The 64,148-nt window shown below is 42.6% G+C and overlaps 1 protein-coding gene across 2 annotated transcripts; it reads left to right on the top strand.

Moving 5' to 3' along the window:
* Nucleotides 1–7,450: 7,450 nt before the first annotated feature.
* On the top strand, nt 7,451–56,775 carry LOC115159115 (endoplasmic reticulum metallopeptidase 1). 2 transcript variants are annotated; one of them, XM_029708544.1, is made up of 16 exons: nt 7,451–7,998; nt 16,630–16,925; nt 22,907–23,034; nt 23,230–23,335; nt 24,735–24,881; nt 28,379–28,471; nt 40,563–40,775; nt 41,136–41,259; nt 41,541–41,634; nt 47,450–47,624; nt 48,380–48,567; nt 48,723–48,875; nt 49,089–49,279; nt 51,327–51,442; nt 51,690–51,853; nt 55,465–56,775. In XM_029708544.1, exons 1-16 carry the CDS (start codon nt 7,730–7,732, stop codon nt 55,630–55,632), a joined length of 2,625 nt encoding a protein of 874 aa, XP_029564404.1. In that variant the 5' UTR covers nt 7,451–7,729; the 3' UTR covers nt 55,633–56,775. The 2 variants fall into 2 exon arrangements, with proteins under 2 accessions (XP_029564404.1, XP_029564405.1); XM_029708545.1 differs by lacking the exon at nt 16,630–16,925 and having other exon boundaries at nt 7,888–7,998.
* The last annotated feature ends 7,373 nt before the right edge of the window (nt 56,776–64,148 follow it).

Genomic DNA, 64,148 nt, shown 5'->3' on the forward strand with positions numbered 1-64,148 from the left:
GCCATGCTCTCACTAACCCTCGTCTTTTCTCTGTCTCCTCTTCCAGAGGGCCTGAGGCTCTTGGGCTGTGACTGAGGACACCCTGGCACAATCCTACCTGACCCCTCTACATGCTTCCTGCCTGTTGTTGCCTCCACTGGCTGCTGTCTTATCGGCTCTTAACCATCCTTGCTAAAAAAAATTCTGCGTTGTTCGTAACTTGTTTAGTACATAATGTTGCTGCTACTGTCTCTTATGACTGAAAAGAGCTTCTGGACATCAGAGCTGCGATTGCTCACCTCAAACTGGACAATGAGTTCTTCTTCATACAGACACCCGACCAGGCCCAGATCCCCATTATTCGCTGGAGAAGGAAACAGAGATTTTGCGGAAGGAGATCGGGGTGCTGTGTGAGTATCAGGCAAATAAATGGGATGAACTGAAAGCATGTTTATCCTACCAACGGGACATTAAAAACTGTAATTTCTTATGTTTCACCGAGTCGTGGCTGAATGACAACATTAGGAACATACAGCTGGCGGGTTATACACTCTATCGGCAGGACAGAACAGCAGCATCTGGTAAGACACGGGATGGGGGCCTATGTAATTATGTAAACAACAGCTGGTGCACAAAATCTAAGGAAGTCTTGAGGTTTTGCTCGCCTGAGGTAGAGTATCTCATGATGAGCTGTAGACCTCACTATCTACCTAGAGTTTTCATCTGTATCTTTCGTAGCTGTCTACATACCGCCACAGACCGATGCTGGCACTAAAACCGCACTCAATGAGCTGTATACCGCCATGAGCAGGCAGGAAGGCGCTCGTCCAAGTGCAGGAAACTTAAATCAGTTTTACCTCATTTCTATCAGCATGTTAAATGTGCAACCAGAGAGAAAAAAATTCTGGACCACCTTTACTCCACACACAGAGACGCGTACAAAGCTCTCCCTCATCCTCCAATTGGCAAATCTGGCCACAATTCTATCCTCCTGATTCTTGCTTAACCTCTCTAGGGGAGGTGGGACGAAATCGTTCCGCACTATTCAACAGCCAGTGACACATCAGAGCGCCAAATTTAAAACCACAATGTCATAGTCCTATGTTTGAGAACTTTGAATTATTTTACACCATTTGAAAGATAAGACTCTCGTTAATCTAACCACACTGTCCGATTTCAAAAAGACTTTACAGCGAAAGCAAAACATTAGCTTGTCAGGAGAGTACATAATCAGAAATAACCACACAGCCATTTTTCAAGCAAGCATATATGTCACAAAAACCAAAAACACAACTAAATGCAGCACTAACCTTTGATCTTCATCAGATGACACTCCTAGGACATTATGTTATATAATACATGCATGTTTTGTTCAATCAAGTTCATATTTATATCAAAAAACAACATTTTACATTAGCATGTGATGTTCAGAACTAGCAACTAGCATACACACTGCAAACTTCCGGTGAATTTACTTAATTACTCACGATTAACGTTCACAAAATACATAAATTATTTTAAGAATTATAGATACAGACCTCCTTTATGCAATCGCGGTGTCAGATTTTAAAATAGCTTTTCGGTGAAAGCACATTTTTCAATATTCTGAGTACATAGCCCGGCCATCACGGCTAGCTAATTTGACACCCACCAAGTTTGGCCCTCACCAAACTCAGATTTCCTATAAGAAAAATTGGATTACCTTTGCTGTTCTTTGTCAGAATGCACTCCCAGGACTTCTACTTCAACAACAACATGTTGTTTTGGTTCGAAATAATCCATAGTTATATTACAATAGCTCCGTTTTGTTCGTGCGTTGAGGTCAGTATCAGAAGGGTGACGCGCGGATGCATTTCGTGACAAAAAAAAAAGCAAAATATTCCATTACTGTACTTCGAAGCATGTCAAACGCTGTTTAAAATCAATTTTTATGCGATTTTTCTCATAAAATAGCGATAATATTCCAACCGGGCGACGTTGTATTCATTCAAAGAGAGAGAAAAACATGGAGTCCTCTCGTGCACGCGCGCTCCAGTGTCATTGTTCTCAGCAGGACCACTCACAAACTCCTGCTTTTTTTCGCCCAGAGACTGCAGAGACGTCATTCTGCTTTCTGGCGCCTTCTGAGAGCCAATGGAAGCCTTAGAAAATGTCACGTTACAGCAGAGATGCTGTATTTTTGATAGAGATGCCCTAGAAGGACAACAAATTGTCAGACAGGGCACTTCCTGCATGGAATCTTCTCAGGTTTTGGCCTGCCATATGAGTTCTGTTATACTCACAGACACCATTCCAACAGTTTTAGAAACTTTAGCGTTTTCTATCCAAATCTACTAATTATATGCATATTCTCGTTTCTGGGTAAGAGTAGTAACCAGTTTAAATCGGGTACGTTTTTGATCCAGCCGTGAAAATACTGCCCCCTAGCCCCAACAGGTTAAAAGCAAAAATTAAAGCAGGAAGCACCAGTGACCCAGTCTATAAAAAAGTGGTCAGATGAAGCAGATGCTAAACTGCAGGATTATTTTGCTGGCGCAGACTGGAATATGTTCCGGGATTCTACCAATGACATTGAGGAGTATACCACATCAGTCACTGACTTTATCAATGGGTGCATCGGGGACGTCGTCCCCACAGTGACTGTACGTACATACCCCAACCAGAAGCCATGGATTACAGGCAACATTCGTACTGAGCTAAAGGGTAGAGCTACCACTTTCAAGGAGTGGGACTCTAACCCGGAAGCTTATAAGAAATCCCACTATGCCCTCTGACGAATCATACTACACCGGCTCAGATGCTCGTCGGATGTGGCAGGGCATGCAAACTATTAGACTACAAAGTGAAGCACAGCCGAGAGCTGCCCAGTGACGTGAGCCTACCAGATGAGCTAAATAACTTCTATGCTCGCTTCGAGGCAAGTAACACTGGGACATGCATGAGAGCATCGGCTGTTCCGGACGACTGTGTGATCACGCTCTTTGCATCCGATGTGAGTAAGACCTTTAAACAGGTCAACATTCACGAGGCCGCGGAGCCAGATGGATTGCCAGGACTCTCAGACCATGAGGAACAAGATTCTTGAATGCCAAGCGTCACGTCTGGAGGAAACCTGATGTAACTGTGTAGGTTCCGTCCCTCTCTTCGCCCCAACCTGGGCTCGAACCAGGGACCCTTGCACACATCAACAACTGACACCCCACGAAGCATCGTTACCCATCGCGCCACAAAAGCCGTGGCCCTTGCAACGCAAGGGGAAACCCTACTTCAAGTCTCAGAGCGAGTGACGTCACTGATTGAAACGCTATTAGCGCGCACCACCGCTAACTAACTAGCCATTTCACATCGGTTACACTCACCCCCCCCTTTGACCTCCTCCTTTTCCGCAGCAACCAATGATCCGGGTCAACAGCATCAATGTAACTGTGTAGGTTCCGTCCCTCTCTTCGCCCCAACCCGGGCTCGAACCAGGGACCCTTGCACACATCAACAACTGACACCCACCGAAGCATCGTTACCCATCGCGCCACAAAAGCCGCGGCCCTTGCAGCGCAAGGGGAACAACTACTTAAGGTCGCGGAGCGAGTGACGTCACCGATTGAAACACTATTAGCGCACCACCGCTAACTAACTAGCCATTTCACATCGGTTACACTGACACCATCCCTACAGTGAAGCATGGTAGTGGCAGCATCATGATGGCGCTGGAGAAGACTGACGTTTTACGTATTCCCAACCAATAGTTTTTTGTTTGTTTCTTTGGGTTGTTTAACTTTATTTTTTTTTACTTATTTTGTACATAATGTTGTCTCTTATGACCGAAAATAACTTTGGGACTTTATGGACAACGACCACAAGCACACAGCCAAGACAACACAAGTCTCTGTGGCTTGGGGACAAGTCTCTGATTGTCCTTGAGTGGCCCAGCCAGAGCCCGGACTTGAACCTGATCGAACATCTCTGGAGAGATCTGAAAATAGCTGTGCAGAAACGCTCCCATCCAACCTGACAGAACTTGAGAGGATCTGCAGAGAAGAATGGGAGAAACTCTCCAAATACAGGTGTGCCAAGCTTGTACCGTCATACCCAAGAAGACTCAAGGCTGTAATCGCTGCCAAAGGTGCTTCAACAAAGTTTTGAATCAAGGGTCTGAATACTTATGTAAATGTGATATTTAAGTTTTTATTTTGAACAAATTTGCTAAAATGTCTAAACTGTTTTTGCTTTATCATTATGGGGTATTGTGTGTAAATTGAGGGGAAAAAACGATAGAATCAATTTTAGAATAAGGCTGTAACAAGATGAGGAAAAAGTCAAGGGGTCTGAATATTTTCCGAAAGCCTTGTGTGGTGAATACGGTGCAATTTGGGACACATTCCATCTGTTGATGAAGCTACCTGAAATCAATGGCTGCATGCCAATTGTCCATCCCGCTCATGGATATCCAAGTATTGGATAGGTGTAAGCATTGTTAAATCCCTGTGATGAGAAGAAATGTACAATGCAACCAGCATTGTAAATAAAGATATGTGCAGAAAGTTAATCAGCCTCTGTGGATCTTTTCCCCTTAATGTATTTTTCATGTCAGCTAGGCCCATCTTTTCAAAGAAACACCATTTAATTCAATCTGAGTAAAATAAGGAGTCTATTGCTTCAGTCCTTGTTCCGTTTTCACTTCTTGTTACCTGGTAAATAACCAGCGACCATGGATAACCACAAGGAGAATAAGGTGAGGAAACAGTCCATGTCAGCCAGGCCCATCTTTTTAAAGAAACACAATTTAATTCATTCTCTAGTTGAGTAAAAAAAAGTCTGGTTACAAGATATTCCCAAAACTTGCAGTAAACAGCGCTACACTCAGGGGAAAAAACTGGAAGTTAAATTCTCAGCCAGGCCCATCTTTTCAAAGAAAACACAATTTAATTCTCTCTCTATTTGAGCAAAATAAGTAGTTTGGTTGTGATCACAAGAAAATCCTCTAAATTCAGGTAAAGAGCACCACAGTCAAGCAGAAAAATATGATTGTTCTACCATAAAGTGAGAACAATTACTTTCCCTGGCTATTTATAAATACTATAACAGTACATTTAATAGATTACATTCACTGCTATAAATCTCCAATATAATTGCAGAGTTTACAAAGACCCACTGCGGACCATTGACAAAAAAATCTCTGTGAAAAGGTGTCCCATGGTCTGTTTTGTCAACGAACTCAATGTATTCCAAACACTGGTGGTAACCAGACGATCCTAATAAATTAAGTGGCCTAGTAAACGATGCCCCCCTCTGGTATATTCTTTTGCAAACTGTCTGGGACTCGTTGTTTCCCTGTTAGCTACTCAAAGATATTTGACATATACAGTCCAAGATGAAATTAACTGCAAAACACTGGTCTCATATTTATTAGTATAAATAGGCTACACAGAACCATGGCGGACCCATTGTAAAATGAGTCATTTCACCATATTAAAACGTGTCCCAGTCCAACATGTGGGCGTGGTGTACGGAGCGCTCTTTGAAATTAGCTCTCATATCGTCTTGTTCCACCGGATCCAGTTATCTCACCACACAGACGGAGTTCTGCCTGCTTGAACGCCAATAACGCAGATACACATGAAAATCTGAAATTACTCAAGGAATCGATAGAGATGCACAAAAACAATATAACATTCCTTGGCTTTAATGCTGATTGCTAAGGTTCTGATTCGCTAGGCTATCCGGCAAAAACAAGGCAGATGTGTCTATATCCAGAGCTTTATTAGCTCTTGGTCACCACCACACAGTTGCACACACACACACACACACACACACACACACACACACACACACACACACACACACACACACACACACACACACACACCATATAAATAATATTTGTGGTTTATTGCGGATGCATGCATAACACTTCTAGACTGAATAAAAATAGAAACGCAACATGCAAAGTGTCGGTCCCATGTTTCATGAGCTGAAATAAAATATCCCAGAAATGTTCCATATACACAAAAAACGTTTACGGACCTGTTAGTGAGCATTTCTTCTTTACCAATATAATCCATTCACTCGACAGGTGTGGCATATCAAGAAGATGATTAAACAGCATGATCATTACACAGGTGCACTTTGTGCTGGGGACAATAAAAGGCCACTTTAAAATGTGCAGTTTTGTCACACAACACAATGCCACATGTCTCAAGTTGAGGGAGCATACAATTGGCATGCTGACTGCAGAAATGTCCATCAGAGGTGTTGCCAGAGAAATGAATGTTAATGCTAACTACCAATGTAGTTCTTGATAATTTGGCAGTACTTCCAACCGGCCTCACAACTGCATACCACATGTATGGCGTCTTGTCAACGTGTATTGCTGATGGTAACGTTGTGAACAGAGTGCCCTATGGTGGCAGTGGGGTTATGGTATGGGCAGGCATAAACTTTGGACAACGAACACAATTGCATTTTATTGATGGCAATTTGAATGCACAGAGATACTGTGATTAGATCCTGAAGCCCATTGTGAGGCCCATTTTTTTCTAAAGGTATCTGGGACCAACAGATGCATATCTGTATTCCCAGTCATATGAAATCCATAGATTAGGGCAGGAGTGGCAACTTTGGTTTTAGAAGTGGGGGGGACATAATATTTTTTTTTCCATCCAGGATAAGCACTCCAAACAGCTTACCCAACCACTTGGAGGCGTCAACATGGTCCTAAAGCATACCGTTGCCTCGTTTTGTATCACATTCCAATAATAAAACTGAGGGGACAAAAATGCAATTTCAGAATGTGGGGGGGGACATGTCCCCAGTGAAAGTTGCACCCCTGGATTAAGGCGTCATTTATTTATTTCAATTGACTGATTTCGTTATATGAACTGTAACTCAGTAAAATCTTTGATATTGTTGCATATTGCGTTTTATATTTTTGTTCAGTCTAGATTAAAACTCACTGAAAATTTGGTCGGCAGTCAATTTTGCGCCTTAATCTGCAGACAACAATAGCCACTGGGCGGATTAGATTATCCTGAGCTGCGATGACCGGTCTATGGCCCATGACGTAAACGGGAAAAACGGAGAGAGTGTAATCTGTAATCTGCGCCGTTTGGTCATGTTGTCAACAAGGTGCATCGTCCAGAAACATACAATATCTCTTTTCCATAAAACATGTTTGAGTATTTCAAACTAGATTTCCTTGGGAAGGCAGATAATGTGGTTTAATCAAAAGCAATCACTTTTGCACGTGGAAACACATATCACTACTCATTACTCCGTGTTTAATGATGTCACTTTTGTCTTGAACCGACTTCACCGTTGGCTTTGAACGGGGAAAATTGGTTTGTACCTGGGAAGCAGCCCGGTTCCAAAACGAATGCAATCATTTTTTGCTTGGGCTAGATTAAACGAATCCCCTCATTCTGACCTGGAGTGGGAGGGGTCAGAGTCCAAATATGCATTCGGACACGCTGATTGGTGGAAATCAGGAGGCTGTAAGTGACTGACAACTGAGAAGGGAAGAAATCCCCGGGACTGTGTGCACAGGCATGGCCTTTATTTACAAGTATTCTCCACATAACAAAGATACCTAATAAGTATTGAATTGATAAGACCAGAGAACCTATCATAATAATTGACTGGGAATAGATTTTATTTCAACCACCGTCTACTTCCTTGGAGTGAAAGAAGTTTTCCCCTCCTCGTCATCCATCAGGTGTTCACCGAAGCGACGCTTGAAGGTGTACCAGTGGCAAGGATGCAGAGTGGCACCAATATTAGGAGAATAAAAGCCTGCTTGCAAAACAATGTTTCCGAAAGGAATTATGACCCTGAGGATCAATGCGGAACCAACGGATGCAGTGTCGTGAAAAAGAAACCCGAAGTGAGCTTTTACCTGCTACACGAAGGCGTCGGAGTCGCACTGGTGACTGTATTTATTCTGGTGCTGTGGGGACTTGTTCATTTATCATTACAGCAGCTTGTCTTTGGAAAAACTACCGGCGAGTTCAATGCTGTCAGGGCAAGGTAAGTCTTGATATTGTTGCCGATATGTATTCTCGAATCTCAACAAGTTGCATTATATAACGTATTTCACGATATCACTTCCAGGTTACCTTTAAAGTCCCCGTAGCGCAAGCTAACCTTTCCTCTAGTTGTTTATCTCAGCGAGTCCCACCTAGCTACTAACAGTACCGGTAGTTGTTGTCCTGCAAGTTAACCCACATTCTGTGGCAAAACGTTTCGAAACGGAACTAAATAGGGAGGGACCTAGCTAAATTTGTCCAATAGAAACTCTCGTTTTCGATGGAAAACGAAACTGTTTGGACTAATGATTACACCCCAGGTGTCACTAGGTTGTTGCTAAGGTCGGTTGATAATTGGATAAGGAAATGGAAAACAATACTTCTCCATTGTTTCTTGACAGTTTGAACCTGTCAATAGTGAAAGTGATATCACCAGACAGAGAGAGACTAATGTTCCTGTACATAAGCTTAACTGAATCAAATGAAATGTATTTATAAAGCCGTTTTTACTTGAGCAGATGTCACAAATTGCTTGAGCAGATGTCACAAATTGCTTGAGCAGATGTCACAAATTGCTTATGCAGATGTAACCGATGTGAAATGGCTAGTTAGTTAGCGGTGGTGCGCGCTAATAGCGTTTCAATCAGTAACGTCACTCGCTCTGAGACTTGAAGTAGGGTTTCCACTTGCGTTGCAAGGGCCGCGGCTTTTGTTGCGCGATGGGTAACGATGCTTCGTGGGGTGTCAGTTGTTGATGTGTGCAAGGGTCCCTGGTTCGAGCCCGGGTTGGGACGAAGAGCCTCGGAACCTTACTGTTACACAGGACCTAGCCTAAACCCCAAAGAGCAAGCATGGTGGCTAGGAAAAACTCCCTAGAAAGGCAGGAACCTAGGAAGAATCCTAGTGAGGAATCAGGCTCAGAGGGGTGGCCAGTCCTCTTCTGGCTGTGCCAGGGGGAGATTATAAGAGTACATGGCCATTAAAGCAAGATCATTATGTTCCATTTTTAAAAAAGTTGACTTTTATTTAAAATTCTTATTTACAATGACGGCCTACCCCGGCCAAACCCGGATGACGCTGGGCCAATTGTGCGCTGCCCTATGGGACACCCAATCACAGCTGGATATGGTGCAGCCTGGATTTGAACCAGGTACTATAGTGACGCCTCTTGCACTGAGATGCAGTGCCTTAGACCGCTGCGCAACTCGGGAGCCCAAATGACCAGCAGGGTCAAATAATCACAGTGGTTGTAGAGAGTGCAACAGGTCCACACCTCAGGAGTAAATGTCAGTTGGGCATTCAGAGGTCGACAGCGGGTGCGGGAGGGAGGGAGAGAGGGGATCGAAAAGACTTCCTCCGGAAGTGGAGGGAGCGAGATGTGAGAATTAGAGGGAGCATACTTAAGATTACACAGGACACCAGATAAGACAGGAGAATGACATCAGATAGGATAGACTGACCCTAGCCCTCTGGCACATAGACTGTTGCAGCATAGATACTTGAAGGCTTGTATAGCATAGCACGTTATCTAACGTACTTATTTTCATTCCCATAATAAACAGTTGATTGATGTCTGCTGTTCAGTTAGTCAAAGAGCAGCTGCTTATTTAATGAAATCCTGCTTCATGACGCTATTACATAGAGCGACAAAAGAAGACACATAAACTTGATGAATGTTCACGTGACACATATAGGCTGTATATAATCAGAGGGCAACCCTGAGGCTAACATACAGGAAAGGATGTTAGACCTAGCCACAGCCAAACTCTCTATTAGTGACTCTTTAGTGGAGGAAAGGAAGTTAAGAGGTGGGAGTCTACATGCCTTATGAAGGTGTCAAATAATGTGACGCCTACTTAATCTGAGGACAAACCTGCCAGACAAAGGAAAAGGAATCTGAAGTTATTTGGATCGTACAGTTTACTTCGCCACACCCATGTAGCCCTTTTGAGACTTCCAAATCAAAGTGTATTGGTCATGTACACATATTAGCAGATGTTATAGTGGGTGAAGTGAAATGTTTATACAGCGACTGCCCAGCGCTGGGCGCGAACTCGTGACGCTCGGAGCCGAAGCGCGCTCCGGCAGTTCCGTCTCCTGAGTGGAGAAAGGAAAGGGGTAGCCTGGTTCCAGATCTGTTTGTGCTGTCTTGCCAACTCATGGTGATAAAGCATGACAAATGACCATAGGAGTTGTCAAGACAGCGCAAACAGATCTGGGATCAGGCTAGGTAGTGGGTGGAAGTGGGGGTCTACATGCCTGTACATCAACGGTCAACTTGATGTCTGTTTCAGAAGTTTGGACATCAAAGTAGACCTCAGTAGAGTACAGAACAGTGAAGTTTTTTACAGTACATTATAGTGTACTCAACTCTGGTGTGCTCTATTCTACTGTACAGTACTTTCCTTTACTGTACTGTGTTGAACTATAGTTTACTTATCTTTACTGTACTCTTCTGTACTGTGCTGAACTATACTCTACTTTTCTTTACTGATTTGTACTGTCCAAACTTGTGAAACATAAACATCTATGATTGGTTCAGATTTGTGAACAAATCATGAACGTCAATGTTTGGGCCAAATAAAGGCTGGTCCAGACGTCTGTGGACGTTGAAAGCAAGGCTTTACCATACATTTTTTTTAATGGACGTTAAAATCAAGGCCAGGGCGGACTTACCAAATTGTAAATACAGTGGTTCCTCCTTTAAAAGTTGCGAGTTTATACATCGGGACTTAAGAGGTCATGTGTGGTTCTGTACACCGCTTCATTCCTCCAGACCAGCGCAAGGGGGAGTTAGAGCACTCATTATGCTTTTGGGTCCCAATGCGCAAACTGTGTCTCTGACTGACAATGAATGGGCAATTTAAACCAAATAATAATCTGATAATTGTGCACGACTTCAACATTTAATTTCAATGAACTGAATGATGAGGATGAAGAAGGTGATTGAATTTAGAACAATAGTGTAAGAATTGCTATTCCTCTGTCCTGCACACACACACACACACACACCTGAAAAAAAATACACTTATTTTTTTGTTACTTGGTCAGAAGAAGCTGTAACTGGACTGTAGCATATTACTTACTAAAACTGTTGTTACACTAAGGTTGTTATTCTAAGATAAACGAAAATGACCTGGCCGCCATTTATGAGTCTCTAAAAGGAAAAATATTACCACGGTCTGTTTCGCCTGTCATTATTAACAACGCGATTTATTAGTAGATATTCTCACAGAGCAGATTTGCACTAACGAAAAATGCCCCTTATGAATTCGGAAGGCAAAAGTGATACTTAAATCCGAAATGGGTTTTAACGAAAAAAATGATTATTTGTGACATTGTGGTTACAGTAAAGAATGTAAACAAGATGCTGTGTTTTTATTTACAGTAGTGATGGACAGCTGGAGGCAATTTCAACAAATTACTTTGGGAGTAAATATCACTGAATGACATGTGATCGCCTGGCATGGGGACCGGTTTTGATAAATAAATCAAACCGATACAAAACAAGAGAACACACATGGTTAATGTTCTGGAATTATTATTATTTTTTATTAATAATGTAATTAAACAAGCAGAGAGCAGGTTTGGAACCCTCAATCTTCTAGCCCGAAGTCCAGCGCGCTATCGACTGTGCACGAATATATTAATTGGGGTTGTGGCCGATTGTGGCTAAAAACACTTCATACATTGGAATCTTTAATAAGTGGAAAGGGGGAAAAAGTATTTATTATTATTAACCCGACGTTATTATTATGTAAAAGCCCCTTAGATATTCTGTGTTTCGACAACTGGAGGCATTTGTTTTTCACAAGCGTACTTTAGCAGGCTGTGAATTCTGCAAACAATGTTTCTATTAGCTAAACAATAGACTATTCAACCTACTAAAGAATTGTCTAATAGCCGAGCTAGGTGTGAAATCCCCCCTCCCCAACTTGCAACAAATCATTTGTATCTACCTACATGTAATGTTCTGAAAAAAATTAAATAATAATAATAATTATATATATTGGTCATGGCTCCCGAGTGGCGCAGCGGTCTAAGGCACTGCATCTCAGTGCAAGAGGCATTACTACAGTCCCTGGTTTGAATACAGGCTATATCACATCCGACCGTGATTAGGAGTGGCATAGGGCAGCGCACAATTGGCCCAGCGTCATCCGGGGTATGTCGTCATTGTAAATAAGAATTTGTTCTTAACTGATTTGCCTAGTTAAATAAAGGTTACATTATAAAAAAACAACAACAACTGGGGGCAACCGCAGCGCAATCAACAGGTGAACAGTGGCTGGTGCTGAAAATATAGCTACACCAGTCGAGCAATTCATTTCAACAATAATCTTCATTTTAATTTACAAACAACAAGAGGGCTAAATTGGAGTCTTTCTTCGGAGCCTAGACCTACAGTGGCAAGAAAAAGTATGTGAACCCTTTGGAATTACCTGGATTTCTGCATGAATGGATCATAAAATTGTATCTGATCTTCCTCTAAGTCACAACAATAGACAAACACAGTCTGCTCAAACTAATAACACACGAACAATGATGTTTGTTTTTATTGAACAGACTGTAAACATTCACAGTGCAGGGTGGGAAAAGTATGTGAACCCTTGGATTTAATAACTGGTTGACCCTCCTTTTGCAACAATAACCTTCTGTAGTTGCGGATCAGACCTGCACAACGGTCAGGAGGAATTTTGGACAATTCCTCTTTACAAAACTGTATCAGTTCAGCAATATTCTTGGGATATCTGGTGTGAACTGCTCTTTTGAGGTCATGCCACAGCATCTCAATCGGGTTGAGGTCAGGACTCTGACTGGGCCACTCCAGAAGGCGTATTTTCTTCTGTTGAAGACATTCTGTTGTTGATTTACTTGTTTTTTGTCGTTGTGCTGTTGCATCACCCAACTTCTGTTGAGCTTCAATTGGCGGACAGATAGCCTTACATTCTCCTGCAAAATGTCTCGATAAACTTGGGAATACATTTTCCCGTTGACGATAGCAAGCTGTCCAGACCCTGAGGCAACAAAGCAGCCCCAAACCATGATGCTCCCTCCACCATACTTTACAGTGGGGATGAGGTTTTGATGTTGGTGTTCTGTGCCTTTTTTTCTCCACACATAGTGTTGTGTGTTCCTTCCAAACAACTCATCTGTCCACAGAATATTTTGCCAGTAGCGCTTTACACTACTGCTACTCTCTGTTCATCATATTTGCATAGTCACTTTAACCATACCTACATGTACATACTACCTCAATAAGCCTGACTAACCAGTGTCTGTATATAGCCTTGCTACTGTTATTTTCAAATGTCTTTTTACTGTTGTTTTATTTTTCTTTATTTACCTACACACACACATACCTCTTTTTTCTCACTATTGGTTAGAGCCTGTAAGTAAGCTATTGTATTCGGCGCACGTGACAAATAAACTTTGATTTGTTGAACATCCAGGTGCTCTTTTGCGAACCTCAGACTTGCAGCAATGTTTTTTTTGGACAGCAATAGCTTCTTCCGTTGTGTCCTCCCATGAACACCATTCTTGTTTGGTGTTTTACGTATTGTAGAATCGTCCCCAGAGATTTATGTAAGTCTTTAGCTGACATTCTAGGATTCTTCTTTATCCTCATTGAGCGTTCTGCACTATGCTCTTGCAGTCATCTTTGCAGGACGGCCACTCCTGGGGAGAGTAGCAACAGTCCACAATTTGTCTTACCATGGACTGATGAACGTCAAGGCTTTTAGAGATACTTTTGTAACCATTCCCTGTTTTATACAAGTCAACAATTCTTAATCTTAGGTCTTTTGAGATCTCTTTTCTTCAAGGCATGGTTCACATCAGGCAATGCTTCTTGTGAATAGCAAACTCAAATTGTGTGAGTTTTTATAGGGCAGGGCAGCTCTAACCAACATCTCCAATCTCATCTCATTGATTGGACTCCAGGTTAGCTGACTCCAATTAGCTTTTGGAGAAGTCATTAGCCTAGGGGTTCACATACTTTTTCCAACCTACACCGTGAATGTTTAAATGATGTATTCAATATAGACAAGAAAAATAAAATAATTTGTGTGTTATTAGTTTAACTTCTCAGGGCTACGTGGGACACTTGCGTCCCACCCACGGTTCACACTATTCAACAGCCAGTGAAAAATCAGAGCGCCAAATTCAAAACAACAAAATGTCATAATTCAAATTTATTTTACACCATTTGAAAGATAAACATCTCCTTAATCCAACCACATTGTCCGATTTCAAAAAGGCTTTACAGCGAAAGCATAAAGTTAGATTATGTTAGGACAGTACATAGACAACAAAAATTACACACAGCCATTTTCAATGCAAGGACAGGCGTCGCCAAAAGCAGAAAACCAGCTAAAATGATGCACTAACCTTTGACAATCTTCATCAGATGACACTCCTAGGACATTATGTTAGACAATACATGCATTTTTTGTTCTATCAAGTTCATATTTGCTTGTAGGCTTGGCAGAGTTACGGATGAATGTTTTCAGTTGATGCCAAACAAGTTCCATCGGCTTTAAATCAGGAGACCTACATGTAGAGATGAAAAAATATATATTTGTAGATATACCGTAGGTCTACCGTAGGTGTTGTAGGTCATTTTATTATTTAATTTAACCATTATTTTACTACATAAAGGTCTACATACTCTGTTGGCATTTTGACCCAGTTTATGCCCTCATTTGCAATGCAAACCCAGGCGGCAGTGTGTTTTGGGTCATTGTCTGCATTCGGAGAAGAAAAATACAATACTAGAAATATACATCTAATAAACATAACAAAATATTGCTATAATCCTACCTTTAAAGAAACAATGTGGTCCCAGAAACACCTCTCTGACATAGGGTCCAGCATATCTCTTGATGATTTGTTCCTCAAAGAAATCGAGCCTTGATACCTGAAAAAGGAGGCAACAGTGAATTATTGTTGAAAACATAACAGTCCGTGAGGTGTAGGCTACAATATTTGATGTACCTTTTTCTTTGTAAATAGCTGAACTTACCATCAAAAATCAAATATGGGCTTGGTCCCTGGCAAGCAATTGCCTCCCACACATGGAGTTTGAGCAGATGCTTGGGACTCGGCTTGCTTGATCTTCTTCCTTTTTTTCTGTAGCAATTTTGAGCAAATTGCTCAAGGGCCACGGTTGATTCGTATGTGAAGATGACGTCATTGAATGTCTCGCCAGCTTTGATCCATGCCTGGGCCTGCAGGACGCAAAGTTCTTTGTTTGTCAGACGAAATCATTGGGCCAAAACTACAGAACAGTACAAAACAAGCAAACACATGGTTAATGTTCAGAGAATAAAAAAAAAACTTTTCTTGCGAGCCTTTCCAAAAATCCACGCAACTTTCTTCAACTGTCTTCTGACTGTGATTAGAGCGATGTTGATATTGTGCCGTGATGCTAGCCGATTACAGATGGCCTTTGCCGATCGCTCATCGTCTTCATTCATCAGTGAGTCGACGGCTTGAATAATCTCATTGGAAATGGAATACAATGTAAAAATGTGCAGCATACAGTAAAGACCAGCAGTCGATTTATTAATGCATTCAAATTGCCATCGATAAAATTAAATTATAAGCCTGCAGCTTATGCTTGCCCATACCATAACCCCACTGCCACCATGGTGCCCTGTTCACAACGTTGACATCAGCAAGCCGTTTGCCCACACGACGCCATACATGCCATGCCGTCTGCCCGGTACAGTTGAAACTGGGATTTATTCATGAAGAGCTCACTTCTCCATGGTGCCATTGGCCATCAAGTCGGGTACGACGCCGAACTGCAATGGGGTAAAGACCCTGTTGAGGACGACGAGCACGCAGATGAGAAACCCACAGTTTAATCAGCTGTCTTGGTGGCTGGTCTCAGGCGATCCCACAGGTGAAAAAGCCGGATGTGGAGGTCCTGGCCTGGTTACACGTTTTCTGCGGTTATGAGGTCGGTTGGATGTACTACCAAATTTTCTAAAACGATATTGGAGGCAACTTATGGTAGAGAAATTAACATTAAATGATCTGGCAACTGCTCTGATGGACATTCCTGCAGTCAGCATGCCAATTCCAAGCTCCCTCAACTTGTGACATCTGTTGTGTGTTGTGACAAAACTGCAAATTTTAGAGTGGCCTTTTATTGTCCCCAGCGCAAGGTGCACCTGTTTAATCAGTCCATCCACCTGACAGGTGTGGCATATCAAGAAGTTATCTTGGCAAAGGAGAAATGCTCACTAACAGGGATGTAAACTAATTTGTGCACCAAATTTGAGAGAAATAAGCTTTTTGTGCATAGAGAAATTATCCATGATGTTTTATTTCAGCTCATGAAACATAGGACCAACACATGTTGCGTTTATTAGTTGGCAGGGGACTTCAACATTATTGTGTTTTGATATATTTCTAATACCTTTAACACATTTTTATAATGTTTTTTTGAACCCCTTTCCATTTGTTTGACAAGAAATCAAAGCCTTTGCCTAGCTTTCATTTTACACCCAAATTTGACATGCTCCTATGTACTTCACATGTTGGTGCTCATGGGTCCTTGTACATGGATATGGCCATACCTCAGCATATTTTCTGACTCCCTGTATGCCTTGTCTGGTACCAGGAAGCACCTGGAGCGCATCACCAGTGTTGGTCCCCGTCCCGTGGGCAGCCGAGAGAACGAGGTCCTAACGGTAAACTTCCTGCTGGAGCAGATAGAGCACATCAAGGCCATTAGCGCCTCAGGACCCAACTCTGTCACTGTGGACGTACAGAGACCCACAGGCTCCTACAAGATCCCGGGAGGGTTCACATCCTACTGTAAGGTCAGCAACATTGCTGTCCGTCTGGAGCCCAAGGCTGGGGCTCAGCACCTCATGCTGGCCAATTGCCACTTTGATACTGTGGCCAACAGTCCAGGTACAGTACAATACAACATATTTGTCTTTTTCGTTATGTTACTCACAACTCTACTGACAATATATATAGATAGATAGATAGATAGATAGATAGATAGATGAAGTCGTAAGTTTACATACACCTTAGCCAAATACATTTAAACTCAGTTTTTCACAATTCCTGACATTTAATCCTCGTAAAAATTCCCTGTTTTAGGTCAGTTAGGATCACCACTTTATTTTAAGAATGTGAAATGACAGAATAATAGAAGAGAGAATGATTTATTTCAGCTTTTATTTCTTTCATCACATTCCCAGTGGGTCAGAAGTTTACATACACTCAATTAGTATTTGGTAGCATTGAAATTGTTTAACTTGGGTAAAATGTTTCAGGTAGCCTTCCACAAGCTTTCCACAATAAATTGAGTGAATTTTGGCCCATTCCTCCTGACAGAGTTGGTGTAACTGAGTCAGGTTTCTAGGCCTCCTTGCTCGCACACACTTTTTCAGTTTTGCCCACACATTTTCTATAGGATTGAGGTCAGGGCTTTGTGATGGCCGCTCCAATACCTTGACTTTGTTGTCCTTAAGCTATTTTGCCACAACTTTGGAAGTATGCTTGGGTTTCATTGTCCATTTGGAAGACCCATTTGTGACCAAGCTTTATCTTCCTGACTGATGTCTTGAGATGTTGCTTCAATATATCCACATAATTTTCCTACCTCATGATGCCATTCATTTTGTGAAGTGCACCAGACCCTCCTGCAACAAAGCACCCCCACAACATGATGCTGCCACCCCCGTGCTTCACGGTTGGGATGGTGTTCTTCGGCTTGCAAGCCTCCCCAGTTTTCCTCCAAACATAATGATGGTCATTATGGCCAAACAGTTCTATTTTTGTTTCATCAGACCAGAGGACATTTCTTCAAAATGTATGATCTTTGTCCCCATGTGCAGTTGCAAACCATAGTCTGGCTTTTCTATGGCGGTTTTGGAGCAGTGGCTTCTTCCTTGCTGAGCGGCCTAAAGAGCATTTTTTTAAAGGAGTGATGGATCCTTAATGGAAGGTGTCCTTAATGTTTTGTACACTCAGTGTATATGTGGACATCTATACTGAACAAAAATATAAACGCAACATGGAAATTGTTGGTCCCATGTTTCATGAGCTGAAATAAAAGATCCCAGAGATTTTCCATATTCACAAAAGCTCATTTCTCTCACATTTTTGCACAAATTTGTTTACATCGATGTTAGTGAGCATTTCTTCTTTGCCATTGTTGTGGAAATTCTAACCAGAAAAGAAGAGACTTCAAATAACAATTCTGGAGCAGTTAAAAATTCACTCAATGGTGTAGAGTTAAGAGCCCAACCAACAAGATTTGGGTCTCAGCTTTTATAACCTTTGTCTACGTGGCAGTTTAGCAGATGTTTAAGAGTCTGGTGGGAACATAGTTAGTTACAAAACTGGCGTTATCACTTGTTTTTACGCTGTCTAGTTGCTGCTGCTCAAGCTAGCCTCTTCTCTTCATATCTCCACACAGCTGTGCCCTTGAAAGATACGAAAAGAACAGGATGGACCAAAAACGGATCACACAGACGGCCCTTTGTCTTGGGCCGCAAAAACAAGAGTGGAAGAACTCTAGCTTCTTCTTACATGACAGAAGCAAACAGTGGAAATGTACAGTTTCAAGGCTTATACAAGAAGCTGACTAAACCGCATGATCATTACACAGGTGCACCTTTGTGCTGGGGACAATAAAAGGCCACTCTAAAATGTGCAGTTTTGTCACACAACCCAATGCCACATATGTCTCAAGTTTTGAAGGAGCGTCCAATTGGCATGCTGACTGCAGGAATGTCCACCAGAGCTGTTGCCAGAGAATTGATTGTTAATTTCTCTACCATAAGCCATTTTAGAGAATATGGCAGTACTTCCCACTGGCCTCACAACCGTTACACACCAGGCCAGGACCTCCACATCTGGCTTAGATTAGGGCCTAATGAATTTATTTAAATTGACTGATTTCCTTATCTGAACTGTAACTCAGTAACAAAAATATAAAACGCAACAGGCTTTAATTTCAACGATTTTTACTGAGCACATGAACATATTCCATGAATAGAATAAAAAGCAACAATAACCTGTTGGCCCTGTGTACCAAACACACACACACACACTGGTAGGAATGTCAGCAGAGAAGTCACTATCACAGGCACACACACAAAGGAATTTAAGTTTGTTTGACATTTGGCAAAGTGAAACCACCCAGATCAAATAATACAATGTAACAAATAGTCGAACTCTGATTTGAATTATAGCTCAACTATGTGTGAAAAAGCCTTTACTCTAACACATTCACACACTTACGCTGTCTTTCTCTCTCTTACTCTCCCACACTCTCTCTGACATTCCCTCATTCTCTCTCATGTGCTCTCTACTCTTACTCTCCCACACTATCTCTGTCATGCTGTCTCTATTACTCTCTCTCTCTCCCTCTTATTCCCATCTCTCTCTCTAGCCCTCTCTTACTCTCTGTTTGATGCTGATGGTGTCTCTGAGGTTTTCAGAAGGATATGATGTGTGCTGTGTGCTGTGCTGTGCATGTTAAAATAGATAATATGTGCTGACTTGACAGCTTATATCAGATGATCTTGATGTAGGCCCTACTTGTACTTCTCATCAGCATACTAATCTGCATGTTTTTTTGTCACTGCTCCAGGCACTGACACATAGTAACCACCAACACTCTTGAGTTGAGCTCCCCATGCCTTTACACCTGTTGCCTTGCTTCAGTCAGGTGAAGATCTACTGTTGCGGCCTATGCAGTGCATTCGGAAAGTATTCAGACCCCTTGACATTTTCCACATTTTGTTACGTTACAGCCTTATTCTAAAATGGATTAAATAAATAGTTTTCCTCATCAATCTACACAAAATACCCCATGACAAAGTGAAACAGGTTTTTAGAAATTTTAGCAAATGTATTAAAAATAAAAAAACATACCTTATTTACATTCAGGCCCTTTTATATGAGTGTCAATTGAGCTCAGGTGCATCCTGTTTTTCATTGATCATCCTTGATGTTTATACAACTTGATTGGAGTCCACCTGTGGTAAATTCAATTGATTGGACATGATTTGGAAAGGCACACACCTGTCTATATAAGGTCCCACAGTTGACCATGCATGCCAGAGCAAAAAACAAGCCATGAGGTCGAAGGAGTTGTCCGTAGAGCTCTGAAACAGGATTGTGTCGAGACACCGATCTGGGGAAGAGTATCAAAACATTTCTGCAGCATCGAAGGTCCCCAAGAACACAGAAGTTTGGAACACCAAGACTCTTCCCAGAGCTGGCCGTCTGGCCAAACTGAGCAATTGGGGGAGAAGGGCCTCGTTCAGGGAGGTGACCAAGAACCTGATGGTCACTCTGACAGAGCTCCAGAGTTTCTCTGTGGAGATGGGAGAACCTTCCAGAAGTACAGCCATCTCTGCAGCACTTCACCAATCAGGCCTTTATGGTAGAGCGGCCAGACAGAGCCACTCCTCAGTAAAAGGCACATGACAGACCGCTTGGAACTCTTTGGCCTGAATGCCAAGCGTCACGTCTGGAGGAAACCTGGCACCATCCCTACGGTGAAGCATGGTGGAGGCAGCATCATGCTGTGGGGATGTTTTTCAGCTGCAGGGACTGGGAGACTATTCATGATCAAGGGAAAGATGAACGGAGCAAAGTACAGAGAGATCCTTGATGAAAACCTGCTCTAGAGCTCTCAGGACCTCCGACTGGAGCGACGGTTCACCTTCCAATAGGACAACAACTCTAAGCACACAGCCAAGACAACACAGGAGTGGCTTCGAGACAAGTCTCTGAATGTCCTTCAGTGGTACAGCCAAAGCCCGGACTTGAACCCGATCGAACATCTCTGGAGAGAACTGAAAATAGCTGTGCAGCGACGCTCCCCATCCAACCTGACAGAGTTTGAGAGGATCTGCAGAGAAGAATAGGAGAAACTCTTCAAATACAGGTGTGCCAAGCTTGTAGCGTCATACACAAGAAGACTTGAGGCTGTAATCGCTGCCAAAGGTGCATCAACAAAGTACTGAGTAAAGGGTCTGAATACTTGTGTATATGTAATATTGTATTTTTAATACATTTGCAAGAATTTTGAAAACTTATTTTGCTTTGTCATTATGGGTATTGTGTGTAGATTGAGGGAGGAAAAATAACAATTTTAATCCATTTTTAGAACGAAGCTGTAACGTAACAAAATGTAGAAAACGTCAAGGGATGCGAATGCAAAGCTGTCATCAAGGCAAAGGGTTGCTACTTTGAAGAATCTCAACTATAAAACATATTTCAATTATTTAACACTTTTTTTTTGGTTACTAAAGGATTCCATATGTGTTATTTTATAGTTTTGATGTCTTCATTATTATTCTACAATGTAGAAAATAGTAAAAATAAAGAAACTCTTGAATCAGGAGGTGTGTCAACTTTTGACTGGTAATGTACACTCAGTGGCCAGTTTTAGGTACACCACCCCGTTCACAGAAATGGTTCACTCCTATCGACAGTGAGTCACGTGGCCATGGCTTGCTATATAAAGCAGGCAGACCAGCATCAAGGCATTCAGTTACTGTTAGAATGGGCAAAATGAGTGACCTAAGCGACTTTGAACGTGGTATGAACATCGGTGTCAGGCGTGCCAGTTCCAAGAGCTGAGAAATGGCCGGCCTCCTGAGCTTTTCATGACCGTGTCTAGGGTTTACCGAAAAATGGTGCGACAAACAAAAAAACATTATCAGAGGCAGTCCTGTGGGCGAAAACCACTCATTGAGAGGTCGAAGGAGAGTGGCAAGAATTGTGCAAGCTAACAGGTGGTCCACAAACAGGAAAATAACAGTGCAGTACCACTGTTGAGGCATCTCGGAATGCACAAGTTGTTGGTCCTTTTCACAGATAGGCTATTGCAGTAGACTAACACACCAGGTTCCACTCCTATCAGCTAAAAACAAGAAGAAGCAGCTCTAGTGGGCCCACGATCACCAGTACTGGACAATTTGAGGAGTGGAAAAGCATTCCGATGAATCCCTGTTCCGATGAATCCCAGTTCCTGTTGTAGAGTCAGGATTTGGCGTAAACAGCATGAGTCCATGGCCCCATCCTGCCAGGTGTCAACAGTACTGGCTGGTGGTGTAATGGTGTGGAGTATGTTTTCCTGGCACACGTTAGGTCCCTTGATTCCAAATGAGCAATGTTTCCATGCCCCGAGGAATCTGGGCTGTCCTGGAGGCAAAGAGAGGTCCGACCCAGTGCCTAATAAACTGGCCAAACTGGGTGTATATCTCGTCAATAGCAAAACTTAACTGCAAAATAGACAGGTTGGAATGTCTGACTGAAATCCAGGCCAAATTTGCCTTTTTTGTAAATTAGCTGTTTTGAATTTGTTGATTAAAATGCGGTACATGATTTTTGTTGGGTTGCGGGACAAAGGGCCAAAGTGTGTAATTCCAAACTCCTTCTATTTTACTTGTAGTGTATTTTTAAAGTTTTTATTCGCTGGGAATAGCTTTAGAAGGCAACACGGGTGAGTGGCCAGACCGGGACTCGACCTTGCATTTCCGGGTGTGATTTGTGGTCCTGAGTCTTCAGCACCAACCGCTGAACCAGAATCTGGCACAAGATGGGCATTTTACCTACAGGGCAGGCTATGCATTGGGCGCGCAGTGCTGAATAGCTATTCTGATGAACGGTTCTAAGTGGACTTAGGCTACTGTTGCTCCCACTGTGTAGCTTGTCTGATGTTTTAGGCAGTAACAGTTAGGCATTAAGTGATCCCTGTTGCTCCCACTGTGTGATTAGGCATTCATCCCTCCAGGTAGGAATTTCAGCAGACAAACACACCTGTGATTCTACGAGACTATATATACACGCGCGCGCAAAGATATTCTGACAGCATTTTTTTTTTGTGTATGACCCCATGCCACCTGTGCGTGTGACAGGTGCAAGTGATGATGCGGTGAGCTGTGCGGTGATGTTGGAGGTGCTCCGCTCCCTGGCCAGTCTCTCCACTCCATTACGACACGGGGCGGTGTTCCTCTTCAACGGAGCAGAGGAGACCTCGCTGCAGGTGAGAGAGAAACTGGGGACAGTAGTGAACACTGGTCAGGTCAACTAAGAGGAATTTCACAATCACATTTCGATATTGTTTCAGCCAGAATCATGAATACTATTCCTCTTTTGTGCAAGGACACCTTTTTGTTCTTTGTAAAATTCTATTCAATGGCGTAATATGGAATGTGAAATAATTTATACTCTATGTTAGGCGAGTCATGGCTTCATCACTCAGCATCCCTGGGCCAAGCAGGTCCGAGCCTTCATCAACCTGGAGGCAGTGGGGGTGGGGGGCAAAGAGTTGGTGTTCCAGACAGGTTTGTGGACACATTTATATTAGGGCACACTGCAGCAAAATGTTTTGCAACTGCAAACAAAAAAGGGATTCAGGTGGTTCAGTTAAAATCAATGTTTATTGGTCGCATACAGAGTTTAGCAGATGTTATAATGGGCACAGCGAAATGCTTATGTTAGTAGCTCCTAATAATGCAGTAAAATGTCAAACAAGTACACAAATAGGGGGCTCCCGAGTGGCGCAGCGGTCTAAAGCACTGCATCGCAGTGCTGAGGCATCACTTCAGCCTCGGGTTCAGTCACAGCTGGCTGTGACCGGGAGCCCCATGGGATAGCACACGGGAGGGTTTGGTCGCCGGGATTTCCTTGTCTCATCGTTCTCTAGCAACTCCTTGTGGCGAGCCGGGCACCTGCAAGCTGACCTCAGTTGTCAGTTGGACGATGTTTCCTCTGACACATTGGTGGCTTCCGGGCTAAGCGAGCAGTGTGTCAAGAAGCAGTGCGGCTTAGCAGGGTCGTGTTTCGGAGGATGCATACCTCTTGACCTTCACCTCTCCCGAGTCCGTAGAGGAGTTGCAGCGATGAGGCAAGATCGTAACTACCAATTGGATACCATGAAATTGGGGAGAAAAAGGGGGTAAAGTAAAAAAAATAAAAATTATAAGTACATAAAAAAACTAAATCAAGAATGTCGGGACAAATTCAATTAACCCAGTTTCAGTCAGTTTTCTTCAGTTTGGTGCCTAATGTACACGAATCACGGAACTGGGCCAATTAGAAAACATTTATATAGGTGTCTGTATCTCTGAATCAGCAGCTGAACAAGCCTTCTTGCCCCTCGGGATGGAATAGAGCTGTGTTGCACTATACTGCCTGGCAAAAATGCAAATGTCCCCATAAATGTCAACTTGAGGAGAGGTGTTTTAGGAAAAACAATTCACTGGCGGCAGAAAGAAAAGTGGCCTGCTGTTGTACATTTGAATACCTTACCTTATATGCGGCTTGCTATTGTTTTTGTATCCTTTAAAGCAGGGGTCAGCAACAGGTGGCCTGCAGGGATTTTAGTTTTTGGTAAAATTACCAGGAATTAAGCTAAACATTTGTTTCATTTAAGAAATCTGTTCCCAAGTATTCCCACTAGTAAAATAAAATGTGAGATCGTGTCTCAATGTAATCAAGATATGAAATTGTTATTTTCAAATACAATCATCTATTTTTGGACTTATTTGTGATCATTTTGCAGTGTAGAAATTATTATAATTATGTCCCAGACCCCCAACCATTTGATCCGACAAAAATCGGCCCACGGCTTAATCTAGTTGCCTACCCCTGCTTTAAAGGGCGAATTCTGTATACAAGTGGTATTTTCACATCTTTTTACAAGTCTGTCTTCTCTCGTCTCACCTTCATTGATACACACAGGTCCTGAGAACCCCTGGTTGATCCAGGCCTATAACCATGCAGCCAAACATCCCTTTGCTTCTGTGGTGGGACAGGAAATCTTCCAGAGCAGGTTGATCCCATCCGACACAGACTTCCGCATCTACAGGGACTTTGGAAACATTCCAGGTCGGGTAAAGCTTCAGTATCAAGTCTTCAAGTAAAGTGATCAACTCTCTGACTTTAGATCTCCACTCTGCCATCTTGTTTTCAGTCGACTGCAGTCTGCCTTCACTTTATTTTAAGCTTTGCTGTATTGTAGTTCAACATTAATGTATGAGTTAGTGTTGAACCACCCCCCTAGGATTTCTTTCACATTTTGTGGTACAAATTGGAATTACTAATATTTTTTTCGTTTTTAAGGATTAATGAAAAGTAAGACACAAATATATTGATAAGTGTTGACCAACCCCCCCCCCGCCCCCCCCCCCCCCCCACCCCAGAGTCAATACATGTTAGAAACGCCTTTTGCAGTGGTTACAGCTATGAGTCTTCCTGGGTAAGTCTAACAGCTTTGCACACCTGCATTGTGCATTATTTGCCTTTTTTTAATATATCTTTTTTTTATTTTAAATTCTTCAAGAAGTTCTTTCAAGGTGTTGGGGATCATGGCTAGACAGCCATTTTCAAGTCTTGCCATAGATTTTCAAGCAGATTTTACTCAAAACTGTAGCTTGGTCACTCTGGGACATTCACTGTCTTCTTGGTAAGCAACTCCGATGTAGATTTAAATTGCCTTGTGTTATAGGTTATTGTTCTGCTGAAGGGTTAATTCCTCTCACAGTGCCTGGTGTAAAGCAGACTGAAGCAGATTTTTCTATAGCATTTAGACTGCGTAGCTCATCACGTTTTTTTATCCTGAAAAACTCCCCAGTCTTTGCCGATGTCAAGCATACCCATACCATGTCGCAGGCACCACCATGTTTAAAAATAAGGAGGCAGTTACTCATTGATGTGTTGTGTTGGATTTGCCCCAGACATAAGGATTTGCATTTAGGCCAAAAAGTGTATTCCTTTTGTGCTTTTTTGCAGTATTACTTTAGTGCCTTGCTTATTTACAGGATGCATGTTTTTTGAATATTTTTATTCTGTATATTTGTGTTCTTTTCACTCACATTTAGGTCATTATTGTGGAGTCACTACAATGTTGTTAATCCATCCTCATTTTTCTCCTATCACAGCCATTAAACTCTGTAGCTGTTTTAAAATCACAAATGGCCTCATGGTGACATCCATGAGCAGTTTCCTTACTGTCCTGCAGCTCAGTTCAGAAGGATGACTATCTTTGTGTCTGGGTGGTTAAATACATAATCCACAGCATCATTATTAACTTGGCCATGCTTAAAGAGAGATTCAGTGTCTGATTTGTTATTGTTACTCATCTACCAATCACTGCTCTTCTATGAGGCTTTTGAAAAGCTCCCTGGTCTTTGTAGTTGAATCTGTGCTGGAAATGCAATACTTAACTGAGGGACCTTACAGATGTTGTATATATGGGGGACAGCGGAAGGGTAGTCATAAAAAAAATCATGTCAACCCCTATTATTTCACACACTGAGCCCATGTAACTTATTATCAAATCAAATGTTCTTTGTCACATGCGCCGAACACAACACGTGTAGACCTTACAGTGAAATGTTTACTTACAGGCCCTTAACCAACAATGCAGAATAATAGTAGAGCAAATGATTGATTTATTTCAGCTTATATTTCTTTCATCACATTCCCAGTGGGTCAGAAGTTTACATACACTCAATTAGTATTTGGTAGCATTGCCTTTAAATTGTTTAACCTTCCACAAGCATCCCACAATAAGTTGGTTGAATTTTAGCCATTTAGCAGACGCTCTTATCCAGAGCGACTTACAGTAGTGAATACATACATTTAATTTCATGCATTTTTATTTTTTATACTGGCCCCCCGTGGGAATCGAACCCACAACCCTGGCATTGTACACACCATGCTCTACCAACTGAGCCACAGGGAAGACAGGGAAGATTTTGGCCCATTCCTCCTGACAGAGCTGGTGTAACTGAGTCAGGTTTGTAGGCCTCCTTGCTCGCACACACTTTTTCAGTTCTGCCCACAAATGTTCTATGGGATTGAGGTCAGGGCTTTGTGATGGCCACTCCAATACCTTTACTTTGTTGTCCTTAAGCCATTTTGCCACAACTTTGGAAGTATGGTTGGGGTCATTGTCCATTTGGAAGACCCATTTAAAACCAAGCTTTAACTTGTTGACTGATGTCTTGAGATGTTGCTTCAATATATCCACATAATTATCCTACCTCATGATGCCATCTATTTTGTGAAGTGCACCAGTCCCTCCTGCAACATGATGCTGCCACCCCTGTGCTTCACGGTTGGGATGGTGTTCTTCGGCTTGCAAGCCTCCCCCTTTTTCCTCCAAACATAACGATGGTCATTATGGCCAAACAGTTCTATTTTTGTTTCATCAGACCAGAGGACATTTCTCCAAAAGGTACAATCTTTGTCCCCATGTGCAGATGCAAACCGTAGTCTGGCTTTTTTTATGGCGGTTTTGGAGCAGTGGCTTCTTCCTTGCTGAGCGGCCTTTCAGGTTATTTTTTTAGTTTATTTTACCAGGCATGTCAGTTAAGAACAAATTCTTATTTTCAATTACGGCCTAGCAACAGTGGGTTAACTGCCTTGTTCAGGGGCAGAACGAAAGATTTTTACCTTGTCAGCTTGGGGATTTGATCTTAGTCCAACGCTCTAACCACTAGGCAACCTGCCACCCCAAATGCCGATTTATGTCGATTATAGGACTCGTTTTACTGTCGATATAGATACTTTTGTACCTGTTTCCTCTAGCATCTTCACAAGGTCCTTTGCTGTTGTTCTGGGATTGATTTGTACTTTTCGCACCAAAGTGCGTTCATCTCTAGGAGACAGAACGCGTCTCCTTCCTGAGCGGTATGATGGCTGCATGGTCCCATGGTGTTTATACTTGCGTACTATTGCTTGTACATATGAACGTGGTACCTTCAGGGGTTTGGAAATGGCCCCCAAAGATGAATCAGACTTGTGGCTGTCTACAATCTTTTTTTCTGAGGTCTTGGCTGATTTCTTTTGTTTTTCCCATGATGTCAAGCAAAGAGCCACTGATTTTGAAGATAGGCCTTGAAATACATCCACAGGTATACCTCCAATTGACTCAAATTATGTCAATTAGCCTATCAGAAGCTTCTAAAGCAATGACATCATTTTCTGGAATTTTCCAAGCTGTTTAAAGGCACAGTCAAATTAATGTATGTAAACTTCTGACCCACTGTAATTGTGATACATAAGTGAAATAATCTGTCTGTAAAAAATTGTTGGAAAAATTACTTGTGTTATGCACAAAGTAGATGTCCTAACCGACTTTCCAAAACTATAGTTTGTTAACAAGAAATTTGTGGAGTGGTTGAAAAATGAGTTTTAAAGACTCCAACCTAAGTGTATGTAAACTTCCAACTTCAACTGTATATCGGTAAGTTGTCCCTCACAAAATTGGTATCGGACCCCAAAAAACTATATCGGTCGGCCTCTAATTAGTCAATTCCATCCCCTATACTCTCCCTGGAGTCTTTCCTCCAATGTGACTCATGTTCCTCTGTCTGTAGGCATTGATTTAGCCTTCATTGAGAACGGCTTCATCTACCACACCAAGTACGACACACCCGACAGGATACTGACAGACTCCATCCAGAGGGCAGGTGAGTACTTTGGGCCATATAGCGGTGCTTCTCAGATAAGAACAAAGATTGTGTGGGTGGAGGGCAGTTTCTCCGTCATCAATCTGAAGCTGCAGGGAGTCGAAGAAGACTGGTACCGTGGTGTTTGGATGGCTCAGCTGCATGGTTGGCTCAGCTTAGCTCCGCTTTGGTGGGGTTTAAGCAAGGGATAGTGGGCTACGCCTGTTTACAAGTGCTTAGTTTGAGACGGAACAGGATCCTGCACCTCTCAGATTTGACTGTTTGTTTCAGCACCTATTTACCCGGATCCGGTACCTCTTGCCGGATGATTTTATTGTTTCACTGTTCTCACTGTAAACATTCTAATAAAAGCGATGAGTGTTAAATCTTGTTCCCTCCTCGTTATTTCTCTGTGTAGATTGACGTTATTTCCCCCCAGAAAGACCATTTGAAATCATCCTTCTGTGTAATCATTCTATCCCGAAACACACTGATTCCAGTCTTGCTCTCTTATTTCTACATAGAGGTTATGGGGAGGGCCAGTGGGGTAAGTAACTGATCTTAACACAGGTCTTGGTTGTGGTGGTCAACTAGTGAAGAGGTCCCTATGTGATCACGTCACGTAGCCTAGGCTAGTCGTCTCCCTACTGAATTTGAAACGTGGGAAAGTCAAATCAGGAATGGATAAGAAAAGGTAATTGAGTTTGATGACAAATGTACAGTGACATCCTCTGCCTCTGACAAAAAAACCAAAGAGCCCTCAGAAAAAACGTTTTTGAACATGCCCGAATCAAGGTGTATTTGGTGGCAGCAAGCAATGTAGATGAGGCTGAAGAGGCCACCCAGGTTATAGTTAACACTCAAAATGAAAAAGTAGACACTACAGCCAGTCTTCAGAACAGCTTTAGAAGGAGACTAAACGTCACTGCCACAAGCCCGTTCATGGCTTTGAGACAGAAATTGACTGTCTGGCGTTAAATGGATTTGACATGGGGAGTGTTGTTGTGGTCAGGTTTTGAAAACTAAGGTAGGAAAAAATGTGTTTTCCTTTACAAACTGTACTGTGAAGTTATTCTGAATATTTGGTTCATATGATCACATAGGCAGGAGGCCTACAGTGCCTTCGGAATGTATTCGGAACCCTCGACTTTTTCCACATTTTGTTAGGTTACAGCCTTATTCTAAAATTGATTTGAATCGTGTTTTCACCCACATCAATCTACACACAATACCACATAATGACAAAGCAAAAACTTGTTTTTAGAAAAATATATATAAAGTGATAACACATTTACATACAGTACCAGTCAAACGTTTGAACACACCTACTATATTTTTATGATTTTCTACATTGTAGAATAATAGTGAACACAATGAAATAATACATATGGAATCATGTAGTAACCAAAAATGTGTTCCACAAATCAAAATATATTTGAAATTCTTCAAAGTAGTCATCCTTTCTGGATTGACTGACCTTCATGTATTCTACCATAAAGGCCTAATTGGTGGAGTGCTGCAGAGATGGTTGTCCTTCTGGAAGGTTCTCCCATCTCCACAGAGGATCTCTAGAGCTCTGTCAGAGTGACCATCGGGTTCTTGATCACCTCCCTGACCAAGGCCCTTTTCCCCCAATTGCTAAGATTGGCCGGGCGGCCAGCTATAGGAAGAGTTCTGGTGGTTCCAAACTTCTTCCATTTAAGATGATTGAGGCCACTATGTTCTTGGGGACCTTCAATGCTGCATAAATGTTTTAGTACCTTTCCCAGATCCTCAACACAATCCTGTCTTGGAGCTCTACAGACAATTCCTTCGACCTCAATGCTTGGTTTTTTCTCTGACATGCACTGTCAACTGTGTGACCTTATATAGACAGGTGTGTCCCTTACCAAATCATGTCCAAGCAATTGAATTTACCACACGAGGACTCCGAAAGGATGATCAATGGAAACAGGATGCACCTGAGCTTAATTCTGAGTCTCATAGGAAAGGGCTTGAATACTTATGTAAATTAGTTTACATTTTTTAATTGAATACATTTGCAAAAATGTCTAAAAACCTGTTATTGGTTTGTCATTATGGGGTATTGTGTGTAGATTGCTGAGGATATTGTTTTATTTAATCCGTTTTAGAATAAGGCTGTAAAGTAACAAAATGTGTAAAAAGTCAAGGGGTCTGAATACATTCCAAAGGCACTGGATTTATCATCATATGTGTGTTCTGCTGTAGCATACATTGATTTATTTTATTTGAAGTTATATTCTGATATTGTGATATTTATTCTACTGCTACATTGATGTCTTGAAAACTATATGAAATTCGAGTCTTGTAAGCCCCACAGCTGAGTATGTGTGCCTATGCAAATGGTGGGTGTTTTTGCGGTGACGTCTGAAATTACACTAGACCGGTGATCTACACCTCCCTCCGTCACCATCTTTCTCTCCTTGCTCCAATACTCAGCTCAGCTCAGGCCAGACTAGGGCTGTGGCGGTCAAGAAATCTTGTCAGCCTGTGATTGTCAAGCAAATAACTGCCGGTCTCACGGTAATTGACCGTTAATTAATTAGCCACTGATGCAGACCTTTGGAACATCTACATTTTAAAAAGTCTAATAAATCCATGTAATACAGCCTGCACCATCACAATAAATCCATTATTTATTTATACATGTTTTATTCTAAAGAGACATGTCTATGAAGAAAAGGGCTATTTCAGAAGAACATAATCGCATACTCTGACTTGTCCTTATGTTAGAACCTGATCTGGCTAGGCCATAGAATTCCGTGGCATTATTTTATAGTATGAAGAATACCATTGAACATAAATTAGAAAGGATATTTTCTCCTAACGATTTGAGGGAGTGCGCACTTTTCTGTGTTGAGCGGTTAACAAAGAAACAGGTCATCCTATATGCTTCATTTAGAGTTATTTCTGCAAATGTAGTTGTGGTACAAACATTGGAATATATGTTTTGATTTTTAATACATTCTAAGGCTGCATGATGCGACTATCCAATTCGGAGGCGCATATTGAAGATATTGGAAGAACTGTCCACGTTTACTTTTCGTCAGCCAACAAGATGACTAGTCCTAATGAACAGCAAAATCACTAGCCTATCAACTTTTTTACTATGGGGGATATTAGATTGACATAGCAATCTACTATCCCCCATAGTACAAATGTTGACCTATTCTGTGCGAGTAATAAATATTCCAACATAGTCTAGGACAGTTGTGGGATGCGATAGATCCCAAATGAATACAAACACTAGCATAAAAAAATACGTTTTTAAGCAATGAGGCTGACGCAACAGATCAGAACGTTTAGCTTAAAATGTTGATAAACTACTAAGCTATTTCTTTACATTATAAGTGCAGCAATGTGCACACGACAGTAAGAGCAAATGTTCCAAAATGCAATCAATTAGCGGGAAAACACCATTCTCAAAAGTGACTGCAAATGCGATTTATGCAACGCTTTAATTATAAAGGTGCAATTGAGCTTCCCCAAACTTGAAACTCACGCGCTGCGTATTGTATGCCAGTTAGGCTCTACACTCGTTGTAAAGCGGATTAGTGTGCTTAATTGTAAGAAGTTGTTTGGCCACTTTAGTTGTGATACAACCTTATCAAAACATATAGGCCTTATGGGCGAGGTTACAGGAGGTGTGCGACTAGGATTTGAAAAAGTTACAAAAAAAGGCATGCGCTGTTTCTTACTGAACATCAACTGGGCATCATTCACAAGTGATAGGCTAATATTGTGTTATTCTTGATTTGATCTTATCTTTACATATACTAAATAATATATGTGTGAAATTTGTTTAGAATGGACCATTATCATGCACCTGTCTCGAAGCAGGGGGAAAAATACATGTCATCTATGCATTAAATAGCGAATGGAGGATGCTTTTCCCGTGGTCCATTTTCATGCCAGCCAGGTAGGCTATACTCCTGTTGTAAAGAGAAGCAATGTGCTTTAATATTAGAAAAGTTGAGAAATAAATATAGTAGGCCTAGCCTAATAACAGAGGCCATCACTCTGTTTTGTCACTGAATTTCGTAGCCTAAAGAAATGTTACGCAACATGAGCTCATGCGCTGCTGAATACCAGGCAGTTAGCATGTTTGGTAGGCTACTAATGACCATCAGCAGCATCAGAGTTTGGAGAAGCCTTATTACCGTGACTAAACGGTCATGTGGATTTTGACTTCCGTCGTGACTCGTTGCCGCCGATGTGGCAGTAATACGGTCACTGTAGCAACTTTACACCTCCCATAACCTTCCGTCCTTCTCTCCTCTTTGTGCTCCGACGCACAGCTCAGGCCAGATAGACAGAAAGATCAGCACAAAGCACTACTTATCTCACACTAGCCTTGGGTTTGAAATGACCCCCTATTCCATATATAGTGCACTACTTTTGACCAGGGCCCATAGGGCTTTATATAGGGAATACGGTGGTGGTGGTGGTGAGGAGGAGGAGCTCCACGGACTCTTCATGTCTAGAAGTAATTTAGCCGTTCATTGTAGCCAATTGTGCTCTTGTAGAGTTGCCGTTTTCTTGTGTAAATTTAACTCATGACATTCCTGGATTACTCATTGTACTAATAAAAGTCCGATTTAATCAACAAATAAGACTTAAAAAGGTTAAGGGTACGTGGCTGTGCTGGCAAAATCACTACATATCACACCGAGCCAAGCAAGGATAGGCTGCCCGTTGTCACAGTTCCAAGACCAGTCAGAGACATCTAGCTAAACCCTACGCCAATGACGCCGGTGAATCTCAAAACTGAACTTGGATCCACGTTAAGTAGCAATGATATCCTTTGCCACCATTGTTTTACGAAACGACAGATCGCTCGAACCATTCTTGACTATTCAACAAAACATAAATTATTTAAGTTTCTTTCCCGAAAATGTCTTAGTTACATGATTGTATAACTAGCAAAGAAGTTTTAAAGTTGAGGGTGCAGTATTTATGAAGTTTGGCAATGAGGACGAAAGCTAGCATAGTTCAGCTAGCCAGCTAATTTAGCCAGGGAAAACCGGGGAAAACATGCTGGGCTCACATGAGCAATAGGCTAATTCAGAACACAGATTGCAGATTTTATGCCCTGATATCAGGAGTTGGTAGCTAACAGTTTAATAAAACAATTCAGAGACCAAAACGAATACATCAGATGACAAATATTTAAGGAGAGAGAATCGGAGTCGTTATGCTGCGAAGCAGGGTGGCTGTCTGAAAGGAGCCTCCTGATAAAACCCTCCCAATTTCCTCAAAGTTCGATAGAATAGTCAATTTAGTATAATTGTTGAGGGGAAGGTTACTTTTATTTGTTTTATCGTCTGCGTTTAAAAAAAATTCAGCTTCAACACGCACACGTAGCACGATCACTATCGCAGCGGCTAACAGGGATAGCTTTGTTAGCACTTCAGCAAGCATGACGTTGAAAGGGCAGAACATAGAACCCAGCTCGTTGTCGGCCTTGCAATTATCCCTACAGAAGGCCATGGAAGAAATGGGTGTAGTCGGCACTGTTCTTGAATCGGATGTTTCTCAGGTCAAGCGATCTCAGATGGATATGCAAGAAGATGTGAGCTACAGCCTTCCCTGTAGCTCAGTTGGTAGAGCATGGTATTTGCAATGCATGGTGTTTGCAATGCCAGGGTTGTGGGTTCGATTCCCACGGGGGGCCATGTATGAAATGTATGCATTCACTACTGTAAGTCGCTCAGGATAAGAGCGTCTGCGAAATGACTAAAATGTAAATGTATCGGTCATATTACAGAGGCTAGATGAGGCAGTGGGTCGGATATCAATGGTGGAGGATGATAATGACCGACTGATCAAGAAAGCTGAGAAGAACGCCAAACTTTATGAGGATCTCCACAGAACCGTGCAGGATGCAGCTAACCGAGACAGGCACCTCATTTTAAGACTTTTAGTAGTCAAGTAGGGTCTGGAGGATGGCAAGCTGAGGAATGCGTGAGACAAATGATCTTGAAGGCTCTGGGGGGTGGATTTGGTAGAATCTGACTTTCAACGAGTCCACGGTTCCCTTGCACCAATACCACACGAGAATCAGCCGCCCAGACTGATCATCATCCGCTTTCTCAGGGGTCTGGAGATAAAGAGTGCTGGCCTATGTGAAGGGAATGTATCGGGAGAAGAGAGCGGTGGCTTGGAAGGACTGCAAGCTATCATACTTTCCCGATATGACCAAGGAGCCGGCGGATAAAAGGAGGCTGCATGAGTTGGATGTACATTTCACACTCTCCTCGGTTACAAGCGGTCTCTCGCAGACCAAGTGGAGGAGGGAGAGGGGTGGGTTGGTTGTTATTGTTTTGTGTTGTGTGGGGTGGTTGTTACTGTTTTTTGTTTTGTGTTGTGTGGTTAGGTTCATGGCTCAAGCAAGTGTTTCTAGCGCAACCAATGTTGAGGTTGTAATAATATATGACAGCACCAAAAATGATTGATTTTCAATATAATTCTAACACCCAATATGCAAGGTTTGATAAATGTCTAAAACATATACAAAGACCATTTTATGGAATATCAACGGTTCACAGAATCCTATTAAAAGGAAGAAATGTGTATTTTATCTCAAATCCCAACAAGTGGATATAGCTTTTATTCAATAAACTAAATTGGTTGATTCAGAGGCTGCTAAATTGAAAAGGGATTGGGTTGGGCAGGTATTTCATATCTTATTTTCAAGCAAAAACATGGTGTTGCAATTTTGGTACAACATACGTTGAATTTTGTCATGTTAAAGCAACATAAGGATGAGGAAGAAAGAATGATTTGTGTTGAGGCTCTGGTAAATGGTAATAAGGTTAAGTGTAATATTTATGCACCAAACAAGGAGGATCCTGGGTTTTTCCATGAGGTTAAGGTTATGAGAGAAATCATTGGTGGAAAAACAGTGGTGGCGGGAGACTATAACCAGGTTCAAGATGGTTTCTTTGATAAAGCTACTTATTCTAAAGCTGTACCAAGGGACAGAGCAGCGATACACCAACCTCTTAAGGATCTGACCCTTTTTTTTTTCAATTTTCGCCTAATATGACATACCCAAATCTAAAAAAAAAAGACAGCAGGGGTTCAAACTGTAGAACCCATTTCCTACATTTGAATATAAAAATGGATTTTACCTATGCTACATTTTATCTCTGGGACCCTCAGGATGACCAATCAGAGCAAGATTACTGAATGTAAGTACATTTATTTACCTTCAGAGGTGAATGTCAAACCAGTTGCCGTAATAAGTTATTTTTTTGTGCACTCTCCCCAAACAATAGCATGGTATTTTTTCACTGTAATAGCTGGTGTAAATTGTGGCACACTATATGGCACAACTCAAATCAAATTTAATTGGTTACATACACATTTAGCAGATGTTATTGCGGGTGTAGCGAAATGCTTGTGTTTCTAGCTCCAACAGTGCAGTAATATCTAACAAGCAATATCTAACAATTTCACAACAATACACACAATCTAAAGTAAAGGAATGGAATGAAGAATATATCAATATTTGGTCGAGCAATGTCGGAGTGGCATAGACTAAAATACAGTATAATAGAATACAGTATATACATATGAGATGAGTAATGCAAAATATGTAAATATTATTAAAGTGACTAGTGTTCCATTATTAAAGTGGCCAGTGATTTCAAGTCTATGTATATAGGGCAGCAGCCTCTAATGTGCTAGTGATGGCTATTTAACAGTCTGATGGCCTTGAGATAGAAGCTGTTTTTCAGTCTCTCTGTCCCAGCTTTGATGCACCTGTACTGACCTCGCCTTCTGGAGGATTGCGGGGTGAACAGGCAATGGCTTGGGTGGTTGTTGTCCTTGATGAACTTTTTGGCCTTCCTGTGACATCGGGTGCTGTAGGTGACCTGGAGGGCAGGTAGTTTGCCCCCGGTGAAGCGTTGGGCAGACCACACCACCCTCTGGAGAGTCCTGTGGTTGCGGGCGGGGCAGTTGCCGTTCCAGGCGGTGATACAGCCGTACAGGATGCTCTCAATTGGGCCTATGTAAAAGTTTTAGGTGTCAAGCCAAATTTCTTCAGCCTCCTGAAGTTGAAGAGGCGCTGTTGCGCCTTCTTTGCGCCTTCTTCACCACACTGTCTGCGTGGGTGGACCATTTCAGTTTGTCAGTGACATGTACGCCGAGGAACTTGAAGCTTTCCACCTTCTCCACTGCGGTTCCGGCAATGTGGATTGGGGGGTGCTCCCTCTGCTGTTTCCTGATGTCCACGATCAGCTCCTTTGTTTTTGCGAGGGTTAACCCGCTTAAATGTCTTACTCACGTCGACTACGGAGAAGGAGAAGCCACAGTCCTTGGTAGCTGGCTGCATCGGTGGCACTGTGTTATCCTCAAAGCGGGTGAAAAAGGTGTTTAGCTTATCCGAAAGATAGACGTCGGTGTCCGCGACGCGGCTCGTTTTCCTTTTGTTGTTCGTGATTGTCTGTAGACCCTGCCACATACGTCTCGTGTCTGAGCCATTGAATTGCGACTCCACTGTGTCTCTGTACTGATGTTTTGCCTGTTTGATTGTCATACGTTGGAAATAACTACACTGTTTGTATTCGGCCATATTCCCAGTAACCTTGCCATGGTTAAATGCGGTGGTTTGTGCTTTCAGTTTTGCACGAATGATGCAATCTAGGTTTTAATAGTCACAGTGGGTACAATATCTCCTATGCATTTCCTGATAAACTCAGTCACCGTATCAATGTTATTCTAAGAGGCTACCCGGAACATATCACATTTTATTAGTCACATGCTCCGAATGCAACACCTTACAGTGAAATGCTTACTTACGAGCCCCTAACCAACAGTGCAGTTTCAAAAAATACGAATAAGAATAAGAGATATAAAAGTAACAAGTAATTAAAGAGGAGCAGTAAAAAATAACAATATATACAGGGGGGTGCCAGTACAGAGTCAATGTGCGGGTGTGGGGGCACCGGTTAGTTGAGGTAGTAGGTAGAGTTAAAGTGGCTATGCATAGATAACAGCAGAGAGTGGCAGTGGTGTGGAGAGGGGAGGAGGGGCGCAATGTGAATAGTCTGGGTAGCCATTTGATTAAATGTTCAGGAGTCTTATGGCTTGGGGGTAGAAGCTGTTTAGAAGCCTTATGGACCTAAACTTGGCGCTCTGGTACCGCTTGACATGCGGTAGCAGAGAGAACAGTCTATGACTAAGGTGGCTGGAGTCTTCGACAATTTTCAGGGCCTTCCTCTGACACCGCCTGGTATAGAGGTCCTGGATGGCAGGAAACTTGGCCCCAGTGATGTACTGGGCCGTTCGCACTACCCTCTGTAGTGCCTTGCGGTCGGAGGCCGAGCAGTTGCCATACCAGGCAGTGATGCAACCAGTCAGGATGCTCTCAATGGTGCAGCTGTAGAACCTTTTGAGGATCTGAGGACCCATGACAAATCTTTTCAGTCTCCTGAGGGGGAATAGGTTTTGTATCCCAGTCCGCCTGATCAAAATAATGTTGAAGCATGGATTTCGATTGGTCAGATCAGCATTGAATAGTCTATAGCACGGGTACTTCCTGTTTGAGTTTCTGCCTATAGGAAGGGAGAAGCAAAATGGAGTCGTGATCAGATTTGCCAAAGAGAGGGTGGGGGAGGGCCTTGTAGGCATTTCAAAAAGTTGAGTAGCAGTGGTCCAATGTTTTGTCAGAGCAAGTGCTACAGTCAATGTGTTGGTAGAACTTCGGAAGCGTTTTCCTCAGATTAGCTTTGTTAAAATCCCCGGCTCAGGATATGTGGTTTGCAGTTTGCATATAGTACAGTATAGTTCTTTGAGAGCCATGTTTCCGTGAAACAGAGTATGTTACAATCACTGATGTCTCTCTGGAAGGAGCTCCTCGCCCTGAGCTCGCCCTGAGCTCGTTAACTCGTGGATTTGCATAGGAAAACATACATTTATCTGGGAGGTAGGGCTTAGACAAGGCCTGCGTGCACTAGGGGATCTACAGTTGAAGTCGGAAGTTTACATACACCTTAGCCAAATATATTTAAACTCAGTTTTTCACAATTCCTGACATTTAATCCTAGTAAAAATTCCCTGTCTTAGGTCAGTTAGGATCACCAATTTATTTTAAGAATGTGAAATGTGAGAATAATAGTAGAGAAAATGATTTATTTCAGCTTTTACTTCTTTCATCACATTCCCAGTGGCCAGAAGTTTACATACATACACTCAATTAGTATTTGGTAGCATTGCCTTTAAACAGTTTTAACTTGGGTCAAATGGTTCGGGTAGCCTTCCACAAGCTTCCCACAATAAGTTGGGTGTATTTTGGCCCATTCCTCCTGACAGAGCTGCTCGCACACGCTTTTTAAGTTCTGCCCACACATTTTCTATGGGATTGAGGTCAGGGCTTTGTGATGGCCACTCCAATACCTTGACTTTGTTGTCCTTAAGCCATTTTGCCACAACTTTAACTTTAACTTCCTGACTGATGTCTTGAGATGTTGCTTCAATAAATCCACATAATCTTCCTCCCTCATGATGCCATCTATTTTGTGAAGTGCACCAGTCCCTCCTGCAGCAAAGCACACCCACAACATGATGCTGCCACCCCGTGCTTCACGGCTGGGATGGTGTTCTTTGGCTTGCAAGCCTCCCCCTTTTTCCTCCAAACATAATGATGGTCATTATGGCCAAACAGTTCTATTTTTGTTTCATCAGACCAGAGGACATTTCTCCAAAAAGTACGATCTTTGTCCCCATGGGCAGTTGCAAACCGTAGTCTGGCTTTTTTATGGCGGTTTTGGAGCAGTGGCTTCTTCCTTGCTGAGCGGCCTTTCAGGTTATGTCGATATAGGGACTCGTTTTACTGTGGATATAGATACTTTTGTACCTGTTTCCTCCAGCATCTTCACAAGGTCCTTTGCTGTTGTTCTGGGATTGAATTGCACTTTTTGCACCAAAGTACGTTCATCTCTAGGAGACAGAACGCGTCTCCTTCCTGAGCGGTATGCTGGCTGTGTGGTCCCATGGTTTTTATACTTGTGTACAATTGTTTGTGCAGATGAACATAGTACCTTCAGGCCTTTGGAAATTGCTCCCAAGGATGAACCAGACTTGTGGAGGTCTACAATTTTTTTTCTGAGGTCTTGGCAGATTTCTTTTGATTTTCCCATGATGTCAAGCAAAGAGGCACTGAGTTTGGAGGTAGGCCTTGGAATACATCCACAGTACACCTCAAATTGACTCAATTGATGTCAATTAGCCTATCAGAAGCTTCTAAAGCCATGACATCATTTTCTGGAATTTTCCAAGCTGTTTAAAGGCACAGTCAATTTAGTGTATGTTAACTTCTGACCAACTGGAATTGTAATACAGTGAATTATAAGTGAAATAATCTGTCTGTAAACAATTGTTGGAAAAATTACTTGTGTCATGCATAAAGTAGTTGTCCTAACCGACTTGCCAAAACTATAGTTTGTTAACAAGAAATTTGTGGAGTGGTTGAAAAACAAGTTTTAATGACTCCAACCTAAGTGTATGTAAACTTCCGACTTCAACTGTATGTGAGAAAGGAGTGCTTACAGTGTGTCCTATGAGGACCTGGAGAAATGTAATTTGCCAGATAAGATTTCTGGAAATATTTACAACTAAGGAGCTGCATGAGGTCTCTTGTGAGTATTAACCTCCAGAGAATTTAAAACTTGTTAGAATAATATCACACTCCGCTTCAGTGTTTTATAATGGTCTCGTGTGCACAATATGGAAATGGAGAATTTAAGGTTGATTTGGCAGGGTGAACTTAATTGTGACATTGAGGAGGATGTATGGAAAACCTATTGTACCATGGATACAATTAGGAAATGTACACATTATAAGATTGTTCATTGTTACTATTGGACCCCAGTAAAATTACATAAAATGGGTTTATTGCAAAATATGTTATGCTGGAAAGGAGGTTCGTAAGGGAATGGGCAGTGGGAGGGGGCAGTATAATCCAGATGGGATTTGAACAGACAAAACCCTCTGATCCATTGTTCATTTATTAAACTGCTTATCCAAATTGCCCTCACACAACTAAATCAAATGTATTAGATATATTACCTCATCGTATCCCTAGGTGACAACATCCTGGCAGTTCTGAAGCACCTGGTCATGTCTAAGGAGCTGGCGGACTCGTCCGAGTATGCCCATGGCAACATGGTGTTCTTTGACCTGCTTGGCATGGTGGTGGTGGCGTACCCGGACCATGTTGGCACCATCATCAACTACATGACTGCCATAGCAACCTTCCTCTACCTGTTTAAGAAGTGCTTCCATCCCAGCAACATGGGTAAGCGGTATCAAGAGCATATTTTGATATTTATTCATTCATTTGTTTGTGTTTTTATTAAATGGATAGGACCCGTGGAAGGGAAAGGTTGGAGGAGTGCGAGTCAGAAGGGCAGTGGTTCTGATTCGAGCCCACGCCGACGTGTTCCAGATTCAGCGGCACTGAGCACATGACACTCTGCCCTCTAATGGGTGTTGTATGTTTGAAGGATGTTAATGTGGTCTAAGTGTCAGTGCAGAGCAGGGTCTTTTCTAGTGCGGAATAGCCAACTCCTATGGTCGTTCCATTTTACAGGCTAGATCTTTTCTTCTGAAGTAGGTTAAAGCTGACGACGTCTGTATATCCCTGTCTCTCTACCAGGAGGTCGTTACGTGAATGAGTTGGCATGTGCCACGGTGGCGGTCATCCTCAGCTGGTCGGTCACTCTGCTGACCGTGGTCTTTATTGCCTTTGTGGTGTCACTGATGGGACGATCCATGTTCTGGTAGTACCACTTCAAACACACATTTTCTTCAGGAAATGTACCTTTTCCAGTTTATTCTGTTTTTATTTAAAAACATTGAGATATAATATTGAGTATAACAAGAAAAGATATATGGAAGTAGACTCAATATATGTTCTGTATGTATATATTGGCTCGTCCCCACCACCCACTTTGTAGGACAATTCTATAATTTTTTTAAAATAGTGTTGAATATTGTCATTACATATAGAAGTCAAGTCAATTTTGCATAAATATTGTATTTTCCATTGTCCTCTCTTTAGGTACAACAACTTCTACACCTGCATGTTTATGTACGGTTCTGCTGCCACTGGGATGATAGTCCTCTTCCACACACTTTCCAAGAACCTCTATGGGGTGAGGTGTGTGTGTGTGTGTGTGTGTGTGTGTGTGTGTGTGTGTGTGTGTGTGTGTGTGTGTGTGTGTGTGTGTGTGTGTGTGTGTGTGTGTGTGTGTGTGTGTGTGTGTGTGTGTGTGTGTGTGTGTGTGTGTGTGCGCACACAAGGGGTCAAGAGGTCAAGAACCTCTTGGACGGGGTGAGCAGAGAATTCTGTCTACCTGTACATTCACAGTGGCTTAAAGTTGAAACCACAGTAAGCTTTCCTCCCAGTGGGCATAAACTGGTTTAATCAACGTTGTTCCAAAGTAATTTTCTCCGTGTTGTAACCTGGAATCTACGTGGATTTGAAAAAAGTCATCAATGTAAATTGTTGTTTTGAGGGTGAAATTTCAACCACGGGATTATGTCATCATGATAGGCAAACTTTATATAAAATATGTTGAATTTCTACCATTAAAACGTCAGATCGTCAAGGATATTTTTTAAACAATAGGCTGGGCAGAACCTCCTACTGGAGAATTGATCTTTCCCTTTGGTCTCCCATTCAGGGTTTTAACCAAGCCCAGCTATGATATTGTTCACTGACCATTACCAATGTGCTATTGTGGGAATGATTGTGTGAGATCCACTTAAAAAATAAATAGATTCACTGTTGCTATCGAAGTCATTCCAAAGAGTACGTTTAACAGAGCAAATGAAATGTAACCATACTTTATAAATCATATACAGTGGGGGGAAAAAGTATTTTATCCCCTGCTGATTTTGTACGTTTGCCCACTGACAAAGAAAGGATCAGTCTATAATTTTAATGGTAGGTTTATTTGAACAGTGAGAGACAGAATAACAACAAAAATATCCAGAAAAAACACGTCAAAAATGTTATAAATTGATTTGCATTTTAATGAGGGAAATACGTATTTGACCCCCTCTCAATCAGAAAGATTTCTGGCTCCCAGGTGTCTTTTATACAGGTAACGAGCTGAGATTAGGAGCACACTATTAAAGGGAGTGCTCCTAACTGCAGCTTGTTACCTGTAAAAAAGACACCTGTCCACAGAAGCAATCAATCAATCAGATTCCAAACTCTCCACCATGGCCAAGACCAAAGAGCTCTCCAAGGCTGTCAGGGACAAGATTGTAGACCTACACAAGGCTGGAATGGGCTACAAGACCATTGCCAAGCAGCTTGGTGAGAAGGTGACAACATTTGGTGCGATTATTCGCAAATGGAAGAAAGGAGGATCTTGTCAATGATCTCAAGGCAGCTGGGACCATAGTCACCAAGAAAACAATTGGTAACACACTACGCCGTGAAGGACTGAAATCCTGCAGCGCCCGCTCAAGAATACATATACATGCCTGTCTGAAGTTTGCCAATGAACATCTGAATGACTCAGAGGACAACTGGTGAAAGTGTTGTGGTCAGATGAGACCAAAATGGAGCTCTTTGACATCAACTCAACTCGTCGTGTTTGGAGGAGGAGGAATGCTGCCTATGACCCCAAGAACACCATCTCCACCGTCAAACATGGAGGTGGAAACATTATGCTTCGGGGGTGTTTTTCTGCTAAGGGGACAGGACAACTTCACCGCATCAAAGGGACGATGGACGGGGCCATGTACCGTCAAATCTTGGGTGAGAACCTCCTTCCCTCAGCCAGGGCATTGAAAATGGGTCGTGGATGGGTATTCCAGCATGACAATGACCCAAAACACACGGCCAAGACAACAAAGGAGTGGCTCAAGAAGAAGCACATTAAGGTCCTGGAGTGGCCTAGCCAACTTTACCATGCCGCCAACTTTTTGCTGACTTTTGTTTATCTGAAAGTTATTGCCAACAACAAAGCCTGTATTTTTATTTCCGCCAACCGACTTAGTCATGAGTCGGAAGTTTACATACACCTTAGCCAAATACATTTAAACTCAGTTTTTCACAATTCCTGACATTTAATCCTAGTAAAAATTCCCTGTCTTAGGTCAGTTAGGATCACCACTTTATTTTAAGTTTGTGAAATGTCAGAATAATAGTTGAGAGAATGATTTATTTCAGCTTTTATTTCTTTCATCACATTCCCAGTGGGTCAGAAGTTGACATACACTCAATTAGTATTTCGTAGCATTGCCTTTAAATTGTTTAATTTGGGTCAAACATTTCGGGTAGCCTTCCACAAGCTTCACACAATAAGTTGGGTGAATTATGGCCAATTCTGAGTCAGGTTTGTAGACCTTGCTCGCACACGCTTTTTCAGTACTGCCCTCAAATTTTTTATGGGATTGAGGTCAGGGCTTTGTGATGGCCATTCCAATACCTTGACTTTGTTGGCCTTAAGCCATTTTGCCACAACTTTGGAAGTATGCTTGGGGTCAATGAATGAATGATGGAGCTGAGTTTGCCTTTTTGCCCAAAAGGTCATTTTAAGGTGCTCCAAAGATTTTAACTATCATTCTTTATATCATTTATCTTTATTTTATAGTGTACTTTCTTCTTTTTATTCATTTTTGTTACATGGTTTCTCAATTTGTAGTACGTTTGCCAATCGGTTGTGCAGCCAGACTTATTTGCCATACCTTTTGCCTCATCCCTCTCAACCATACAATTTTTCAATTCCTCATCAATCCAAGGGGATTTAACAGTTTTTAGTCATTTTCTTAATGGGTGCATGCTTATTAGTAACTGGAATAAGCAATTTCATAAATGTGTCAATTGCAGCATCTTGTTGCTCCTCATTACACACCACAGACCAGCAAATATTATTTACATCATCGACATAGGAATCACTGCAAAACATTGTTGGACCTCTTATACACTATATTAGGCCCAACCTTTGAAATTTTGGTATTCCTGGATATGGCTACTATATTGTGATCACTACATCTGATGGATTTGGATACAGCTTTAAAGCAGATTTTTTGCAGTATTAGTGCAGATGTGATCAATACATATTGATGATTGAACCAGAGCAAAGAGAAGGCAGGCAGTAGTTAATCACTACATCACTACAGTGCCAGGATACTGCCAGTATTTTCCCATTTGTCCAAGTCTCTTATCAGAGTTTATCAATAGGTAGATTAAACAACATTCTCCTCCTTGCAATATGACGGCTTCCCCCTAATGAGTACAGAATGATGCAGTATGCTGCAGTATTTAATAGCCTAAGAGGAGGAGAGCGTTATTCGGTGTGTGTGGTAAAAGGTATTCTCAGGAGGGTATTTCGAGTGTGCAGACATGCACAGTGGCTAGTAATAATGAAGTGGTTTTGAACTCTGAACAGCCTGTGAATTAGGCCTCTGTTAGTGCTCAGCTCATACATCTATAAGTGGAGCTGGGAGAGAGTGAGAGGTTGCCATGGCACGAGCGAGTGCGAGCAGGGGAAACAAGAGAGTGCGAGCAGGGGGAACAAGAGAGTGCGAGCAGGGGGAACAAGAGAGTGCGAGCAGGGGGAACAAGAGAGTGCGAGCAGGGGGAACAAGAGAGTGCGAGCAGGGGGAACGAGAGTGCGAGCAGGGGGAACAAGAGAGTGCGAGCAGGGGGAACAAGAGAGTGCGAGCAGGGGGAACAAGAGAGTGCGAGCAGGGGGAACAAGAGAATGCGAGCAGGGGGAACGAGAGAGTGCGAGCAGGGGGAAACAAGAGAGTGCGAGCAGGGGGAAACGAGAGAGTGCGAGCAGGGGGAAACGAGAGAGTACGAGCAGGGGGAAACGAGAGAGTACGAGCAGGGGGAAACGAGAGAGTGCGAGCAGGGGAAAGAGAGTGCGAGCAGGGGGAACAAGAGAGTGCGAGCAGGGGGAACAAGAGAGTGCGAGCAGGGGGAAACGAGAGAGTGCGAGCAGGGGGAAACGAGAGAGTACGAGCAGGGGGAAACGAGAGAGTGCGAGCAGGGGAAAGAGAGTGCGAGCAGGGGGAACAAGAGAGTGCGAGCAGGGGGAAACGAGAGAGTGCGAGCAGGGGGAAACGAGAGAGTACGAGCAGGGGGAAACGAGAGAGTGCGAGCAGGGGAAAGAGAGTGCGAGCAGGGGGAAAGAGAGTGCGAGCAGGGGGAAAGAGAGTGCGAGCAGGGGGAACGAGAGAGTGCGAGCAGGGGAAAGAGAGTGCGAGCAGGGGGAAAGAGAGTGCGAGCAGGGGGAACGAGAGAGTGCGAGCAGGGGAAAGAGAGTGCGAGCAGGGGGAAAGAGAGTGCGAGCAAGGGGAACGAGAGAGTGCGAGCAGGGGGAACGAGAGAGTGCGAGCAGGGGAAAGAGAGTGCGAGCAGGGGGAAAGAGAGTGCGAGCAGGGGGAACGAGAGAGTGCGAGCAGGGGGAAACGAGAGAGTGCGAGCAGGGGGAAACGAGAGAGTGCGAGCAGGGGGAAACGAGAGAGTGCGAGCAGGGGGAAACGAGAGAGTGCGAGCAGGGGGAAAGACCACAGGAAAGGAAGACCCAGAGTTACCTCTGCTGCAGAGGATAAGTCCTCTGAACATCAACTGTTCAGAGGAGACTGTGTGAATCAGGCCTTCATTGTCGAATGGCTGCAAAGAAACCACTAATAAAGGACACCAATAAGAAGAGGCCAAGAAACACGAGCAATGGACATTAGACTGGTGGAAATATGTCCTTTGGTCTGATGAGTCCAAATTTGTGATTTTTGGTTCCAACCGCTGTGTCTTTGTGAGATGCAGAGTAGGTGAACGGATGATCTCTGCATGTGTGGTTCCCACAGCATTCTTCATATATTTTTCAACAGGACAATGACCCAACACACCTCCAGGCTGTAAGGGCTATTTGACCAAGAAGGAGAGTGATGGAGTGCTGCATCAGTTGACCTGGCCTCCACAATCACCCGACCTCAACCCATTTGAGATGGTTTGGGATGAGTTGGACCGCAGAGTGAAGGAAAAGTATATGTGGGAACTCCTTCAAGACTATTGGAAAAGTATTCCATGCTGAAGCTGGTTCAGAGAATGCCAAGTGTGCAAAGCTGTCATCAAAGCAAAGGGTGGCTACTTTGAAGAATCTAAAATATATTTTGATGAGAGAGAGAGAAAGAGGACCGTATTAGAGATCCACAAAGAATTTGAAAACAAACCCAATTCCCAAATCTAATGGGTGAAATACCACAGTGTGCCATCACAGCAGCAAGATTTGTGACCTGTTGCCACAAGAAAAGGGCAACCAGTGAAGAACAAACACCATTGTAAATACAACCCATATTTATGTTTTTGTACAATACTTTGTATATAGACATAATGACATTTGAAATGTCTTTATTCTTTTGGAACTTCTGTGAGTGTATCGTTTAATTTTAGTTTATTTCACTTTATTTTATTATCTACTTCACTTGCTTTGGCGATGTTGGCATGTTTCCCAGTCCAGTAAAGCCCTTAAATTGAATTGAGAGAGCAGGGGGAACAAGCAAGAGAGAGCAGGTGGAGAGAGCAGGTGGAAAGAGAAGGTGGAAAGAGCGAGAGAGAGAGAGTCCCTCCCATCCCTCTCACTCTATTGAGACTGAAGTTCAGACCCACTCCATCTCTCACATGTTCACTTTGCAAGGCCACAGTTGGGCTCCAGGGAGAACAAAGCTCAAAACATGCATCAAAACAAATGTTATTGATTTTACGTAGCTAAGAGGTGCAACTACCCCTGAGAATCAAGGAACATTGTATTGATATGAACTGAAATTAATGGGCTTTTTTTTGGGAGAATAATAATCTGATTGCAACGGTTAAGTGGTGATAATGTGTTTGCCCTTAGTGACCTGTCTCTCTATGGTTTTCTCCTGCTATAAATGTCACCAGGGTTCTTCCATGCCCTTGTTGACCCCTCTCACTCCGCGTGTCTGTCTGTCTTCCTCCTTCAGGGTGTGCGTCGTCTGGAGGTGGGGGAGCTCTACTTTGATGTGAGCCTGCTGCTGTGGTGTGGCGCACTGGTTTACTTCACAGCTAACGGCCTTTGCTCTGCCTACGTCCCCATGCTCATGGTGGCCTTCCCTCTGGCCACCAAGCTGCTCCTCGCCAGGGAGTTCAAACTCAGAGGTAAAGAGACTTGAGCGGTCAAAACATTGTACCAGACTGTACCTAGTTCTGTGTTACAGATTTATAACTTTTATTAGAATTTCTCTCCCATGAGGACGTTCCTTTTCACGGGAAATAAATGGATACTGGTTAGTGTTGGATACTAGGGTTGGGTGATATTTGCGGTACGCTACTCCAAATTTCTCGATATCCAATATAATCGTTTGGCGCCAATAATGGCCAAATCCTTTTTTTGTACTGATTTACAATATTATAGTCACATCCTCATTAAATAATCTTTGTGTGGCAAAAAAATGAGGCTTAGTTAATTCATTTGGACTTCATTGTCAACATATCGATACAGCCTAACTGATAAAAGGGCCGTTTTTATTTGTGAAGTTCAAACGGAGTATAGTCTTTCTTCCACTTCACGATATATCGTCAATGTCAAATATCACCATATTCTATTTGAATCATATAGCGACCCAACCCTACTGGATACTGTTCAATGGTCCCATTGTTGTTATTATTAAGTGTGATGTTTAATCAGGTCTTTTTCAGTCCGTTTTCACAGCTCAGCAACAACACTGATGCATTGATGTGTCTAAGCGTTAGTGTTTCTTTTAAATGGAAAGGCAGGAATTGTTATTATTCTGTCTGTTAATATGTCCCTCCTGTCCTGCTTTGGTCCAGGTGTATCTGTGGATAACTCTGTGCTCTACCAGCTGGGTTAGAGTTAGTTCATGTAAATGTATCTCTCCTGTCTATATCTCCAGGTGCTTCGGTGAAGTACTCTGTCCTCTACCAGCTGGGTCTGGCTTTGCCCTATGTCCACTTCATGTTCCTGATCTGGTTGGTGTTTGAGGTCTTCACGCCCACCCTTGGGAGGAGCAACATATACCTTCCTGATGTGGTCCTGGCCACCATCGTCACCCTCACCATACTCTTCTTCTCCTCCTTCTTTGTCAGTACAGTTACTGTACCTCTTTAGCGAAAGATTAGAAACTCAATTGTCTTGTTTCAAGTGTCTCTTAGGAGCAAAATGTGATGACAGGTAAACCACTGTGTTTTTAAGCCTCTCTCTTTCTCGTTTTCTCTCTGTTTTCTTCTCTCTTCTAGCTCCACTTTATCTACCTGGCCAGGTCTACTAAGTGGCTGTTGGCAGGTCTGGGAACCGTGTTTACTGTGTTTCTGTTGCTTGTATCCTGTGGTATGTTCTTCCCCTACACAGCAGACCCCTCTGGCCCACGCCCCAAACGGGTCTTCATCCAGGTGAGACCATCTGAGGCTCTTTCTGTTTAAACACACACACCTGACCGATTTTTATTGAACCTTTTATTTATCCAGGCAAAGTCAGTTAATAACAAATGTATTATTTTAATGAAATTCATTAATGGTTTATTTAGTTAGAAACAGATACAAACATGTTGATACATTGAATAAACTATTATCTGATCCGGGGACCCCCCCCCCCCCAAAAAAAAGCACACCACTCGTATCTTCCATGATCTGGACGGCCAGGTGGAGAGTAGAGACTCAGGTCTGTGGATCAACAGCGTTGACTACACTGGCATGCAGCACATCACGCCTATCATACCAGAGATCAATGATACCATCATGACAAATTGTCAGGAGGACAGGCCTTTCTGTGGCTACCCCTGGTTCCGATCTGATAAGTATGTCACACCCACAGAATTAAATGGAACGTTTTTATAATTATAATACATTTGATGTGTTGTTGTATCTCCGTGACTAGTCTGCTCTGTTGTTTAAAGTTCTGTTGCCCATGATGGATTTTGTTTATGTCTTATGACTTGATGGTGCACTGTCCATGTAGTTAGGCAGATCATATCTTTTTGACTTGTTTTATATTGTATGACATTGTATGTATGTTTCTGCATATGTACCAAGATGTTCAAATAAACCTAAACTTAACCTAAACCTCGTAGAACGTACAGTACCAGTCAACAGTTTGGACACACCTACAAATTTTTTACATTTAACCTATATTTAACTAGGCAAGTCAGTTTAGAACAAATTCTTATTTACAATGACGGCCTGCACGTTCAAGGGTTTTTCTTTATTTGACTATTTTCGACATTGTAGAATAATAGTGAAGACTTCAAAACTATGAAATAACACACATGGAATCATGTAGTAGCCAAATAAGTGTTAAACAAATCGAAATATATTTTAGATTCTTCAAAGTAGCCACCCTTTGCGTTAATGACAACTTTGTACACTCTTGGCATTCTCTCAACTAGCTTTGGGAGGTATGCATTTCCAACAGTCTTGAACGAGTTCCCACATATGCTGAGCACTTGTTGGCTGCTTTTCCTTCACTCTGCAGTCCTACTCATCCCAAACCATCTCAATTGGGTTGAGGTTGGGTGATTGTGGAGGCCAGGTCATCTGATGCAGCAATCCATCACTCTCCTTGGTCAAATAGCCCTTAAACAGCCTGGAGGTGTGTTTTGGGTCATTGTCCTGTTGAAAAACAAATGATAGTCCCACTAAGAGCAAACCAGATGGGATGGCGTATCGCTGCAAAATGCTGTGGTAGCCATGCTGGTTAAGTGTGCCTTGAATTTTAAATAATTCACAGACAGTGTCACCAGCAAAGCACTATCACAACAGCACACCTCCTTGCTTCACTGTGGGAACCACACATGCAGAGATCATCCGTTCACCTATTTTGCATCTCACAAAGACAAATTTGGACCTCTCAGACCAAAGGACAGATTTCCATTGGTCTAATGTACATTGCTCGTGTTTCTTGGCCCAAGCAAGTCTCTTCTTCTTATTGGTGTTCTTGAGTAGTGGTTTCTTTGTAGCAATTAGACCATGAAGGCCTGATTCATGTAGTCTCCTCTGAACAGTTGATGTTGAGATGTGTCTGGTACTTGAAATCTGCAGCCCAAATAAATGCTTCACAATCTGAGGTGCAATCCTCTGCAGCAGAGGTAACTCTGGGTCTTCCTTTCCTGTGGCGGTCCTCATGAGAGCCAGTTTCATCATAGCGCTTCATGGTTTTTGCAACTGCATTTGAAGAAACAGTCAAAGTTCTTTAACTTTTCCGGATTGACTGACCTTCATGTCTTAAAGTAATGATGGACTGTCATTTCTCTTTGCTTATTTGAGCTGTTCTTGCCATAATATGGACTTGATCTTTTACCAAATAGGGCTATCTTCTGTATACCACCCCTACCTTGTCACAACACAACTGATTGGCTCAAACGCATTAAGAAGGAAAGAAATGTCACAAATTCATTTTTAACCAGGCACACCTGTTAATTGAATTGCATTCCATGTGACTACCTCATGAAGCTGGTTGAGAGAATGCCAAGAGTGTGCAAAGCTGTCATCAAGGCAAAGGGTGGCTACTTTGAAGAATCTCAATCTATATTTTGATTTGTTTAACACTTTTTTGGTTACTGCATGATTCCACATGTGTTATTTCATAGTTTAGATGTCTTCACTATTATTCTACAATGTAGAAAATAGTTAAAATAAAGAAAAACCCTGGAATGAGTCGGTGTGTCCAAACTTTTGACTGGTACTGTATACTTAAAAAGAAAGACATTAACTGTTTTTAAAATGTTACTGTATCATGCATATACCATATATTTATTCTTGAACACTTTCTGGCAAGTTTTGACTGGTTCAGCAAAAAAAAACGAAATAACAGCTGTAAAAAAGCAAATAAACTTTTCTTGTTTTCAGGAGTAACTGGTACCTCCCAGCCCCTGAGGTCTCTCCCAAGTCTCCTGTGGAGTTTCAGCTCCTTTCTAAAGAGGAGACAAAATGGGGAACAGTTAAGATGACTTTTGAAGTCAAAGGTGAGATGTCCCTTTCATCCTCCAATCTTCCGCACCGTGCGTCTACCTCCTCTCCTCCTACCTTCTGTAAGATCCATTACCCCTCCCAGCTCTTTCCAAATATTTTGTAAAAATGGCACTACCCTCATGTGACTAGAACCCATAGTTTGTTACATCATGTGGTCAGGATTAACTCTTGACCCTATGCGTTGTGTGTGAGACTGTGTGTGTGTGTGTGTGACTATATAACTGTATGTGTGTCCTCCAGGTCCCAGCCACATGTCCCTCTACCTCATGCTCCACCGAGGAGCCTCTCTGTCTAGCTGGTGGTTTGGGGACGCCACCCCCCAGTTATACCTGGCTAGAGAGTATTCCATATTCTACACCCATGGCCTGGACGCCCCCGCCTGGAACTTCTGGTTTGAAATACAGGTATTGAATATTAGGGATTTAAGGTTCCAAGCAGGCAAAGCTGGTGACAATCAAAACTGGCTGTTATCTGATTGTAATGACATAATTTGGACCAGTTTTGCCTGCTGGGGTAGCGTTTAATTTCATACATTGCTTTTTTTGCGCACAATGTGCAGTACCAGTCAAAAGTTCTGATACACCTACTCATTCAAGGTATTTTTTATATATATATATATATTTTTTAACAATTTTCTACATTGTAGAATAATAGTGAAGACTATGAAATAACAAATATGGAATCATGTAGTAACCAAAAATGTGTTAACCTCTCTAGGGTAGGTGGGACGAAATCGTCCCACACTATTCAACAGCCAGTGACACATCAGAGCGCCAAATTTAAAACCACAAAATGTCATAATTCAAAGTTCTCAAACATAGGACTATTTTACACCATTTGAAAGATAAGTCTCTCGTTAATCTAACCACACTGTCCGATTTCCAAAAGGCTTTACAGCGAAAGCAAAACATTAGATTATGTCAGGAGAGTACCCAGCCAGAAATAATCAGACACCCATTTTTCAAGCTAGCATATAATGTCACAAAAACCCAAACTACAGCTAAATGCAGCACTAACCTTTGATGATCTTCATCAGATGACACTCCTAGGACATTATGTTATACAATACATGCATGTTTTGTTCAATCAAGTTCATATTTATATCAAAAACCAGCTTTTTACATTAGCATGTGACGTTCAGAACTAGCATACCCACCGAAACTTCCGGTGAATTTCCGAAATTACTCACGATAAACATTCACAAAAAACATAACAATTATTTTAAGAATTATAGACACAGAACTCCTTTATGCAATCGCTATGTCCGATTTTAAAATAGCTTTTCGGTGAAAGCACATTTTGCAATATTCTGAGTAGACAGCCCGGCCATCATGGCTAGCTATTTTGACACCCACCAAGATTGGCACTCACCAAACTCAGATTTACTATAAGAAAAATTGGATTACCTTTGCTGTTCTTCGTCAGAATGCACTCCCAGGACTTCTACTTCAACACCCAATGTTGTTTTGGTTCCAAATAATCCATAGTTATATCCAAATAGCTGCGTTTTGTTCTTGCGTTCAAGACACTATCCGAAGGGTGACTCGCCTACGCGTATCGTGACAAAACATTTCAAAATATTCCATTACCGTACTTCGAAGCATGTCAAACGCTGTTTAAAATCAATTTTTATGCGATTTTTCTCGTAAAATAGCGATAATATTCCGACCGGGAGACCTTGTTTTCGTTCAAACACTGAAAATGTAAAATGGACTCTTCACATGCACGCGCGAACCCGTGTCATTGTTCTCAGATCGACCACTTACCAAATGTCCTACTGTTTTTCGCCCAGGGACTGCAGAGTCATCATTCCCCGTTCTGGCGCCTTCTGAGAGCCTATGGGAGCCTTAGAAAATGTCACGTTACAGCAGAGATCCTCTGTTTTCGATAAAGAGGCTATAGAAGGCCAAGAAATGGTCAGACAGGGCACTTCCTGTATAGAATCTTCTCAGGTTTTGGCCTGCCATATGAGTTCTGTTATACTCACAGACACCATTCAAACAGTTTTAGAAACTTTAGGGTGTTTTCTATCCAAATCTACTAATTATATGCATATTCTAGTTTCTGGGCAGGAGTAATAACCAGATTAAATCGGGTATGTTTTTTATCCGGACGTAAAAATACTGCCCCCTATCCTAAACAGGTTAAACAAAATATATTTTATATTTGAGATTATTCAAAGTAGCCACCCTTTGCCTTGATGACAGCTTTGCACACTCTTGGCATTCTCTCAACCAGCTTCAACTGGAATGCTTTTCCAACAGTCTTGATGGAGTTCCCACATATGCTGAGTACTTGTTGGCTGTTTTTCATTCACTCTGAGATCCAACTCATCCCAAACCATCTCAATTGGGATGAGGTCAAGTGTTTGTGGAGGCCAGATCATCTGATGCAGCACTCCATCACTCTCCTTCTTGGTCAAATAGCCCTTACACAGCCTGGAGGTGTGTAGGGTCATTGTCCTGTTGAAAAACAAATGATAGTCCCACTAAGCGGCGGTTGGAGCCAAAAATCTCAAATTTGGACTCATCAGACCAAAGGACAGATTTCCACCGGTCTAATGTCCATTGCTCCTGGACTTCCTGACAGGCTGCCCCCAGGTGGTAAGGGTAGGCAACAACACGTCTGCCACACTGATCCTCAACACTGGGGCCCCTCAGGGGTGTGTACTTAGTCCCCTCCTATACTCCCTGTTCACCCACGACTGCGTGGCCAAACACGACTCCAACACCATCATTAAGTTTGCTGATGAAACAACAGTGGTAGGCCTGATCACTGATTGGCTCAAATGCATTAAGAAGGAAAGAAATTCCACAAATTAACTTTTAATTAACCTCTCTGGGCAAGACCCTAGTCAACAGCCAGTGGAATTGCGTCGCGCGAAATACAAAACCTCAAATGCTATAACTTCAATTTCTCAAACATATGACTATTTTACACCGTTTTATAGATACACCTCTCCAGAATCGAACCACGTTGTCCAATTTCAAAAAGGCTTTACAACAAAAGCAAAACATTAGATTATGTTAGGAGAGTACCCAGCCAGAAATAATCACACTGCCATTTTCAAAGCAACTAGCATGCATCACAAATACCCAAAACACAGCTAAATGCAGCACTAACCTTTGACAATCTTCATCAGATGACACTCCTAGGACATCATGTTACACAATATTATTATTATTACTAAACGTTTTGAAAGGGGAGGGTAGCCAGGGGCACCCGCGTCATAATGGTAATGGCCCTCCCCCTGTGACCAACTTCCAAAGCCTCTCTTTGGGTCAGTTTCTACCATAGAAGACTCAAACCACTTTGTAAAGACTGTCGCTAAATGATTAATAAGTCCCTGTGTGTTTCAATGGCAAAGGTTTGAAGTTATTCCACACATCAGATTTCCATTTCCTGTTAGGATTTGTCTCAAGGTTTTGACTGCCATATGAGTTCTGTTATACTCACAGACACCATTCAAACAGTTTTAGAAACTTTAGAGTTTTCTATCCAAATCTACTAATTATATGCATATTCTAGTTACTGGGCAGGAGTAGTAACCAGATTAAATCGGGTACGTTTTTTATCCGGCCGTGCAAATACTGCCCCCTATCCCCAACAGGTTAACAAGGCACACCTGTTAATTGAAATGCATTCCAGGTGACTACCTCATGAAGATGGTTGGGAGAATGCCAAGAGTGTGCAAAGCTGTCGTTAAGGCAAAGGGTGGCTACTTTGAAGAATCTAAAATATATTTAGATTTGTTTAACACTTTTTTGGTTACTGCATGATTCCATATGTGCTATTTCATAGTATTGATATCTTCACTATTATTCTACAATCTAGAAAATAGTTAAAAAAAATTAAAAACCCTGGAATGAGTAGGTGTCCAAACTTTTGACTAGTACTGTATTTTCAAACGCCTCACACGAATTTGTGCACAATGTACATTTATATTGATGTGTATATTTATATATTGTCCATATGTGATTTGTGTTTTTGATGTGTCTGTATTTCCCCTCTCCAGCCTCCCAGAGAGGAGGGCCCAGAGGGGATGATCTCAGTAGCCATCTCATCTCACTACTACTTTGGAGAGGACCAGAGGACTGTTCAGCTAGATGACATGCTACAGAGGTTCCCCAAGTGGGCCTTCCCCTCTTCCTGGGTCTCCACCTATCACATGTACCGATACTGAGATAATGGGACCGTTGTTGGGCCTGCTTCCCCTCCACTCCAACACACTGAAACAGACACAGATGGCAGACACACGGACATGCACGTCCCCAGTTCCCTGGCATATTCAAGAGAACCCCACCATCACTTTGTCAATAGGCTAGTTGCTAACAGGAGAGCCACTTAAGCCAAGCATCCTTTTTTTATACAGTATATAGTAACAGGTAGGACTAACTTACTGACAAGGGCATGGTCCACCGAAGTTCTTCCTTTCTTTGTGGGGATAGAGGTAATTAGGGCGTTGTTTTTTTTACTCTCTCTACCTAACTGTTTTGTATCTATTCTACCTCCTGCCAGCTCTGTCAACAAGCATGAGGTCAAAAGCATCAGTCTTTAGCGTCACTATATTTTCAGGAAAGGCTACAGTGCCTTAGATGGATGGTTATATCTCTAACATCTCTGGTTCTGACCTTTCCAGGGCCAAGCTTAAAGGGACAATTCACTTATTTTACATTTCCCTAGGGTGTATTTTGTTTCCTTCAAACAGTTTTTTTTTATATATATATAAAAAAATGTAATGGGTTGAAGAATGAATGTTTCTGTGTGAATTAAATTGTCATGTTTGGATTGTTTATATTTTATTGTACTGCAAGTGCTATGGATTTATTTTTACAGGGAAAGTGCGGATAGTTCAGAGGGAGCGGCACAAGGGTGCACTCCTATCATTTAAATGTAGTTGATTAGATACAAATCTGGCTGTCTTTTCCTGTCTTTTGTTTTAACTAGGAAAGTGCAATGAAATGTTAATTCATGTTTGGTGTGAGTTTTTGCATGAATTTGGTTAAAAGGACAGTGAATTTGTTCATACTTTGAGAACTTGCTACCAAGCTTGTGTGTATCAGACACACAGTTTTTTCTCAGAGATTATGCTGAATTGAAGACACGTGTTGCTACTGTTGGGTTCTGAGAATATGAAATATACTTATTCGTGTCACAGAGGGAGAGAGGGTAATGTATAACGTTTACATTATATCAGGTATCTTATTGAAATATTGAGTGCAGGGAAGCAATCACATGTGGCAGGCATTGATAAGGGGAGAGAGCCATTGATTAGTGATGAAGGGGGGTCGAGATCAGGTCAGGTCATGTTAAGGGAGAAAAATAAGTTTATGACCCGTATCACTTATTGTCCTGCCTAGCAGTAAAGATGCAATGTTTGTACAGATGTGTAGGAGGAGACTCAGCCTAGGAGTGCTTGTGTGAAAATGTTTTTATCTGAATGCAGCTGTATGGACTCTCTGGGAAGAATTAACTTGGTTAAGCTTTTATAGTGTCCGTTAGGTTATAATTCTCAGAATAAAAAACTTGACAGTTGGTGCTGCGAGCAGGGTTCACCACGATTTGCAGTCGAACTAGAATCAGTGAAACAGGAGCCGGTGCTGTGCTGAAAATCTCCCCCTGCCAGAATTCCCCCACCTTCGCGTGAACGCACACGCACTCAATTCTTCATTGCTGCGACTTGCTTGCTAGTTGAGATTTCGGATCACGTTTTTTTTATGTCGGTTTGATTGTGGGGGAAGGCACTAGTAATGTCTGCAGTTTTCGGTTTGGCTATTTGTTTCAAGTGTATTAGTCTATAAATAAATATCTTTGCCAAAATTCGTCATCCCTCTCATGTCTTATTCGACTAGTAGTTGTTCTGAAATGTTTATTGCTTGCCTAAGTTTTACTCCCTCTGTTTAATATAATTATCGAGGTTAGCTAGCCAGCCGCGACGCCGTTGTCCAGACTCCAGACTTAGTCATCATCAAACCCACTGCTAGCTAGCCAACCGTTACCGACTAGCAGCGCTGTAGATACTAATACATTACAACGGAACGATTTGACTAGTGCAGTGTTAGCTAGCTAGCTACATAGTTGTCTTTGTCATAGCTTGATAATTGTGTAGTTTAGTAATTATTGAGGTTAGCTGGCCAGCTATTTCCGTCCCCCGCGGCGCCATTTTTCCAAACCTAGCCAACTATTACCGACGAGCAGCATTGTAGAAACTAAATACATTACAAAGGAACGTCTTGATTAGTGTTATGTTAGCTAGCTACAAAGTTGCTTTTGTATCATGACAAGGTGTAGTACTGAAACTATCGAGGTTACCTAGCCAGCTACACGTTCAAACAAAGTCAACAACGCAGCCACTGCTAGCTAGCCTACTCCACCAGCCAGCAGTACTGTATCATTTTCGTCATTTTAGTCAATAAGATTTTTGCAACGTAAGCTTAACTTTCTGAACATTCGAGACGTGTAGTCCACTTGTCATTCCAATCTCCTTTGCATTAGCGTAGCCTCTTCTGTAGCTTGTCAACTATGTGTCTGTCTATCCCTGTTCTCTCCCCTCTGCACAGGCCATACAAACGCTTCACACCGCGTGGCCAGTGCCACTCTAACCTGGTGGTCCCAGCGCGCACGACCCACGTGGAGTTCCAGGTCTCCGGCAACCTCTGGAACTGCCGGTCTGCGGCCAACAAGGCTGAGTTCATCTCAGCCTATGCTACCCTCCAGTCCCTAGACTTCCTGGCGCTGACGGAAACATGGATTACCACAGATAACACTGCTACTCCTACTGCTCTCTCCTCGTCTGCCCACGTGTTCTCGCATACCCCTAGAGCATCGAGCCAGCGGGGTGGTGGCACTGGAATCCTCATCTCTCCCAAGTGGACATTCTCTCTTTCTCCCCTGACCCATCTGTCTATCTCCTCATTTGAATTCCATGCTGTCACAGTTACCAGCCCTTTCAAGCTTAACATCCTTATCATTTATCGCCCTCCAGGTTCCCTTGGAGAGTTCATCAATGAGCTTGACGCCTTGATAAGTTCCTTTCCTGAGGATGGCTCACCTCTCACAGTTCTGGGTGACTTTAACCTCCCCACGTCTACCTTTGACTCATTCCTCTCTGCCTCCTTCTTTCCACTCCTCTCCTCTTTTGACCTCACCCTCTCACCTTCCCCCCCTACTCACAAGGCAGGCAATACGCTTGACCTCATCTTTACTAGATGCTGTTCTTCCACTAATCTCATTGCAACTCCCCTCCAAGTCTCCGACCACTACCTTGTATCCTTTTCCCTCTCGCTCTCATCCAACACTTCTCACTCTGCCCCTACTCGGATGGTATTGCGCCGTCCCAACCTTCGCTCTCTGTCTCCCGCTACTCTCTCCTCTTCCATCCTATCATCTCTTCCCTCTGCTCAAACCTTCTCCAACCTATCTCCTGATTCTGCCTCCTCAACCCTCCTCTCCTCCCTTTCTGCATCCTTTGATTTTCTCTGTCCCCTATCCTCCAGGCCGGCTCGGTCCTCCCCTCCTGCTCCGTGACTCGACGACTCACTGCGAGCTCACAGAACAGGGCTCCGGGCAGCCGAGCGGAAATGGAGGAAAACTCGCCTCCCTGCGGACCTGGCATCCTTTCACTCCCTCCTCTCTACATTCTCCTCTTCTGTCTCTGCTGCTAAAGCCACTTTCTACCACTCTAAATTCCAAGCATCTGCCTCTAACCCTAGGAAGCTCTTTGCTACCTTCTCCTCCCTCCTGAATCCTCCTCCCCCTCCCCCCCCCTCCCTCTCTGCGGATGACTTCGTCAACCATTTTGAAAAGAAGGTTGACGATATCCGATCCTCGTTTGCTAAGTCAAACGACACCGCTGGTCCTGCTCACACTGCCCTACCCTGTGCTTTGACCTCTTTCTCCCCTCTCTCTCCAGATGAAATCTCGCGTCTTGTGACGGCCGGCCGCCCAACAACCTGCCCACTTGACCCTATCCCCTCCTCTCTTCTCCAGACCATTTCCGGAGACCTTCTCCCCTACCTCACCTCGCTCATCAACTCATCCTTGACCGCTGGCTACGTTCCTTCCGTCTTCAAGAGAGCGAGAGTTGCACCCCTTCTGAAAAAACCTACACTCGATCCCTCCGATGTCAACAACTACAGACCAGTATCCCTTCTTTCTTTTCTCTCCAAAACTCTTGAACGTGCCGTCCTTGGCCAGCTCTCCTGCTATCTCTCTCAGAATGACCTTCTTGATCCTAATCAGTCAGGTTTCAAGACTGGGCATTCAACTGAGACTGCTCTTCTCTGTGTCACGGAGGCTCTCCGCACTGCTAAAGCTAACTCTCTCTCCTCTGCTCTCATCCTTCTAGACCTATCTGCTGCCTTTGATACTGTGAACCATCAGATCCTCTTCTCCACCCTCTCCGAGTTGGGCATCTCCGGCGCGGCCCACGCTTGGATTGCGTCCTACCTGACAGGTTGCTCCTACCAGGTGGCGTGGCGAGAATCTGTCTCCGCACCACGTGCTCTCACCACTGGTGTCCCCCAGGGCTCTGTTCTAGGCCCTCTCCTATTCTCGCTATACACCAAGTCACTTGGCTCTGTCATATCCTCACATGGTCTCTCCTATCATTGCTATGCAGACGACACACAATTAATCTTCTCCTTCCCCCCTTCTGATAACCAGGTGGCGAATCGCATCTCTGCATGCCTGGCAGACATATCAGTGTGGATGACGGATCACCACCTCAAGCTGAACCTCGGCAAGACGGAGCTGCTCTTCCTCCCGGGGAAGGACTGCCCGTTCCATGATCTCGCCATCACGGTTGACAACTCCCTTGTGTCCTCCTCCCAGAGTGCTAAGAACCTCGGCGTGATCCTGGACAACACCCTGTCATTCTCCACTAACATCAAGGTGGTGACCCGATCCTGTAGGTTCATGCTCTACAACATTCGCAGAGTACGACCCTGCCTCACACAGGAAGCGGCGCAGGTCCTAATCCAGGCACTTGTCATCTCCCGTCTGGATTACTGCAACTCGCTGTTGGCTGGGCTCCCTGCCTGTGCCATTAAACCCCTACAACTCATCCAGAATGCCGCAGCCCGTCTGGTGTTCAACCTTCCCAAGTTCTCTCACGTCACCCCGCTCCTCCGCTCTCTCCACTGGCTTCCAGTTGAAGCTCGCATCCGCTACAAGACCATGGTGCTTGCCTACGGAGCTGTGAGGGGAACGGCACCTCCGTACCTTCAGGCTCTGATCAGGCCCTACACCCAAACAAGGGCACTGCGTTCATCCACCTCTGGCCTGCTCGCCTCCCTACCTCTGAGGAAGCACAGTTCCCGCTCAGCCCAGTCAAAACTGTTCGCTGCTCTGGCACCCCAATGGTGGAACAAGCTCCCTCACGACGCCAGGACAGCGGAGTCAATCACCACCTTCCGGAGACACCTGAAACCCCACCTCTTTAAGGAATACCTGGGATAGGATAAAGTAATCCTTCTAACCCCCCCTAAAAGATTTAGATGCACTATTGTAAAGTGGTTGTTCCACTGGATATCATAAGGTGAATGCACCAATTTGTAAGTCGCTCTGGATAAGAGCGTCTGCTAAATTACTTAAATGTAATGTAAATGTAAATATAACACACATACATTAATTATTCATTTCGGTTGCCTATCCTGATGTTAAGTTTGTTCTATAGAAAGTGTTTGACTCTGTGTGCCACAGAAAGTTTTTGACTAGCCACAAAATTAAGGAAATTAGAAAGGGGGGAGGATTTCGGCAAGGCTATTTTCTTGCCTGCCAAAATTCTCCTTGATCCATCTTCTGACTAGATGGCCACTAACACATATATATTTAAATAATTCTGTTACAAGAAACCTATACTATTCTGTTGTTCCCTGTTTGCTCAGAAAAATACATGTAAAGACTACTTGCCATTTATGTTTTGCTAGATGACCTGAGCCAAGGTGGACAAGGTGGAGGTGGACAATAATGAGGAAGACACTAACTGGGTAATTGCTTGTTCACTTCTAAAGGCACATTTTTAGGAGTCAATTTTTTTTTAAGCAGTAATATTTCTAGAGGTAGTATCATCGCTTTGTCTGATAATTAATTAATTGTAACTCAAGAAAATGTATTTGTTCTAAATATATTTAAAAAAATCATCATACATTTCAGATTATTTGTGAACGCTGCCCACGATGGTTCCACCAGTCCTGTATGAAAACCATCCCATCATTGGATGATTATGTCTGCGCTGCCCGTCAGGACTAGGTTAGGCTTGAGTTCCAGGTGTTGGGGTTAGTTCCTTGTTAATCATTGGTGAAATTAGCATTCTGACAATATCTTTAATTAAATCATTCAAAAACCTTTATTAATGCAATTGCAGACAGAAGTTGACAACAGGAACATAGCACGCATGTTTCCGAGGAAGTTCTGCAAAATAGGAAAAGTCCCAAGTTATTTTATTAAGCACGAAGTCCAGCTCTAGTGATGTCACTGCATATGTCATTACCTTCTACTCATCAGACCAAGCCCATGCATACACAGCTATACAATAGTTCCAATGTTTTCTAATGGCTAAGCAGTAAATGTCCACTCCCCTAGTTGATTTATAGTGGAATGTCTGACTAGTCTCTTATCTCTTACACTCCCCTGCAGAATTCTGTCTCAGTCACACATTTCTCAGACCGTTTCTTTATAAGAAAAAAACTGTGGAACAATATTAAACCTCTATAATGAATATATATATTGTTAATCTGTAGTCTAGGACCCTATTAATGTAACCATGACAGATTATGTGGAAATAGGAAGACAAGTGTGAATCATTTTGGCAATGTGTGTTATCAATAACAGTGATATTTGAGGTGCAATACTGGAATAAGACATTATGTCAATACATTTGCAGATGCTATAGTATTGGTTCTAATACAAGGTATTAACTTCTTACATCTACACGTTCCGCTAGCGGAACGTCTGCTCCAATATCCAATGATGGGCGGGGCGCGAAATTCAAACTCCTCTAAATCCGAAAACTTACACTTTTCAAACATATGACTATGTTACAGCTATTTAAAGACAAGACTCTCCTTTATCTAACCAAACTGTCCGATTTCAAAAAGGCTTTACAGCGAAAGCAAAACATTAGATTATGTCAGCAGAGTACCCAGCCAGGAATAATCACACAGCCATTTTTCAAGCTAGCATATCATGTCACATAAACCCAAACCATATCTAAATGCAGCACTAACCTTTGATGATCTTCATCAGATGACACACCTAGGACATTGTGTTATACAATACATGCATGTCTGTTCAATCAAGTTCATATTTATATCAAAAACCAGCTTTTTACATTAGCATGTGACGTTCAGAACTAGCATTCCCACCGAACACTTCCGGTGATTTTACTAAATTACTCACGATAAACGTTCACAAAAAGCATAACAATTATTTTAAGAATTATAGATACAGAACTCCTCTATGCACTCGATATGTCCGATTTTAAAATAGCTTTTCGGATGAAGCACATTTTGCAATAATGTAAGTACATAGCCCGGCGTTACAGGGCTAGCTATTTAGACACCCACCCAGTGTAGCCTTCACCAAAATCACATTTCCTATAAGAAAAATGTTCTTACCTTGCTTGTTCTTCATCAGAATACACTGCCAGGACTTCTACTTCAATAACAAATGTAGGTTTGGTCCCAAATAATCCATCGTTATATCCAAACAGCGACGTTTTGTTCGTGCGTTCTAGACACTATCCCAACGCTAAATCTCGGCCACGAGCATGACGCAAAATATGACAAAAAATTTCGAAATATTCCATTACCGTACTTCGAAGCATGTCAACCGCTGTTTAAAACCAATATTTATGCAATTTATCTCGTAGAGAAGCGATAATATTCCGACCGGGAATCTGCCTGTCTGTAAACTGAGGAAAAAACCAAAAGCCGGGGGCGGGGCGTGTCACGCGCCTAAGGCTTAGTCCATTGACTGACCACTCAGCATTTGCTCTCGTGTGCTTCAGCCAGGGCTTTGAATGACATCATTCCTGTTTTTCCCGGGCTGTGAGACTCCATTGTTGACGTGAGAATTGTCACGTAAGAGCAGAGATCCTTTGTAAACGACAGAGATAATAAAGAAGGGCAAGAAATGTTCAGACAGGGTACTTCCTGAACAGAAGCATCTCAGGTTTTTGCCTGCCATAGGAGTTCTGTTATACTCACAGACACCATTCAAACAGTTTCAGAAACTTTGGAGTGTTTTCTCTCCAAAGCTAATAATTATATGCATATTCCAGTTTCTGGGCAGGACTAATAATCAGATTAAATCGGGTACGTTTTTTATCCAGCCGTGAAATTACTGCCCCCTAGATGTAACAGGTTAAGTGCCGTGACCAATTAATTAGGTACAAATACCGTAACTATTCTCCGGGGAAGTGGGTAGCGCTACCTTGGAAAATAGTTAATAGAAGGTATGTTTTATAGGCGGGAGTGAAGAAATCTAAAACACCCAGGACACCGATGGGAGGAGTTGGGGAATAATAACTATTGATATGGCGACAGACGGCCCCGACTCTCCCGGTAAAGTGGAGCAAGAGGATTTTAATAAAACCATGGAAAGAAGCGCACGAGCAGTCTACTAATTTGAATATGGGAAATTAGTAGATCTATTCAGCTGCAAAAAGATTGGGTACGTGAGTACATTGATAGAATT

Source organism: Salmo trutta, chromosome 23, assembly GCF_901001165.1.
Source record: "Salmo trutta chromosome 23, fSalTru1.1, whole genome shotgun sequence".
Lineage (NCBI taxonomy): Eukaryota > Metazoa > Chordata > Actinopteri > Salmoniformes > Salmonidae > Salmo > Salmo trutta.

Coding starts and splice junctions, on each gene's coding strand:
- LOC115159115 (XM_029708544.1), top strand. CDS start 7,730: ATGCAGAGTGGCACCAATATTAGGAGAATAAAAGCCTGCTTGCAAAAC. Junction 23,035..23,229: donor CAGAGGAGACCTCGCTGCAG/GTGAGAGAGAAA, acceptor ACTCTATGTTAG/GCGAGTCATGGCTTCATCAC. Junction 51,854..55,464: donor ACTTCTGGTTTGAAATACAG/GTATTGAATATT, acceptor TCCCCTCTCCAG/CCTCCCAGAGAGGAGGGCCC.